Source organism: Panthera tigris, chromosome B1 (genome assembly GCF_018350195.1).
Source record: "Panthera tigris isolate Pti1 chromosome B1, P.tigris_Pti1_mat1.1, whole genome shotgun sequence".
Classification (NCBI taxonomy): domain Eukaryota; kingdom Metazoa; phylum Chordata; class Mammalia; order Carnivora; family Felidae; genus Panthera; species Panthera tigris.
The window spans coordinates 169,289,766-169,361,854 of NC_056663.1; the positions used below are offsets into that span (position 1 = coordinate 169,289,766).

Here is a 72,089-nt window from a genome sequence, read left to right on the forward strand (position 1 = left end):
TTTTGAGAGAGAAAGAGAGTGCAAGGCGGGGGGGGGGGGGGGGGGGAGCGGGGAGCAGGGGAAGGGGCAGAGAATCCAAAGCGGGCTCTGCACTGAAAGCAGAGAGCCCAGTTCAGGGCTTGAATTCACAAACTGTGAGATTATGACCTGGCCCAAAGTCAGATGCTTAACCGGCTGAGCCACCCAGGCGCCCCTCTTCATGGTTACTTAGGGCAGTAGGTGAAGACTGGGATGGAAGGTACAGAACTAGAAGCTGGATTCCTCCAGCTATCTTGTTTTATAGATTTGACTCTGGAGCCACGCATTTTACTTAATTATAAAACAAATTAAATCAAAAAACAAAGCTAAGATTCAAAAGCAAAATTAGCCAAACGATCCAAGTAGGTATCAGTTTGACGACATAACCACACGGAAGGGAACTGTTTCAAGAAGCTTTTAAACACAGTGATTTGACTGCTTTTGAGCCATTCTTGGCTATATTTTTGCACCAGCCCACTCTCAGCTCCCACTCTAAGTCATCACCCATCACCGCCAGATTACTGTTTGTTTTGAAAGCAAATTCCCAGGGGGACTGGAACAAGGGTGAGGCAGGTAGAGGGCTCACCGAGGGTGCAAATTTTCAGGGGGCCATAAAACGCTCAGTAATCAAGATAAATATTATCTTCATGCAATATTTTTGTATCAAAATTATTGCTTAACAGAATATAAAAATGTTAAGTAAAGAATAGGATCCAGCCCTGTTATTTGTCCAACTCTGACTCACTTGCCTTACCTTAATCTTGCCCCTGATTTCAATCAAACTTTACAAAAAAAAGAAAGCAGAAAAGGGACTAGAGCTGTAGTTTGCTGATTTTATTTTGTTTTTAATATCGCATTACAATATTATTGATCTGGATTACTGGGTTTTTGGTAGCCCTTAAATTGTGTGCCCAACGTGAGTCGTTCATTGGCTTTCCCCTAGTCCCGGCCTGCCCCGTGGGCCCATCAAATGAAGTGCAAATTCCTCATCCTGGCATTTCAAGATTTTTTGACATGAGAGGTAGTATGGTTTAGTGGTTAACTTTATGGGGTTTGAGCTAGCCAGTCCTAAGTACAAATCCTGGCTTTGCTGCTCGCTGGCTGTGGCAAGTTTGGGCAAATGAATTTACCTTTTGGCTTCTCAGTTTCCTCATCTGTAAATGAGGATTAAATACCATTTACAGAAGACATCATTATATTTTTCCAGTCTTCCCAGTTCCCTGCTACAAAAATGCACGACTCTATATAGTGTTTCATTTACATGTTCTCATTTAAGCCCAATAATAACCTTGTCAGGGAGATATGATGCCACTTCCCCTAGTCGGAACCTTCTTCTCCCTCAACTCCACGAGTTAAAATTATAGCCAACTTGCAAAGTCAGCCTCAAAACCACCACTTGTTTGAAGCCCCTCTTAACTTTTTCACAACCATCCAACAATAACAAACACGCACTGAGGGCCTACTAGGTAGCAGTCATTTGGGATTCCACGGTGACCATGACAGAGATGGGCCCCATCCTTATGGAGCTGGACTCTAATGGCAAAAATAGTGTGATTAGATGTTTCTGTCTCCTTTTATAAAATACTATGTGGTTAAATTTTTGCTCAATCCTGCCCCAATGCATATATACAAGGACTCCTAAGGACATCCAAGAAGGAATAAATCTTCAAAAAGCATTCCGAAGAGGATGAAATGGACTCTTTACATCATGTATAAATGGGAGTATAACTTCAGAAATTTCCCAAAAAATATTTTGGGAAATATTACAGCAATGAAATCTAGCAATAGGTAATCCACAATATCATGTTATTAGATATGCATGTACACATGCTTCTGCATACATTTAATTTAATCTACAAGATTAAATTCAACATATGGTTTTACCTACTAACATCCTGTGAGTTAGGGCTTAAAATCAAAACAACAATAACAATAACTACCATGTATTAAGCGCTTACCCTATGCCAAGACCTTTGTGACTATTATCTTGTTTATGCTCATAGTAATCTACGAGGCTAACATTTCTTTATTTTTAATATATTGTTAGCTCCATTTTGTAGGCGAATAAACTAAGGCACAGAGATGAAGTAACTTATTGAGAGTCCTTGTAGAACTGGGGTTTGAAGCCCAAGTCTGGCTTCAAAACCGATGTTCTTGGTACTACCCAGGGTATTTTTCTCCCATGGTCCCTCAGTCTAGTGTTCCGCTCTCCATTAGCCTTGCCTGAGTCATCCAATGTGTAGTCGTGCAGTCATTTCTAATATACATTCTCCCGAAGTGCACAGTGAAAACACAACACGCCCCTCATAACAACGTGAATGGCCATCATCTCAGATGTGAAGGGGTTGATGGGGTCAGAACAGTTCTTTTTTGAAGCCGGCACGATCCCTGCACACATGTCACCTATGGCTTTGCCCGTGTCTGACTGCCCAGACCACCTTTGCTGTCACTAACTTGCCAAGTGCAGAGTTCTTTCATTAAGTCTTAAAGAACTGAGAAATCAGTGAAATTACTGATAAATATAGAAGAGGGCAGGAGGACATTTTGTTGTTATTTTAAAATGCTTTATTGAGTTCACACCAACAGGAATATTTTATTTATGAATTTAATATAAATGCCATGAATTATATGCAAAAATACATGAAATCTGTGAACAGAACATTATCACTACTCAAGTTCCACATGGTTTAATTTTACCAATATCCCCCCTGGGTTCCTGGGAAGAATTTCAGTATAACATAATTATTTTCAGTTCAAAAAAAAATATTGACCGAGTTTCTACTATGTGCCAGGCGCTGAATCTCTAAGAGTGAATAAGACCTATGCCCACTCTCTCTTTTCTCTAACTTTGCCTAATATGGTCCTTTCTAACCTTCCTGATATGAATTGAAAGTCTATCTGTAATTCTACATTTTAATAATTCCCCAACCCGAAGTCAGGTAAAATGTTTCCCTAAGTAGCCTTATGTACTGGCTTTTGTTACAGAAGAGAGAACTCGGGGTCTATAGGCATTCCTAACTGAGCGTGGAACAAATTCCTAATGGGCCGAGAGTAAGCCTCAGAATCCTTCTTAACACAGCACTCCAAGCAGTCCCTAATGGACTGGGCATGGGAGGCGCCACTCCGCTTTTAAAGTTTTTCACTAAATATGTGAAATGCCATCCACTGACAGTGGTTACTATTGCAGCTACACTAACATTCAACATTCATTCCACAACGATTTATTGAGGGATATAATAGCTAATGTTATGGAGCTCTGGCGACTTGCCAGGCACCGTGCCAAGTGCCCTTCTTGCATTACTATTTAATTCTCATAAAAACCCCATGAAGTTAAGGTAGATGTTATCATCCACTGTAGTAGACAGATACAGATTAGTTTTGTTTTGTTTCCTGTCTTGCTCGGGACCCACTGTCCCTTCGTCTGCAAGTAGCAACTCAATTTTTCTTCCAAGAACTGTCCAACAACGACCTCAGTCTGTGTAGTCAGGTGACATTGATTCCGTGCTTAACGCCAGCACTAGGCACATGACTCAAGCCTTGCCGGTGAAAACATACGTCTTCTTAGCCACAGCAATTGTTCAAAGTTGGGCTGGGACCCAAGTGGGACCAATCACAGGCAAAGAGAGCCACTCTGGGGACTTTTGCTGGGACTCCCGGCAAAGAGGCACTTCCTTCCCTGTGTTTGTTAAAGCTGTTTTTATAAACTGGGAATGAACTGTTGTGGCCATCTCGCCCCTTCTTGGAGAGATCCTGGCTAAGAATGTGGGCAGTACAGAGGAACGCAGAACTCAGAAATGGAGAAACAATTCCCACGCCAGAGTTTGAGAAACTCAAGTTGGCCACATCTGAAAGGAACTCTTTAGCTTTTTTCCTCTGCTTCTGCAGTTATGCAGTTGTAGTAGCTAGTGAATCCCAGTGTGTGTGTGTGTGTGTGTGTGTGTGTGTGAGAGAGAGAGAGAGAGAGAGGGAGGGAGGGAGATTAATAAGCCAATTTGGTTTCGGTTTTCTGTGTCTTACCACCAAAAGACTAACACAACCCCATTTTACACATGAAAAAAAATTTTTTTATTGTTTAATTTACATCCAAGTTAGTATATAGTGCAACCATGATTTCAGGAGTAGATTCCTTGATGCCCCTTACCCCTTTAGCCCATCCCTCCTCCCACAACCCCTCCAGCAACCCTCTGTTCTCCATATTTAAGAGTCTCTTCTGTTTTGTCCCCCTCCTTGTTTTGATATTATTTTTGCTTCCCTTTCCTTATGTTCATCTGTTTTGTCTCTTAAATTCCTCATATGAGTGAAATCCTATGATATTTGTCTTCTCTGACTAATTTCACTTAGCATAATGCCCTCTAGTTCCATTCACATAGTTGTAAATGGCAAGATTTCATTCTTTTTGATTGCTGAGTAATACTCCATTATATATATATATATATATATATATATATATATATATATATCTCACATCCTCTTTATCCATTCATTCATCAATGGACATTTGGGATCTTTTCATACTTTGGCTATTGTTGATAGTACTGCTAGAAACACTGGGGTGCATGTGTCCCTTTGAAACATCACACCTATATCCCTTGGATAAATACCTACTAGCGCAATTGCTGGGTCGTAAGGTAGTTCTAGTTTTAATTTTCTGAGGAACCTCCATACTGTTTTCCAGAGTGGCTGCACCAGTTTGCATTCCCACCAGCAGTACAAAAGAGATCCTCTTTCTCCTCATCCTCGCCAACATCTGTTGTTACCTGAGTTGTTACTGTTAGCCATTCTGATAGGTGTGAGGTGGTATCTCATTGTGGTTTTGATCGGTATTTCCCTGATGATGAGTGATGTTGAACATTTTTTCATATACATAAAAACTTCTAAAGTTACAGAAGGTAAGTGATGTGTCCAAGGTTATATAACTGGACAGTGGTAAAGCAGGCTTAGCCCTCAAAGTTGGTATTTTAATCATTCTGCTATTCTATTCAGGCCCTGTGATAGAACTTTCTCTCAGTACTCAAGACTGAGTATTGAAACCATAGAGTTGGTATTAAACATGACAGGGTTTCTTCAAGGCTTGAGGACTAATTTCCAGACAACTGAAGTGGAAGATATCAGCTGCAACAAAGTTAGCCGTGGTGAAAGGAATGGCGGCCAGACCCTGGGTATCAGGGTCTGGACAAAGGGCTTTGTCCTGCGAAAGGAGAGGAATGTATGTTTCATCTTTGAAAGTGGTAGAACTCTGGAAATCTAAGCATTCTGTTTATGTTTGTGGCTTTTGAGTCAGAGATTTATTTATAGACTATAAAAGAAGAAATTATTTCCTAGGTCTCAGAATATGTGGAGAGCTTACCAGAAGCTTCTTTTATTATTTTAAGAGTCCTTGATAGCTCAGTAACTACCTTTTAAAAAATCCCATAGGGCCAAAAGTAAAGGATACCATCTAACGTTCTCTAAGAAATTATTTATTCCTAAAGGTAACAAAATAGAACCTCAACCTTATGTAAATCTTTGAAAAGTTTGGTAATTACCCCCAGATAAGTAATAGCTTACATACAGTCTATATATCTTTTCAAATCCAAAAACATTTTTTTCAATGTTTTTTGTTTTTTAATTTATTTTTGAGACACAGACAGACTGTGAGTGGGGAGGAGCAGAGAGAGAGAGGGAGACACAGAATCTGAAGCAGGCTCCAGGCTCTGAGCTGTCAGCACAGAGCTCGATGAGGGGCTCAAACTCCTGAACCGTGAGATCATGGCCTGAGCCGAAGTTGGACGCTTAACCTACTGAACCACCTAGGTGCCCCTCAAATCCAAAAACTTTTAAATGTATTGAGACATACTTAACTCCTGGTGGAACTAGGTCAAAAATGTTCAGTTAATCATTAATTAAAATTTGGCTGTTCCCAAAGTGACAAATAAAATTCTCTAACCCAGCCCTCAAAGAACTTAAACATATTCAACATATGTGGACTTAGCAGGTCTGCAAGCATTTGGTCAAATACTCATTGCCTCATTTCTAGGAAAAAAAAAAAAAGGTTCATTTGGTAATCTCAATCTTCCTTCAAACAGATTTCTCAGTGTCTCAATTTTTTTTAATGCTTTCTAAAATTACTTGAATTAATTGTCCTTTTTTTCTGGACTAGGATATCTGAAAAATATATGTAAGAAAGGTGGGAAGAAGTACCCAACATAGAACATATTCTCTGACATTTTTTTTTCTGCAGAGAATTGGCTGGAAGATAAAGCATGCCTGGAGGCAGAGGGATGGATTCAATGGCTTCTTAAAGTTCTTGGCAACTGGGTATGTCTAGGATCATGATTATGATTATGCTTATTTATTAACATTTATACTGGGGCATTTTAGTTGATTAGCACAATGCAATTACTAAAAACCTGCAGTTAAAAGTTCTGGGAAATGTCTGTAATGCTAGGAAGGGCTAGATATGATATCATTTCTGATTTTCAATGATTTAATTAAAATAAACAAGCATATTACCTCCATGTTACAACAGTCTCTTAGCATAGTGTCCAACACGACAAAGAACCCAGTCTAATTGCTTACAGTGGGGGCAAGGATAGTTGGTTAGCAATCTCAAGTTTTTTGCTAACTACACATAGAACGCTTCTCTGTTCATAAATCAAGAAAGAGATATTCTCTTAAAGTGAAGGGGCTCTGGAAGACCTGAACGTGGCAGCCAGTTTGCTCTCTTCCTGTCTCCAATGGGTCTAGTCTTGTGGCCACAGCCTCCCTCTGGTCTGGAGCAAACTTCAGTGGAGGCTGAAGGGGTAGCAGCCCATGAAGTGGACCAGAACAGAGGATCCTTAACCAGACAAAGACCTTCTGTGGTTTTGAAATGCTGCCGTGAGCAGGGCACCTGGGTGGCCCCATCGGTTAAGTGTCCGACTCTGGATTTCGGCTCAGGTCATCATCTCGGGGTTCATGAGATCTGACAGCGGACAGCCTGCTTGGGATTCTCTCTCTCTCTGCCCCTCTCTCTCTCTGCCCCCACTCTCTCTTTCTCTCTCAAAAATAAATAAGCATTTAAAAAATAAAAAAGAAATGCTGCCATTAGAGATTGATCTGTCTGAGGAAGACTTTATTTCTTAGTAAAATGCAATTTACTCCGAAACTTTCAACCTAGTAAGTGTTATCACCTACAAATGAATGATTATAGATTAATTTTATACATCATTTCTTTAGAGCAGTGGTTCTCAAAGTACAGTCTGGAGATCCCTGGAAATCCCCAATGTTCATTTGAGGGGTCTGTGGGGTCAAAACTATTCTTATAATCATACAGATACATTGTTGACCTTGTTCGTTCTCTCTCAAGTGTACAGTGAAGTTTTCTAGAGGTTACATGACATGTGATTGCAACAGTTTGCAAGCAGAAGCAGATACGAGTCTCCAGGTGTCTTCTATTAAGCCAGATATTAAACAAAAACTTGCAGTATTTGGTAATGTATATAACCTTTTTATATTTATACGATCTTATTTCTAAGTAATATGCTTTTAAAAGATTTTATTTGTAAGTAATCTCCACACCCAGTGTGGGGCTTGAACTCACAACCCTGAGATCAAGAACAGCCATGCTCTACCAACTGAGCCAGCCAGGAACACCTGTAATGTATATAATTGTTGAATTATATACACCCAAAGTTTGGGGCATACAACATACTGATTTTGTAATTTTGTAAGTCAACTATACCTCAATTAATACAAATTTTAAAAAGGAAAAGAAATGCAAGTTAAAAAATAATGAAGAAATTTGCAAAAATATAAAGCAATGCTACTCTTACAGTATTTTTTCTTGTTTAAGAAAGTATTTGCATCAAAAACATTTTGTTCATGTAAACAATTAGTGGATTTTTGTTATTTTTAAATAAATTAATAAGTATAAATTATACATTTTCTTCTCAGTTTTAACTTCTAATATGGCAAATATCGATAGATATAACCCACATAGGCAAAAACTCTTTGAGGTCCTGAATAATTTTTTAAGAGCATAAAGGAATCATGGGACCACAAATGTTTGCTGCAGAGAATGTCAGAGTGAGAAGCAGCCTTAAAAAGTATTAAGTCCTCTTGGGGCGCCTGGGTGGCTCAGTTGGTTAAGTGTCCGACTCTTGATTTTGGTTCAGGTCATGATCTCATGGTTTGTGGGATGGAGCCCCGAGATGGGCTCCGTACTGACAGTGCAGAGCCTGCTTGGGATTCTTTCTCTCTCTCTTTCTGCCCCTCCCCTGCTCACATGTGCACGTGCACACACACACACACACTCCCTCTCTCTCAAAACAAACATTTTTTTAAAAATGTGTCCAATCCTCTCACAGCATTTACAGGTTGGAAATCAATCTCCCATAGAGTTAGGGTGACTTACCTCATGTTCTGGTTACCTTTTGATATGCTAGGAACCACCCCAAAACTCAGTGGCTGAAAATATGGCAATCATTCGTTTTTCTCTTGAATATGAAATTTGGACTCATCTTGGGGGGGGATGATATCTTTGCCCCACATGATGTCTGAGCCTTCAGCTGGAGTGACTCAAACATCTGAGGGCTAGGACAACTGTGACTTTCTGGGCATCTCTCTCAATCTGGTCTTCCCTATTGGTCACAGGGGATCCTCACAGAATGAGCATTCCAAGAAGCTGGGGTGAAAACAGCAAGGCTTCCTATGACCCAGTCTTAGGCGACCCATAGCTTCTACCATATTCTGTTGGTGAAGCAAGTCACTGAGAGCAGCTCAGATACAAGGGGAGGGGAAGTTCAACTCCATCCCTTACTGGGAGGAACAAGAAATCTGAGACCATTACCATACCTGAAGTCCTAGAATTAGCAGGAAAAGAACTGAAGCTACAGTCCATCTATCCTGAGTCTTGCTGCAGTATGACAATGGTCCCAGTTGTATGCTTGCATTATCTCAGAGGAATATTGCAAAAGACTTCAAAATGGCAGCTCTATAGCTATTATAGCCACTGTAGTCTTGTGAATTCCTTGATTATAGGTTTCTGACTTTTTCATTATTGTTTTTGGAAATTCCTCTACCAGTTAGGCCACTCTCCTATGAACTACCCCAGTTTGTCAATTGCTCTTTCAAACTATTCTTCAAGAGGGATCTGAGCATCTCACCAGTGATAAGCACTCCCACCACATTCTGTGCACTCTGTTGTCATCCATGCACACTAATAATACCTTGTGCAGGACTGAACTCCTAAGTCTTTTCTCATGTGCATTCTACTACCCATGTTTCTCGTGTGTGTGTGTGTGTGTGTGTGTGTGTATGTGTGTGCATGTACACTTGTGTGCTCATTTGTTTGTTTTTTCACTCAGTTATGGAAATTTACATCCATCCCTAGAAATTTTATCTCAATAGGTCCAACCTGCCAATATCTTTTTGAATACAGACCCTGTCACTCAGACTACTCATTATCCCACCTAGCTCCAGATAATCTGCAGATTTGTTAAGTATTTGTTCTATACTTGTATCTAAATCATTGGAAAAAACGTTGACCTAGACACGGCCCCGTGTCACTCCACTAGAGACCATCCTCATGCTGATATCCATCTACTAATCAGCATCCTTTGGGTTCATTTATTCACCTAACTGTTGTTAATTCATCTAATAGTCCTATCGTTTAGTCCATATTTCTCCATCTTGTCCATAATGATATCATGATAGGCCTGGACAAATGCCCTGCTGAAGTCCAGATACATTATGTTGACTGCGGTTGGCTGCTCTCTGAATCCACTATCCCTGTCACAGGAAATGAAGCAAATCTGACTCTTCCTCAAACATGCTGTGCACTTTGATAATTCTGAGGCTTCGTTCATGTTATTTTTCTGCTCAGAACTTTCTCCATTCCACCTTGCCTGCATGACTCTTTCCTTTGCTCAGATGTCACCTTCTTGCTGAAGCTTTATTCCCTGACTCCAGGCATAATTATTTCATGCTTGGTTTATTTCCCCAAAGCTCTTTATACATAATATCATGTCCCAGTTGTTTGTTTATGCTTAGTCTCCTCTCCTTCATCTAGAATGAGCCATGTCTTATTTAATAGATGTATGATGACTTTAATTCAACTAGACCCTGGTGCCTAGTGACCATTGCTTCCTTTCCAAAAAACTCATAAATCACTCATTCCAAAATCCAATCTAGGGCCAACAGTGTAGTTTCTAAATACCAATTCCCACTAAAAAGGACCAGGGCTCCTTGGAGAAACGCCCGATACCAGGTCTAGGCAAAGAGCGTAAAAAAAGAGGCTGGGACATCTGGTCAGACCAGCTAGCAAAGAAGCTCTCGAAGACCACTAGGGTCCTGTCAAAAGAACTGAGAAGCCAAACTGCGGAGGCTTCCACTGGTCAAAGTTTGGATAATTTGGGCATAAATAAGAAGAAACACTGCAATGAAAGAAAATACATAAAATATATTTAGACCTATGAGTTCATAATGCTGAAAACAAAAACAACCCAAAAACAAATCAAAAAGCTCCACTTTTTGTTTGATCTTTGAAGGACACTAAGGAGAAAACTCATTATTCTGCGACTGGTGTATAAAGGGAATGGATTCAGCATATATCTTGACTTGCCACACCTTACTATACCAGCCACCTTAGGTACCTGTTGATTGATAAAAGAAGGGTTTTTTTTTTTTCTTTATAAGAGCATTCTAGCTAATAAATTAACGAAAATGATATAATTATAATATTACCATTTTCATTCCTTAAATGAATGAAATCCTATAATCTAGGCAACACACTAATCAGTGGCTCCTGAAATCATTAGGTAACAACCTCATGGGGAACTTTGTAATGGATAATTCCGGATGATAACACCCTAACCCCACTGATCAAGCCTGGTATCATAAAGAGACACACAACCAGCCTCCTGATATGTGCCATAGGAGCACCTATGAGTATGCTTGCTAAAAAATCAAACCTGAGTCTGATTAAGCCTCTAAATCCAACAACTAGTTTACAGGAGTTAATAAGGATTAAGATTAAACACCGTCATGTGGGGGCCATCAGCCAAACCCAGGATATGTATAATTCTACAGCACATCAGAACCATTTTCCTCTAAAATAAATTGCAAGAAGGCAAAAAACGGGAGGAGGGATGTATAGATCAAAAGAAATTCATGAGACAGAAACCAAATGCAGTGTGTAAACTGTGTTTGAATTCTCACTCAAACCAACTAAAAAAACCTTGTGAGACAATTAGGGAAAATTGAACACCAGATATTTGAAGATATTTAGAAATTATTATTATTATTAATTTTAAGTAAGCGTCACACCCAGTGTGGAGCCCAACGTGGCGCTTGAACTTATGACCCTGAGATCAAGACCTGAGCTGAGATCAAAACATGGATGCTTAACTGACCGAGCCACCCAGGTGCCCCAGATATTAAGAAATTATTGTTAGGGGCGCCTGGGTGGCTCAGTCAGTTAAGCGTCCGACTTCAGCTCAGGTCATGATCTCACGGTCCGTGGGTTTGAGTCCTGCGTCCGGCTCTGTGCTGACAGCTCAGAGCCTGGAGCCTGCTTCCGATTCTGTGTCTCCCTCTCTCTCTCTGACCCTCTCCCATTCATGCTCTGTCTCTCTCTGTCTCAAAAATAAATAAACATTAAAAAAAAGAAATTATTGTTACTATTTTTGGTGAGACGGTGGCACTATGGTTATGTATTTTTAGAAAAGAATCCTCATCTTTTAGAGATAATACTAAAATATTTAAGGAGGAAATGATATGATGTCTTAGACTTTCCTCAAAACAATCTAGTCAGGGCATAGAGGGGTCAGAATGGTGGAGGTGGGGTGGGGTAGGGAAAAAAGATTAGCCATGAGCCAAAAATGGCCATTTGTGGATGAGAGGTGCACCATGTTTCCTTTCCTTTTTTAATGTTTATTTATTCAGTTTGAGAGAGAGAGAGAGAGAGAGCACGTGCGTGTGCAAGTGGGGCAGGGGCAGAGAGAGAGAGAGGGAGAAAGAGAACCCAAAGCAGGCTCTGTGCTCTCCACCTCACCAACTGTGAGATCAAGACCTGAGCTGAAGTCAAGAGTCGGATGCTTACCCAATTGAGCCCCCCAGGCACTCCGCACGATGTTTTCTTTATGCTGTTCTTTTCCTTTGTATCTGAGGGACATTTTCTTTCTTTTTTTTTTTTCCCAACTCAGTAAAAATGATTTTTTTTTAATATATGAAATTTACTGTCAAATTGGTTTCCATACAACACCCAGTGCTCATCCCAAAAGGTGCCCTCCTCCATACCCATCACCCACCCTGCCCTCCCTCCCACCCCCCATCAACCCTCAGTTTGTTCTCAGTTTTTAACAGTCTCTTATGCTTTGGCTCTCTCCCACTCTAACCTCTTTTTTTTTTTTTTTTTTCTCCTTCCCCTCCCCCATGGGTTTCTGTTACGTTTCTCAGGATCCACATAAGAGTGAAACCATATGGTATCTGTCTTTCTCTGTATGGCTTATTTCACTTAGCATCACACTCTCCAGTTCCATCCACGTTGCTACAAAGGGCCATATTTCATTTTTTCTCATTGCCACGTAGTATTCCATTGTGTATATAAACCACAATTTCTTTATCCATTCATCAGTTGATGGACATTTAGGCTCTTTCCATAATTTGGCTATTGTTGAGAGTGCTGCTATAAACATTGGGGTACAAGTGCCCCTATGCATCAGTACTCCTGTATCCCTTGGATAAATTCCTAGCAGTGCTATTGCTGGGTCATAGGGTAGGTCTATTTTTAATTTTCTGAGGAACCTCCACACTGCTTTCCAGAGCGGCTGCACCAATTTGCATTCCCACCAACAGTGCAAGAGGGTTCCTGTTTCTCCACATCCTCTCCAGCATCTATAGTCTCCTGATTTCTTCATTTTGGCCACTCTGACTGGCGTGAGGTGGTATCTGAGTGTGGTTTTGATTTGTATTTCCCTGATAAGGAGCGACGCTGAACATCTTTTCATGTGCCTGTTGGCCATCCGGATGTCTTCTTTAGAGAAGTGTCTATTCATGTTTTCTGCCCATTTCTTCACTGGGTTATTTGTTTTTCGGGTGTGGAGTTTGATGAGCTCTTTATAGATTTTGGATACTAGCCTGAGGGACATTTTCTATCACGATTTTAAAATTGAATCTAGAACTTCCCTGAAACTGTTGAGTCCAGCAATCTGTTGCTTTCACAACCCCCTTTCCTTCCTTTCCTGAAAATGTGTTTGTTAGAAGAGCAGCTTTTCGTTCCTTTTCCATCCTTTCCTAAAAGGAAACCCCACTGAAAATTGTGTGGTGATCTCATTGGCAAGTTCTCTTGGGCTCCCAGGACAGAGACCTTGCAGAACTCATTAAGGTGGTGAGGACCCTTCACAAGCACTCTGACCACGCGGTACTCTGGTCTCTGCCACTAACACTCACGCCAACCCTTTCCATTTGGAAGCCCATTCTCCATGACAGAAAAGGCAGAATTACTGTCTTTTACTTACTGTCTTTACTGAATAAAACTGGAGTTTTATTCAGTGTTCTTTATCATTTCTCACCATTAAAAAGAAAAAGCAATTTCCAGTGGTAAATGTATCCCTTTTATTGCCTAGTACTTTCTAAATCTAAGAAAAAGACCTTTTGTCATCATTAGATTTGAAAAAAAATAAAGGTAGATTATGGCATTTTGACTCTATTCTTACTGTTTGTTATCCTTAAATATGACCTGTTCCTGATTCCCTTCTTTTGCATAGGATTGCTAATTTCTTTGGGCAACCCTCTCCTCTTTCACAAGAATTTTTGCTCATTTATAATAGCAGAGTAGGAAGAGGGTTGGTAAAACTCACTGGTATTACACAATTTCAGTGAGTACGGGAAGTCTTGGAAAGCAGATACTGTCATATTCTGCTCTGAAAATATAAAGGGGAACCACCTTTCTGGGAGGCAATTTTGCAACACGTGTCCAATGATTTTTTGAAAATGTTTACTCCTCGGGGTGCCTGGCGATCTCAGTTGAGCGACCAACTCTTGATTTCAGCTCAGGTCATGATCTCACAGTTTGTGAGACACAGCTCTTGCTGGGCTCCCATGCTGACACCGCAGAACCTGCTTGGGATTCTCTCTCTCTTCCTCTCTCTCTCTCTGCCCCCACCTCTCTCAAAATAAATAAACTTAAAAAAAAGAAGAAATAAAATGGGTACCCTTTGATCGAGGAATTTCAATTTTTAGGGACACACGCTAAGCATGTCAGGTGGATATGCAGAGATTTAGCTAAAAGGGATCCAGAGAAGTGCTTTTTAAATATACTTTAATAATTAGAAACAAATTAAATGTTCAACTAAACAGGGCTGACGGAATAAGCTATGGCTTGTCACGTAATATCACGGAGCCGTAAAAAATACGTTAGAAGAATATTTCATAATATGGGAAGATGTTCATGACACATAATTTAGGGGCGAAAGGAGGCAACAAAGCAGTCTATGGAGAAGGTTTCCCATTTTAAAAACATTTATATTTACATATGGAAAAAAAAAGACTGAAAAATTATATGAGAAATTCAAGTCTAACTCTTTTTAAGGAATACTTGCCGGGGCGCCTGGGTGACTCAGCCAGTTAAGTGTCCATCTCCTGATTTCGGCTCAGGTCATGATCTCAGGTGGTGAGATCAAACCCTATGTGGGGCTCTGCACTGGGAGGGGAGCCTGCTTAAGACTCTCTCCCTTTCCCCCTGCCTCTCTCTTTCTCTCTCAAAACAAAACACACGCCAAAAAAACAACAAAAAAGGAATATATGCCTATAGCATTTTCTGAAATGGGCATTTATGACTTTGAAATAAAAACAAAGTAAATAACAATAAAAAGAGGAAGAAGGCCCCCGAGGCCAGCTCTGGCCTCTTCACAGTCCTCTCTCAGTTGTGCGCAGTGTTCTCTGTCCTGATCACTTCCGGGAGCAGTCGTCTACCTCCCCTGGAGGGTTTTTGCCGTGCTCCCTCTGTGCACAGAGAGGAGGGGGCAGAATGAGGGACTCCCTCAGTAGGACGTTGGGAAGATTGCTTCCCAGTAGCTGCTAAATCAGGAACTTGCCCTGGGAGCGTGGGGCTGGCCAAGGCAAGCCCAAGAAGCCCGCTCTGGCCTCACCTCGGCCTCTGGAAGGGCACGGGCTGGCCGCACCCTGGGGTTGTTCCGTGCTTTGTGGCTCACCTCTCAGCGGTCAACACTGTTCTTTCAAGAGGTTTCCCTGGGGTTTGGGTTAAAGCTGTTGGCCTCTGCTCTGTAGTCTCTTGTGTGACTCACTGTGCGGTTTTGTCCATTATTATGTTCTACCTCCCTCCTTGCAGCCTCCCTGCCTCTTCTTAAAAATGTCTGTCCTCTTCCTCCCCACTAAACCCAATCCCAAATGGTGCAGGTTTATGAATAAGCCAGAGAGTTAGGAGTGAGTTTGTGATTAGAACCCTCAGCCTCATTATTCTCTAGGCTGCTGTGAAATTTATGATCCTAAACAAATAGGAGACAGAGAAAGGGAGAAAAAGGCGGTGGGGAGCAGAGAGAGGAGAAATGCTGTGTGTTTAAAAAGAAAATTAATATTCTCCATTATATATAACTGGGGAAATACTACAAACATGCATCACTATAACCATTTTATTGTCTTCTGGCTCCTAAGGTCTAGGACACATGGTGCCTGTCCCTGAGTACTGGATTACGTTTGCTTCTAAATTCTGAATCAGCTGAAATTCACATTAAAATGCATGATGCTGCAGTATGTTACTGGCAAACCCCACAAACTTCCCAAATAAAGCAAAATGACATAAACAAACAACAACAGCAAGACCTTTTGAAAACCCAGAAAGGAAAACATCTTTAGAAGTGTTAGAATTCTCATGCATTTTTATATGTATCTCAAGGTTGAGCAGATTAGAGAGTGAATGACTCCACTGTTCCCGACACATCTCTCTCAGTTGGCTCCCTGGGCTGGGTCAAATGCAAGACCATTTTGTTGGAATTAATTCTGTGTGTCATGGAGGCAACATAGAGCCCTTGAGTACCAGGAAGTAGGCAAGCTTTCCTTGTGGGTATGGGTTACCTACCGGGTGTGACAGGAGTGACATAGGTAGGGAAGGGCCACCTAAAAAAGCTGCTCCCCTGTCTAGAATGCCCATTCTTTCACCATCAGTGCTTCTTCCCTCTGTGACATCTGGTTTTTGGCATCTTCGTTTGAAAATACTCCCAGAGTACAAAATTCTAAGACCCTAATGTAAAGAAAGGAGGAACAGAGGACAATCACTCTCTTCTCTCCAGTTCCATGTTGCGCTCTTCTCTGACCCCTTAAATACCTCCTTCGATTTCCCACTAAACACACTGCCCCTAAGTTTCTTTCTTTCATGTGGAAATATACATAGAAGAGGTTCTAAGCCCCCCTAATAATGATAATGATAATAATAATAATAATAAATCAATTAACAAAATGTTAGGACTTAAAAGAACCTCACAAATACATATCTCAATTCCTGAGGCTACTAAAGCCTCTCCCCAGATTGAGCAGTGACAGGTCCAATGGCCAGTCCAGTGCAGAGATCCAGATTCTGCAAATTCAGTGCCCCGACAAAGCCATGCTGTATTGTGGGGGGTCCTCACCTTCAGCCCAGTGGCTCCTTCTCTACTCAGAAGCCCATAGACTTTGGGTTTGCTCCATCTTAAAAATGAGCTTTCAAGACAATATCTGAACCACTTCTAAAGTGGTTCTATAAATCTAAAGATTTCTAGGACATTGTACCATAGATATTTAATAACTATGAGTCAGATGAGTGAATGGTTGATACCATCAAGTGCTACAAACCCAGAGACGTGTGTTAATGAGGGTCACTAGACCCAAGTAACAGAAGTGAAGATCTTGCTCTCAGATATGGGATAGTTTTTGGGGTTTTTTTTATTTTATTTTTTTTAAATTTTTTTTCATATTTATATTTTCTTTAGTAATATAATATGTTCTTATGCCGCTTTTTTCCCCCAATATATGAAGTTTATTGTCAAATTGGTTTCCATACAACACCCAGTGCTCATCCCAAAAGGTGCCCTCCTCAATACCCATCACCCACCCGCCCCTCCCTCCCAAGGGATAGTTTTTGTTTTGAGGTATCCTTTTGGGTCCCCTGAAATCCCAGCAGTGGGCAGAAGAATTGTATACTCTGCCTGCCCTAAGACTCTACTTCTATAACATCTCTAGAATTCCTTTCCTTCTCTTCATCCTACATTTCGATTCTCTTGCTTATGTATCCATCATTTCTTGCCTAGAATAAGCCTCTTCATTTGTCCCTTGGTTTCCCCATTCCCTCATCCCCCCCACCCCGTCCGCCCCTGCAAATCATATTACACTGCATCCATAGTCCTGTAGGACCCGATTCCAGCCTGTTTGTCCTACCTTCGGTCTCATCACACCCCTCTCTTGTGTGGCCCCCACCTCCTGGATTTCTCCTGCTCTAATAAAAAAAAAAAACACAACTAAGTGGAACTATTTATAGACTCCCACACACTCCATGTCCTCTGGCTTCAGAGTCACGGATTATCACTGATTCCTATGCCTGCAACTTTCTCTTTTTCCACTTCATCACCACTTTATTTGTTTATTTCTACTCACTCTTTGGTACCCAACACAGAGAACGTCACCTCTGCCAGAATTCTTCCCTGAGACTCTAAGAAACTACATGTCCATTATGGGTCTACTGGGACCTCTTCCCCATGGCATCCTTATTCCAGAATCAGGCTGACAAAGCAGCCACTACCTGAGTTCTGTCAGCCGCCATGAAACAGGGCAAAAGAGAGAGGGTAGAGACTTAGACACTAACTCTTAAGGCTTTTGCCTGGAAGTCACATTTTACACTTCCGTTCAATTTTCATTGCCCGAAGCAAGTCATATAGCCACATCTAACTTTTAGATGGGGAAGCAAAATCACACTAGAAATGGGGAGAACTGGAAATATTTGTTAAGGAGCCCCAGTGTTTGTTGATTAGTAATTAGTATGAGTGTAGCTTGAGCACGTTTATAGGACAACAGGGTACGTCCAGATGAGCATAAGCGGTTGAAGATTCTTAAAAGGAGGAATTAGGTAAGTTCTCTGTGCGAGTGGAAGATACTGGACTCTAAAGCATGGTGGAGGGATTGGCTTTAGATTAGAATAGGCTTCCCTCCTGGATGCAGTAGGAACAATGGCGGAGCAAGTGGGCACAGATGTGAATCGGTTTACAGATTGTGAAGTAGGAAGTTTAGGGAATCTGGTTCAGTGGCTTCTGTTATTGGGAAATTGACCTATATAAAGCTACCATAATCCTTTCCACTTGGAGAAATTTAGGTGATCATTATAGGGGGAAAAAAAAGGGATGCCGTTTTGTAATACTTATGATTTCCTAGCATAACAGTTGGGAGGACATTAGGCATATTGCCTCTCTCTATACACAATCCCCCAAATTGAGCCCCATTTCAGGCACCATGTGGACAATTTTAACTGCCAAATACCATCTTCTAAGCACATATATAAACCCAGTGGAAAAAATGCCTCATTCTTAGGAGTTTTAACATAGCCAGGAAATGAAAGTCTGTTTTTGCCCCAACTCATCTCTAAATATACTGGGATATTTTTATTAACCCCAGAGGCTTCCCCCTTACCCTCTTTCTGTCTTCAGCGCAACCCATGCTATACTCACACAGGTCAGGACATTGCCGAGCTGAGAAGGATAATCTTACTTGACTCTTTTCTTTGGAGCATAAGAAGATGCCTTCAAAGTCTCAGGACAGCGCTGCCTTAGCACGTTGCTATTCCAGTTACAACAGCAGCTGTTGGCCTGGGAAATCGTGATCCTCTCTGGAAATGCTCTTCTGCACCCTGCAAGCTTGCTCAGGGCTCATGATTATTTTTTTCCTCCTTTTTCAAACAGTTTTTTTTTTTTTTTTTTGGTTCAGACAGAGAGGCCTCCCTGCCTAATTTAATTTTGTTTCTCCTTTCTTTGTTACAAGCAGATGTCACTTTTACATCTGTGACTCTGATCAAATGCCCCATGTCTTCCCACCACCAGCCCAGCAGATGTTACTACTATTAGCCAAACTCCAGCAAAAAAAAAAAAAAAAGGTAACAGGCAGCCTCTTCTGCTAATCATCACATTGGTGGGGGGAGAGAACAAGAGAAGTAGAACAGGGCTCTTCCATGATGATGTCTTTAAAAAGATGTATACTGGAGATTTGTATCCTGTCAGCTATATAGAACCTAACACTTACATAGGGGATATCTCTGAAGTTAATCTAAATACAGAAACACCATCTATGAGTTAGCCATAAAGCTCCAACCCGAACCCGCACAGCTAACCCAGGGCAAATGCCTTTTAAAGTGACATGACGCTGAACACATAATATTTACATACAGGAGTAAAGCACCACACTACTCATGCATAAATATTGTGCATAAAGTAAGACAAAACATATCAGCAACTTCTATACATACATGTCTTCCAGTAAATTCTTTTTTTTTAATTAAAAAAATTTTTTTTCCACCTCTCCAGTAAATTCTTTTTTTTTTTTTATTTTTTTTTTTTTATTTATTTTTGGGACAGAGAGAGACAGAGCATGAACGGGGGAGGGGCAGAGAGAGAGGGAGACACAGAATCAGAAACAGGCTCCAGGCTCCGAGCCATCAGCCCAGAGCCCGACGCGGGGCTCGAACTCACGGACCGCGAGATCGTGACCTGGCTGAAGTCGGACGCCTAACCGACTGCGCCACCCAGGCGCCCCTCCAGTAAATTCTTAAAAGAGAAAATATCTGCCTGATTGCTTTATTCCCCCCCCCCATTTGCTATCCCAGAGCCTGCTCTTTGATTTGTCTCCCCTCTTTCATATGCATTATAAACATGCAGTAGGAAAGACAGGGTCCATGGAGTGTCTAAATTCCAAAGCCAAGTGTTTAATATGCAATTCAAGGAGACTCTACCATCATCATCGTCGTCGTCGTCATCATCATCACCACCATCATCATCACCATCATCATAATACTGATGTCTAACATTCACTGAATTCTTACCAGGTGCCAAGCACTGTGCTAACTGCTTTGTACACAATAATTGTGAGTCCCACAGTGCCAGGAGGTTAGTTACCAGAAATACAAAGAGTTTCTATTATGAAACATGTGTATTATGGTTGCTAGGCAAATGGAAAATGTGGAAAAAATTCCAAAATGCTGGGAGGAGGTCTCTATCAGTGGATCTTCATACTTGGGGATGCTGTGGTCAGTTTGCTTGACGTTCTGGGGAAGTGTCTCAATAAATTCTGACGAGGTTATCTTCTTAGTGCAGGTGAGTAGGAAAGGCTGCTGCCTGCAGAAATCTTTTTGGAGAAACCTAAGGACAAATCTTGTCTTTTAATTCTGGTCAAGAGAACTGTCGGTTCTGAGTTGAGCCTTTGGCAGTCAGTGGTCTCACTGTGCCAGGATAATTTGGATGCAGTACCAAATAAAGCAATCAAAAAGAAAATTCCTCTGAAACTCTCACTGGTATTTAATATTTTATTCATTCCCATGTTATTGTGCTTCGCCTGCGGTGAAACAGCCTCAAAACAGCCTCCTAGGAGTGAGGCATTAGGAGGCTGACAAGCGTTTTCCCATGAATTGCTACTACAATACAATGGCATTTTGTTTGCTGTTTTGTTTCCTTGTCTTCTAACATTCTTTCTGACTTTCAAGGAAAAAAAGAAGAAGAAAAAGAAACCCTCCTATGAATGGCAAAGAAAAGGAAAGAAAAGTTTCTTTTAAACTTTCAACCTTTTTCATTTGGTACTGGGTAGCATGTAAACATTTTTTTTTTTTCTCATGGTATATATGCCGGTAGTTTCTTCCCTTTTTTTTGTGCTTTAAATGGCTTTTTTCTTTCTTTCTTTTACCGCATAGCATTGCCTTTCCATTATTGATTCAGAAAATCGGCAGGGAAAAAAAAAATCAACCGTGTACACATATTAAGAAAGGGAAGTCAGAAGAGGATGGACCAAACTATCCATCTATCCATGTGGTCATTTATCTATCAATCCAGCTCGCTACCCGCCCGCTTCTATTAAAATAAATAGCAGGCACTGTACCCATTGCTGGTTGGCTGAAGTTGTGATCTGGACAAAAGGTCTGTTTGGGAAAAGGATGCTGAAGCTCTAATTCTATTTGTGCCGGTTGAAAATCAGGAGGGGTTTTTCTACACTTCACTTTTATTAGATTATTTCTTATAGATGGTTTCTTTTTTCCTCCCAGACGCGTGGTGGAGGCTGCTGAAGCAGTTGGTCTATAGTTGGAATAATTAAATTAACCATTTGGTACAACTTTTAGGGGAGAGCTCGCGTGTAGAAAGCACAACTCTTAACAAAACAGGGCGCTGGGGCTGGGGCTCCGGTCTGGCCCAGCCCCGCATGCCTTTCATCTTTGGAGCAGAAGCAGGACCCCGGGCCACAAAAGACCCACAGAGGGGACGACCGGCCAGGGACGGTGGGGGTGGGGAGGCGTGGGGTGGGGTGGGGTGGGAAGGGGGACGGTGACACTGAACAAAATAAACCTACAAGGCCTACAAAGGGGAAAATGAAGTCAAGCGCATTTGCTCATCCGACCGTGCGGTCCCCGCGCTGAAAGGTCCCCTGGTACAAAGAGAAGGAGGCGCACAGCACCCCGACCCGGCGAGGCCGGGCGGCAGGGGGCGCCTGGAGAGAGGCCAGGGCAGACCCGGGCACCGGGGAGAGGGCTGGTGCGGTGGGGCGAAGGAGGCGGGGAGTCGAGAGGGTGGGAGCCGCGGAGCACAGGGCGGGGAGAAACCCAGTCCGGGGGCCCAGGGTGCCTCGGGGAGCGCGAGGCAGTGCCCAGCTCGGGCCTCGGCTGGGCCTGCCCCTCACCCCCCACCCTTCTCTGGCACCCCCCACCGGCCTCGCACGCCCCTCGCCCGGGCCCTTTGGCGGAGTCTTAGCACTGCTCCCTGGGCTTCTCCCGTCTCCCCCCTCGGAAGCCTCCAGATCCAGCTCCCCCGACCTGCACACCGCACTCCCCACGCCAACAGCTCCAGCGCTTAGGGACTGCCCTCGTGCACCGACAGAATCCCAAAGTTCTACTTTGTCACTCAAGAGCCACCGTCAATAGCTGTTGATATGAACCCTGCACCTCCGAGCTCCCCTCACACTCCGGGTCTGCGGCCCACCTCCGTCCCAAGGGCTATAGAGACCTCTAGGGACTGTCTGCAGATTAGGACGCAAGGTGTAATTGCCCTGCACTCCGGGCGGGCGCAGAGCCGTGGCTCCCGGAGGATGGAGCTTCTTGGGCAGAGCGCGCGCGCTCTACACCCGGCGGAGACACAACCCCGGGTGCACCAAGGCACAGGCGCCAAGAGAGGTGTAAGCCTGGTAATTGCCAAACACGGGCCTCGGAGCCAAAACGCATCGCCGCCCAGACGCACTGTGTCACTCTCCTGCAGAGAAACGCGCTTAAAATCCACGTGAGCCCGAGGAGGGGGCTTGCTGGGTGCCATCCAGACCTGTCTGTGCTCCCTGCATCCACACCCCCTGAATGCCAGCCTGGGCAAGCGGGGTCGTGTTCGGAAAACCAGTGGGCACCCCCCTCTCCCAAAAGTTCGAGGGATTCTAGAAACTTGGACAATCGCAGCCTTATGCTTGACAACCTATCCTCCACCTCCCTTAAAGGGGGGGTCGTGGTGGTGGTGGTGTAAATAAGGGGGGGGGGATTCCATGTGTAGCGTCCAAAGGGGCACAGCCACCTCCCGGTCCAAATGCAGATCCATATTCATGAGAACGGGATAAATAAAGACAAATCCCCACTGTAATAACACTTGGATTCCCATCCGTCTTTGCTGGCCTTTAGGTTTAGGGGACTGAAGACAGATGTTTGCATCTCTTTTCTCCTCTTGTCTGGTGACCATAAAGAAAAACCATTTAGAGCGTTGCAATTTGTTTCTCGGCGCAGTACAACCTTGTACACATTTATTTTCATTTCACCCCCGTGCACAAAAAAGTGCACACTGGTCACCAAGGGCCCTTCTTTATCAAATACGCATTGTACAACATACAACTGCAATAAAACTATCAGCCCTCCCCATAAAACTATCACCAGGCTGCTCCGCGGGTCCTGCTGCGTGCACTCCCGACATTAGCTTTTCCTCGCGTCCAGAGGATGCGCCATCACCTGAAACCAGCCTGAAACTCACCCAGCAGAGAAGCACGAGGCTGGGGGGCCCGAAGCCCCTGTTTAATCCATTACAGCGTCCGCTGCAGTTTAGTGCGCAATAAAACACGGTGGCAGTGGAGAGCCGGCGCCCATCCACTCCCCAGCACTAGCATCGAATTAAACCACTTAGTTTGGCAAACACTGAACGCCTAAATGCCCCTATAAAGACTTTATGAGTTTGTTACTTTAATTACTGACTTGTTACAGAGCACATAAAGGGGGTAATGAATGCAATAAAACTAATTATCTACACATTTAATTCATATAAAATATCCAGGGTTTGTTTACACCACACGGCGATTCAACTAAGCATTCCTCCTCTTGTCCACCGAGAGGAAGGATTTAATGAAATAGTTTTCCTTATTCTGCTAGAGCCTAACGAACCAAATGAAAATTACCCTCCGCTTAAATCATGGGGCCACCGAGGTCCACAAATCACCGCTCGCTTCTTTGTCTGCACCTTGCTGCCAGCACCCAAGAGCCTGAGGAGTTTGGACAAGGAAAGTGCCCGACCTGCAGCCTGGGCATTTAAAGAGCAAAGATTGTGCTCACTGCGGTCAACAAACCTGAAGGGCAAGCAGACAGGAATCTTCTTTTCGAAGCCCCGGGTCTGTGGGGGGCTGTGGGCACCTGAAAAAGTGTAGGTGATAAAAGAGGAGAGTGCCCGAGAGGGATGGAAGAGGAGACACATTTGGGGACACTTCTTGCCCACTTGCCAGCTATGGAGCAATTAAAATCAAAACCACACAGAACTGCCAAACCAACAAAAATGCAAACCTCACGCTAACGCAGAAAGACCCAGAGCGGACCTCAAAGAAGCCATCGGTTGACAAGCCAGATGTTTCACATTCAAGAGCTTTACTCAGATGTTGTTTTATTTTTTAAACAGCTGTGTAAGCGGAGTCTCTAGAAAAAGCACGTTAAGCAGCGACGAGAAATGCAATTTATAAGATGCTCTCTTTTTTTAAACCCCCTCTACCAGGTGTATTTTAAAGAAATCCGCTTATCCTTCACATAAACCCCCTTGGCCCACTTACTCTATGTTACAGGGCGCCTGAGTCTTGCCAATGTCCCAGTCCTTTATAACATTTCATGCACTTCGGGGGGTAGGCTTGTTGTTAAATTGAGCGTGTAACGCTCTTACAAAACAGGTTTTCTATGACATCAAGGTTTCTTCTCCCTAACCGAGGGGGAGAAAAAAAAAAAAAAAAAGAGGACGAAGAAGAGGGAAAACACACACACTATCTCAATTTATGCCTAAGGTATATGATCAGTTAAAAAGGCTTAAAAGCTCGGGGAAATTGGATCAGGGAGAATCGTCACCCAACTTTCATTATTTCCAAGTAGTGTGATTGAATTAAAGGGCAGGGAGCTGGTTAGAAGGGAGGATCAGGGGCTCAGTGCGTAATGGTGTGGTATTAAATTCTAATTAGAGATGCAGGAATCAATGATAGGGAGGTTGGACAGCTCAGTTCCCCAGTGCCAGCCCAATAGACGGATGAGTTATTGTCATGTAAAAAGCGCCAGCAATAAGACCAACCGCTTTGCTATTGTCCAAGTGGAAAGAGCCAAGTTTATTATGAGGACTATATGCTCTAGAGACCTCAGACAAGGCATCTCATAGGAGGCTTTTTCATAAAACTAGGCTCTGCTGGTAGTAAGGAGGCCAGTTTGGAGGCAGGCGTTGAGCTGTGCACATCTCCCCACTCCAGCCACCTTCTCCATACCCATCTTTTATTTCATTTTTCCACTTGGCTGAGCCATCCAGAGCCTTTTCAATGTATAAAATGGAATATTCTTACCTCAATTCCTCTGCCTACGAGTCCTGTATGGCTGGGATGGACACCTCGAGCCTGGCTTCAGCCTATGCTGACTTCAGTTCCTGCAGCCAGGCCAGTGGCTTCCAGTATAACCCGATAAGGACCACTTTTGGGGCCACGTCCGGCTGCCCGTCCCTCACGCCGGGATCCTGCAGCCTCGGCACCCTCAGGGACCACCAGAGCAGTCCGTACGCCGCAGGTAAGGACCGCCAGCTTTCTCAGCGGAGGAAGCCGCCTTTCCGCTCGTATATAGGAAGCCTTGATTGCATTTGAAAATGGAAATGTGTTTAGTATTTACCAAACGAAATTTGCTTACACAAATGAAAGAATTTATCACGTTAGAAGCGATTGCAGGGAGGGGTAATTCACTTACAGGGTTACACTATCCTAGTCACACCCGAACCGCCAACAAAATTATCTTAAGCTGCCAAAATGATAGGCATAATTTATTTACTTTGCGATGAGACGTAAAGCTTAGAAAATAATTAAATAACAAAGAGTAAAGCTCATTACTGGCAGTGTCTCTTTTTTTAAGAACCGACAGCGGCTCACACCTCTTTCGCTGGTCATTTTTATGATTATTTCTTAAATTTATTATTATCATTATTTTTTGCAGCACTTTCCCCCAACTTTTGGGCAGGGTCAACTTCTGAGAATTGAAAAGTTCCAACAGTGGGAGTATGGGGTAATTTCTTCCCTGGTTCCCTGATATTCCGACTGATGTTTTTGGACTTTTTTTCCTCTCTCGTCTTTCCTCTTCAAAGCACTATCCCGTGCCCCGGCCCTCAGTCGTCTCCGGCGCGCTGTTTTAACCCACCCAAAGGTGCTCGTGCCAAGAGGGACCCTGCCAAAGCCCGGAGTTTGCCTGTTTCGGTATATAACTAATTTGCACGGTTTTTCTCCGCAGCTCCTCTCAGCCAGTCTCCCGCGCCGGCGTCGGTGGCCGCTCCAGCGCTACCGGATCTTGGAGTCCCCACGTTCCGGCTCCGCGGCCCGTGCGCTCCAGACAGTATCGCTCACACTCTGTCCCCTCTGTTGTCCCCCAGTTCCTTACAAACTCTTCACCGACCACGGCGGCCTCAACGAAAAGCGCAAGCAGCGGCGCATCCGCACCACTTTCACTAGCGCGCAGCTCAAAGAGCTGGAGAGGGTCTTCGCAGAGACGCACTACCCTGACATCTACACCCGGGAGGAGCTGGCTCTGAAGATCGACCTCACCGAGGCGCGAGTCCAGGTATGCGCGCCCGGAAACCGACCCTGCTTCGCCACACCCGGCCCGGTAGGGTACGGAGGCGGGGAGCGGGCGGTGCTCCTGAAGGTTCGGAATACCCGGGCCTCTCCACACGAGGGCCTGGGACTCCAGGACCGAACAGAGAGGCCAAGTTCCAGAAGGGCTGTGCACGCGAGGAAGGGTTGGGGCGTGCGCTCGTGTTTGTACGTGCACAGCTGCAAAGCGTTTTCCACCTCAGGTAGCCCTGCAGAGACTTTCGGGGTCTTGGGACGTGAATGAGCAGGGCTTTGGGGGACGGGAAATGCCTTGTGGCGGGGGTGCAGACGTTGCCCCCGTATCATACGTGGGTTTCTTGTTTTTGTTTTTCTGCCTCCTAACTCAAGTTCTTTTAACTTGGAACCGTGGAGTATAGGTGTCTTTCCCGGGTAACTATGACTGGGATCACATTTGCAAAGGGGCTGCGACTCCATGAAGGTCATGAACCGCGGCTAACCCTAACCTTTTAGGGACACAGGTGCACTCACGAGCTGGCCAGGCGCCACTCCAGATGAGCCCCATTGTACGCTACCTCGGGCTCAAAGGCCAGGATGGGCGGCGAGCGTCAAACCCAGAGATACCCTCCTTCAAACAATTAGGGTTTAACCTTAGACCTGCGGCCTAGAGTGGTATGGAGAGTTTGGGGTGGCTCAAGAAATTGAGCAAAGGCCGGCCAATACAAAGGCTTCCCTTTCAGGGAATCTCGGCGACAGGGGGCCTTTTAACATCTCCTGCAAGCCGCCTTCTTCCTGGCATGCTCAGGTGACCCTAAGAAAGTTTCTCCGAAGACGCACCCGCGGGGGCGAACTTGGTGGCGGGGTGCGCGCAGGGGTCCCCGTCGCGCGAGGAGTTTAAAACAAACAGATGCGGAACGTGAGCCGTCCTACTCCGCGCTTGGCTTGCGGGTTTCCTGCTTTCTCGTGCTGCTTCACCGCATCTCCTCTCCCCTTGCGCCAGGTGTGGTTCCAGAACCGCCGCGCCAAGTTCCGCAAGCAGGAGCGGGCAGCAGCGGCCGCCGCGGCCGCGGCCAAGAACGGCTCTTCGGGAAAGAAGTCCGATTCGTCCCGGGACGACGAGAGCAAAGAGGCCAAGAGTACCGACCCGGACAGCACTGGGGGCCCCGGCCCCAACCCCAACCCCACTCCCAGCTGCGGGGCGAGTGGCGGCGGCGGCGGCGGGCCCAGCCCGGCAGGAGCCCCGGGGGCTGCGGGGCCCGGGGGCCCGGGAGGTGAACCCGGCAAGGGAGGCGCGGCGGCGGCGGCGGCGGCTGCGGCGGCGGCTGCTGCGGCGGCGGCGGCGGCAGCGGCCGGGGGTCTGGCTGCAGCCGGGGGCCCTGGACAAGGCTGGGCTCCCGGCCCCGGGCCCATCACCTCCATCCCGGATTCTCTCGGGGGCCCTTTCGCCAGTGTCCTATCTTCGCTCCAAAGACCCAACGGTGCCAAAGCCGCCTTAGTGAAGAGCAGTATGTTCTGATCTGCGATCCTGCGGCAGCGGCGGCGGCGGCGGCGGCGGCGGCGGCGGCGGGCGAGCCGGGTCCGGGCGGGCGAGCGGGCGAGCGGGTAGGCCCAAGCCTATTGTCGTTGCTGCTGCCGCGGCTTTTCACCGAGAACCCGAAGTTATCGCGATAAGAATAAAGAGAAAATGGCGCCCCCATTTCAACCCCACTCCTCCCCCTATCGTGAACCCCCAAACAAAACAAAACTCAAAACTTCCCTGGCTTGGCACCTGCCTCGGGGCCGCGCAGACCGGCCAGGGCTCAGCCTGCTGACCGGGGGGGTGTGTGCAGCGCGGCCCGGACTCGGGGGCACTCTCAGGGGGGCTGTGTCTGCGTGTCGGTATATGTCTGTCTCGGGGAATGTGTGTCTGTGGCCCGAGCAGGTGACAGGGAGAGATGGGGGGGGGGGCGCGCAACCGACTCAGCGACTTGCTTAGGAAAAGAAAAAAGTAAACAATCCCCTCAACTGAAAAAAAAAAAAATTAGTAAGGCAGAGATCACTTTAAAAACAAGCAAACAACCCGGAAAGGCTTTTAAATCCAAGGGAAAACAAGTAAGGTGGGGAAGAAGGGAGGCTGAAGCTAGCACCGTCTGAGGGCTCTATCTTGTGAACCCCCAAATTTGCGCCCTCCTGACAGCACACTCCCTTGGGGCTCCTCCTCAAGGGAAAGTAAGGGTGCCTTCCAGCCCCCCTTCCCCTCGTGTCCTTGGGTTCGGGTTGCTGAGGCGATGACTCGTGCAGACTGTCCCCGCGGCCAAGGTGACTTCCTCGCTCCCACCTGCCTGTCTCACCTCGCCAACACCATCCTGCCATTAGCGCATCGGAACCCCACACAGTTGCAACTCCCAACCCCGAATCTTTGCAGCCACTCGGCCCTGAAAGATGCCCTATACATGAGATGCCTTTTCATCCGCAAACTCTGCGAACGGTCTCCTATTTCGCAATTCTTCCCTTTTTTTTTCTTTCCTGTCACACCCCTCCCACCGGCATTTTCTTCTTCCACCGGCATTTTCTTCTTCCACCAGCTTTTACCGAACTTTTTGGCACTGCTTTGGATTAGAGTCAATTGCAGTCCACGCAACTGGCTGCAGAGAAACCTACCGAGCAAAGAAAGGCGTGCACACAAGTTTGCAGAAGTGTCTCGGTTTGCATTTCTGTTTGATAGGAAATGGACTCACATCCTGTGTGGTGGATGGACTGTATATTGATGATTCCATTCTTCAAGCAGATTAGACATCTCTGTTGGAATTTGTTTTTTGTTTTTGTTTTTGTTTTTATTTTAAAAGGCACAAACTATAGATATTAGTTGAATGTTGAGGCTTTAACTTTTTCCGTGTCTTTCTACAACTGTGTTCTGTGACTCAATTGTATCGTGTTAATATCAGTACAGACCGTCTCCTCTACGTGACCGTATAATGTTTTTCTCTTCTTGTAGTCTCTATGGCGTGTCTTTATGGAGTAATAAGGTTCTCACGGGTTCAATTCCTTTGTGTTTAGAGAGACCAAGGTTCAGACAATGGTATATATTTTTGTTATCAGGTGCATGTCTGTCTGATTTCTTTTTTCTTCTTGTTGGACTATGTTTGTGAACATAAGCGTCATAAGTTATGTTTCAGATTTTCAAATTTATTTATATGTGTTATAATGAATGCTTCTATTTAAAAGGGAAATATTTCTACATGTGCATATAGTTTTCCAAGAGTGTACCATTAACTTGATTGTTGATAATAAAAACAAAAAGCAAGTCTAGCAATTGAACTCTTCTGACTTTTCCTTGATTTTTTTTAAATTTAATTTTAGAAATTATAAGAGAGGACAGAGGAAGAGGAAATTGTACAAAATATCTAGAAGCCATTGTAGCTCTGGAAACCCAAGCAGATTAGGGAGTCTAAATGCACGCATCCAAATTCAGCCAATATAAAATTTAGTGCTTGGGATAGCAGGCAAGATTCTCTGGTCTGTGTTTATTTGTCTTGCAGTCACCAAACATAAAAGCACAACTAGGGTGTTGATAAAAATGTTCACATGGATGCCTACACTGAGGCCAGGGGACTCGGTGACAGCAAAAGTAGGTTTTGAATACCCAGCTTGGAGAAAGACTCATAAGTGAGGATTCCGTGTGCAGGTGCTTTCAGGACCAAGGGCATCTAGTAAGGTCCGAATGGTAGAGCCTCCTTAAGCCTTGCAGAATGCCAGCACCCGGGAACACGAGAGGGTCTCTGTGTGGGCAAGTGGATCCGGAAGGCCTTGGCCTGAGAACAGCTCTGCAAGGTTGGTATGTTTGGAGACATAACACTGGCAACAACCGAAATTAGTGAGCACTTGCATGTAGCTATCTGTGCTTTCCATGCGTTATCTCATCTACCCCTCAAAACAACACCACAAAGCAGGTAATATTCCTATACTCATTTTCTTATAAACAGATGAGATGCTAAAGTGACAAAGAAGTTAGCTTGCTCTAGAGTCTCTACTGTATGAGTGATGGGGCCAGCCTTTGAACCCAGGAACTCTAATTACAGAGCCTGAACATTAACTACCCCACTGGTCCCCCCAAAGTATGGTCCCTGGACCAGCAGCATCAGCATCACCTGGGAACTTGTTAGATACACAAATTCTTAGACTCCATCCTACATCTACTGAATCAGAAACTCTGGGAGTGCAGCCTGGAAATTTATGTGTTTTAATGAATTCTATAGAGGATATGAGAACCACTGAACAACATTGTAAGAAACCCAAACAGGAAGGTTCCAGAATTGGGACTACCTTGGGAATAGGTGTGTGTGTGTGTGTGTGTGTGTGTGTGTGTGTGTGTGTTGAGGGGGGAGTGCTGGCAGCTTCAGTGATCCCCTTTTGAAAGGAGGGAATCATCATCACAGCCCCAAAATGGAATCTGCTTCTTCCTTGAACTGTTTGGTTGGTCAACCTTCTTCAAGCAGAAGCCTGTGTGGTACTTCTCCAGGTCTTACCAATAGATGACTCAGTTCTCCTCATTTGAGGAGAGTCCATAGTCTGCTTCCTCTGGCCTGAGGATTAGCTGCTGATCTGGCTTGAATTTATCAGAGCTTCTCACCTTAGGCATCCAAATATGGCTTTCAGCAAATCAGGCAGGTTTCCTTTAGAATTTTCAAACATTTGGATTTTATCTAACTTCTAATAGTGTTTCTAAAGGACTTTTAAGTAGTCTAAAAAATCTGTTTTTGGGGCACCTGGGTGGCTGAGTCAGTTGAACGTCCGACTTTGGCTCAGGTCACGATCCCGCAGTCTGTGAGTTCGAGCCCGGCATCGCATCAGGCTCTGTGCTGACAGCTCAGAGCCTGGAGCCTGCTTTGGATTCTGTGTCTCCCTCTCTTTCTGCCCCTCCCCCGCTCATGCTCTGTCTCTCTCTCTCTGTCAAAAATAAATAAACAGGGGCGCCTGGGTGGCTCAGTCGGTTAAGCAGCCGACTTCGGCTCAGGTCATGATCTCGCGGTCCGTGAGTTCGAGCCCCGCGTCGGTCTCTGTGCTGATGGCTTGGAGCCTGGAGCCTGCTTCTGTTTCTGTGTCTCCCTCTCTCTCTCTGCCCCTCCCCCATTCGAGCTCTGTCTCCCTCTGCCTTTCAAAAATGAATAAATGTTTAAAAATTAAAAAAAATAAACATTCAAAAAAAATTTTTTTAATCTTTTTAAATGCTCTATGCAAACTCCCAAGACAATATTCCATAAGAAATGGCATTAATTGTGCTGATCTAAAATGCCAACAATTGCAAGATCCCTTAGACCCCATCCCTTGATTGTAAGTGTAATTTACAAGGTCTAGGAGAGGCAAAAAGTAGGACAGGAATTTATAGAGGAAAAGAACATTCAAAGTCCAGGTAACCCAGTCCTAGGCTTGGCTAGAAGAAAATTAGCCTTCCCTTAGGCATCGAGGGCCACTGTAAGTTGATGGCCAGAACAGTGAGCAGGCATTCTGGACAACTTACGACCAGGAGAAAGAAAGAAAACAAGAAGCAGAAAGAGGAACAAAAGAGAAAGAAGGAAGAGGAAAAACAAATAGCCAAAGTAGAGATTTTAGAAACCTCAGTGAAAGTCCTAGAAATCCTTTCAGATGGGTGCAAACTAGATGAAGATCCCCAAATTCCCTTCTCTTGGCCTTGACTTGCTTGAGCAACTTAGCTCCAGGATAAGGGAAACTCTGGAGATTAATGAGGAATAATACATGCTTCCCATCCCCGTACTGCCTTGGCTTCCCAACGGATTGCATTTTTAGTGTCTGGAAGCACCCAGCTTCAGTATTTTAAATATTAACTTCTTTTTTAATTTGGGTCACCTCTGCCTCTCTTACTGGTCAACGAGGCAAACTATTAGGAGGCAAGTTTATGATCAAATGCAAAATAATGCCCTTGTAATATGATGGAGCCTAGTGGCAGGACACTGTGTCTCTTGAGTTGTGTCATTTCCTTGGAGCCCTGCACAGTGTGAACAAGCTCACTTCCACTTTTCCTCTCCTAAAGAATTTGCATTTTGGCTCATCAAGGCATCCTTTTTCCTGGCAACTGCGGGACCACATGTGACTTCACAAAAGCTGCATGAGCTGATGCCAGATGGCCACCTCTAAGTCAAGTCTCCTTCAAGATGGCTGAGTACAGAGAACCAGAGAGTGGTTTCTGAGGACAGCAGGTAACCAAGCAAATAGTAGCTGTCTACAACTCACCCAGTTGCTTCTCTCTGGCCATACCACATCCTTAGAAATACAGCCTGTGACTAGATTGAGATGATCCTCAATTCAGGGAAAAGATCCACATGACTTTGGACTGCAAGTAACTTAATCCCTTTGAGCCTGATGCATCAACTATAAATGTGAATAATAATACAGACTTTGTAGGGTTGTTGGTGGAATGAAATAAAATGTACAAGCATCCAGCATAGCAGGAAGTTTTCAGCAAATGTCAGATATGATGATGATGATGATGACGAAGAAACTTCTAGATCCTTTCTTGATCTCTCTAGCCCAGGCTTCAGAAGGTTAAAAAGAGCCCTCAATTGTCACTGAAGTCAGTGGCCCAGGAACACAGAGTGTGAAGAATATGCAAAGCTTTGCTAAGGGTAACAGTCACAGCCAAGGGCTGACAAAATAACTACTAATATTTACTGAGTGCTCATTATATGCTAGACATTTTTTTTTTAAGTAGGTTTCGTGCCCTGCACAGAACCCAATGTGGAGCCCAACTCAAGCTTGAACTCACCACCCTGAGATCAAGACCTGAGCTAAGATCAAGAGTCAGATGCTTAATTGACTGAGCCACCCAGACACCCCTATGCCAGGCATTTTTAAGCTTACAAGTTTTAAAGCATTTAGTCCTCACAACTGCCCCCTGGAAAAAATACTGTTCCCACTTTTTTCTTAGGAGGAAACTGGGGTTATTCCTCTTAGGAGGCATAGAGGGGTTAGGTAACATGGACAGGATCACACAGCAGGAAGCCAACCTCATCTGGTTTGTCTCCACAACCCATGTTCTTTACAGTCTCTGCAAGAGGAAGAATTCATTTCAGCCCACAAAATCATACCTTTCCAGACCCAGGAAGAGATCTCATTTTGCAAAAAGACTCAGAAAGGGAAGTGAAAGTTAGAAAGGGCAACAGGAGGAGTGGTGTTGGGATAAGTATCCCAGCCAGGTTCGAAATGAAGTTCAAGGCCTGAAAGGGGGCAGGCTTTGGGATCCCCAGGAGGAGGGAGAATGTTCTCTGCAAGGCAGCGTATTGATAGCTCATGGTATCTTTCTGGTAAGTGAACAAGACAAGGAGTAGGCAGAGGTATGGAACACAAAAGGAAAAAAGACAGTTATGTCTATGAAGAATGGAACATCGGCCAGTGGATCAGAATGGATGTCAAGAGTAGATGTCAACCTCTAGGCTTATTTATCCCTGACATGACAGATAGGTGGCACAAATGGGAAAAGCCCACCTGAATCCTTAATTTTCCAGCCTTGATTCTAGAGTGAGTATTCATAAAATTACATGCATAAATAATGACTGAATGCCTCCACCCAGTGGTACCTCCATATTGGAAAACAACGACCTGCTACTTCCCTAGGCCAGTAGGCAGGATTATCCGCAAACAGCCTATAACCATGTCCCTAGCACCACAGTAGACATTTTGGATCGTGTTAGTCTTGGTTTTTTAGACTTTTTAGTAATCTCTACCTGAAACTGAGCAATTTTGTTCATGATCATGTGGGCCACAAAGCCACATTTTGTTAGTACCTGTGACTGTCACCAATGGAAGTCATAGATATTTTTATTTCACGTTGGAGCTTTTGAAACTATCTCAATGTATCATTTATATTCCCCATTAATTTGAAATCATGGTAATTACTAGACTAGCCACTATATCTTGTTATTTAATATATTAATAAAGAAACACATATATGACTATATTACAAATTATGGAAGTAGCCCAAGTGTCCATCGATAGATGAATGGATAAAGAAGCTGTGATATATATATATGTATATGCACACACACACAATGGAGTATTATTGAGAATGAAATCTCAGTATTGCCATTTGCAATGACATAGATAGAGCTAGAGAGTATAATGCTAAGCAAAATAAGTCAGAGAAAGACAAGTATTATATAATTTTACTCATATGTGGAATTTAAGAAACAAAACAAACAAGCAAAGGGGAAAAAGAGAGAGACAAACTAAGAAACACACTCTAAACTACAGAGAACCAACTGATGGTTATCAGAGGGGAGGTAGGTGGGGGGATGGGCAAAATAGGTGATGGGGATTAAGGAGTGCACTTGCTGTGATGAGCACTGGGTGATGTATGGAAGCGTTGAATCGCTATATTGTACCCCTGAAACTAATATAACACTGTATGTTTACTGTACTGGAATTAAAACAAAAAATTAATACATAAGAAAATTAAAACATTTTTGATGATTTTATTTTAATTGGTTTCTTTTGCAATCTTATGCATTTTAGTTTTTGCGTTTAAAAATGTTACCTTGAGAAGAGTGCATAGACATAACCAGATTGCCAAGGGGTCTATGGCACATAAAAAAGGTGACAGCTCCTGGTTATTTGATGAGAGCAGGTGTCGACCCCCCCCCCCCCCCCCCCGTCCTCCGCCCCCCATGTGGTGAAGCTCTGACTTTCAGAACCTTTATTAGGACCAGAGCTTGTGATCCATTTGCTCTACAGGTGGAAGAAGTCTTAGAAAAGTTTTAAAGCCAACAATACTTCTTCAGATAAAAAATAGAATAAAACAACCCCAAAAGCTGAACAAAGAAAGTTCTAGGATTTTAAAGATCACTGGCTGAATGGAGGAGACAGTGGAGAAGAGGCGGTGATTCCAATGTTTCAGTGGGACTTGAATGCCCGCCTACTATTTACTGAGTGTGTGCACAAGCCAAGCACTGTGCTGAGTGCACCCCAGAGCAGCCCTCTGTGATGAAGGAGATGCATTCCTTCTTTTACACTATTGAAATCAAAAGCTATTGAATCACTTGTCCAAGCCACATCGCTAATGGTGAAGTCAGGACTCAACCCAAACCCAGCCTCTAAAACAATATGCTAAAAAGTTTTAAAAAAGAGAGAGAGAGGGGGGGGGGGGGAGGAATTCTTCATTTGCCTAGCTGTCATTCACTTTATTTTTTGTCTGAACCTGAAGCTATTTGGTTTGTTAAAATACCCCAAGGCCAAGTGATTGAGCAATGATGTTACTTTAGCCATGTGTTTTATGTCAAAGACCTCCCTCTGGGGAAAGTCAGACATCAAGGGGGAAGTAAAGCCTTCTTACCTGGACATAATTTCATTAGGGAACCAAATGGATGACTGTTTGCTATTTGCTATCCAATGATTTAAGCAGTGATTTCCAGAACAGGAAGAGCCTGGGTGTAAAACTTAATTTCTTTAAGGTCCCAGTGGCATGGCCACCTGAGGCAAAAGTAGAGTGTAAACTTGGTTTGTCTGAGTCATAAGATATTGTGCTATAGTCCTTTCTATGTGTTAGATACTCTGCTAGCTGTTTTGCATTTGTGATATATTATAGGTTTTCAAAACTCCTGAGGTAGATAATTCTCATTTTATAGATTAAAAAAAAATACAAGTAACAGAAAGGCTGAGCAACTTACTTAAGATCCTAGAGCTGGTAAGTGCTCCAAACCCCTGTCCCTTTGATCCCCAAACCTTATTCTCTAAGGGTCCTTATTCTCAGAGTCCAGAGGAGTGGCTGAGGTAACAGTCTAGAGCCAGGCACTGCCCTTAGCCCACAGCTCACTCCCTAGGCCAATGTCGAAAAGGGTAGAAAGGGTGATGGAAATGTTCTGGAATTTGATCATGGTGATGGCTACCCAACTTTGTGAATATACTAAAACCTCTTGAACTGTATACTTAAAAAGGGTGAAATAATTTTATGATATGTGAATCATATCTCAAAATTTTTTAATGAATAAATTTGACATTTAACATTGTTCAAGTTTAAAGTACTTGGATACTTTTATATATTGTAATATTATTGCTGATGTAGTGATATTTATTACATTACTAAGAGTAATAATTGTAGTACAATATTATTGTCTTTGTTCATTATACTGTGCATTAGATCTCTATGGCTTATTTAGTACTCATTATTTAGACTTATTTAATACTTATTCTATCACTCTTATTCCCCCAATCCTCATCCCCTGGTAACCATCAGTTTACTCTGTTTTTTATAGGTTTAACGTTTTTAGATTCCACATATAAGTGATATCATATAGTACTTGTTTTTTTCTGTCTGATTTATCTCACTTAACATAATGTGCCTAAGGTCCATCCATGTGGCACACATGAAAGAATATCCTCCTTTCTCATGGCTGAATAATATTTCATTGTGTATATGTACCACATTAAAAAAAATCAATTTGGGTTGTTTCCATATCTTGGCTATTGGGAATAATGCTGCAATAAACAAGGGAGTGCAAATGTCTGGTCAGAGTCTTGGTTTTAGGCACTCGTTGGCCTAAAACTGCACAGACCAGGCTCTGCTCACTGGCGCATCTGGCTCTGCTTCCTCTGCAACCATGTCTGACAATCTCAGTGTGCCTGAGATTGAGAAACTCAAGAAGTCGAAATTGAAGAAGACAGAAAGACAAGAGAAAAATCCACTGTCTTCAAAAGAAACGATTGAACAGAAGAAGCAAGCAGGTGAGTTGTAATGAGGGGTGTGCCATCAGCATGCACTGTATATTTCACAAGCATTGCCTTCTTTTAGCTGTTTAACTTTGTAAAATGCAAACAGATCAGATCAAATTTACGTGACTGAGCTGCCCCTTTTCACATCAAAGAATCGGGAACTACTGACAATGAAGGCTACTCCAGCCTCTCCCATCTGCCTGTTTAGCTGGCAGGGAAGGAAAAGAACTTGCGTGTTGGGGAAGGAAGAAGCTGGGTGTGATTGACAGAGAAATCTAGAGTAAAAACTAAGCCAATTCAAGGTGGCCTGCAGGCTGTAAAATGCAGTTTAATCAGAATGCCATTTCTTTGTTCAAATGATTTTAATTATCAGAATGCACAATTTTTAAAATATGCTAATAAAAAGTTTAAAATCTGAAAAAAATCCTGTTTTTAGTTTCTTTGGGTATAGCCCCAGATATGGAATTGCTGGATTGAGTGGTAGATTTATTTTTAATTTTTGGTGAACCTCCATGTTGTTTTCCATAATGGTTGGACTAATTTACATCCCCACAAACAATGGGTTGGGAAAAGGGTTCCCTTTTCACCACATCCTCAGCAGCACTTGTCTCTTGTCTTTTTGATGATAGCCATTCTAACAGGAGTAAGGTGATATTTCCTTGTGGTTTTGATTTGCATGTCCCTGATGGTTAGTGATGTTGAGCATCATCTCATGTATCTTGGCCATCTTGCTGCCCTCCTCGGAAAGTCTATTTAGTTCCTCTGCCCATTTTTTAAAGATTTTATTTTTTTAAATGTTTATTTATTTTTGAGAGAAAATGAAAGAGAGAGAGAGAGAGAGAGAAAGTAGGGGAGGGGCAGGGAGCGAGGGAGACGGAGGACCCGAAGCAGCAACCTGCCGAGGGCAGAAAGCCTGATGTAGGGCTTGAATTCATGTGAGATCATGACCTGAGCTGAAGTGGGACACTTAACCGACTAAGCCACCCAGGTGCCCCTTAAGATTTCATTTTTAAGATTGACCTTATGACCCAGCAATAGCACTGCTAGGAATTTACCGAAGGGATACAGGAGTGCTGATGCATAGAGGCACTTGGACCCCAATGTTTATAGCAACACTTTCAACAATAGCCAAATTATGGAAAGAGCCTAAATGTCCATCAACTGATGAATGGATAAAGAAATTGTGGTTTATATACACAATGGAATACTACGTGGCAATGAGAAAGAATGAAATCTGGCCTTTTGTAGCAACGTGGATGGAACTGGAGAGTGTTATGCTAAGTGAAATAAGTCATACAGAGAAAGACAGATACCATATGTTTTCACTCTTATGTGGATCCTGAGAAACTTAACAGAAGATCATGGGGGAGGGGAAGGAAAAGAAAAAGTGAGAGAGGGAGGGAGCCAAACCACAAGAGACTCTTTTTTTTTTTTTTTTTTTTTTTTTAGATTTTTTTTTTTTTTAAACGTTTATTTATTTTTGAGACAGAGAGAGACAGAGCATGAACGGGGGAGGGTCACAGAGAGAGGGAGACACAGAATCGGAAACAGGCTCCAGGCTCCGAGCCATCAGCCCAGAGCCTGACGCGGGGCTCAAACCCACGGACCGCGAGATCGTGACCTGGCTGAAGTCGGACGCTTAACCGACTGCGCCACCCAGGCGCCCCTGAGACTCTTAAGAACAGAGAATAAAGTGAGGATTGATGGGGGCTGGGAAGGAGGGGAGGGTGGGTGATGGGCATTGAGGAGGGCACCTGTTGGGATGAGCACTGGGTGTTGTATGGAAACCAATTTGACAACAAATTTCATAGTTAAAAAAAAAGATTTCATTTTTAAGCAATCTTTACACCCATCATAGGGCTGGAAACCACAAACTGGAGATCAAGAGTTGCCCGCTCCACCAACTGAGCCAGCCAGGCGCCCCTCCTCTGCCCAATTTTAATTGGATTTTTAAAAATATGTATTTATTTTGGGGAGAGCACAAGTGGGGGAGGGGCAGAGAGAGGAGGGCAGAGGATCTGAAGAGGGCTGTGCGCTGACAGACTGACAGCAGCAAGCCTGAAGTGGGGCTCCAACTCACGAACCTGCGCGATCACGATCTGAGCTGAAGTTGGGCGCTCAACTGACTGAACCACCCAGGTGTCCCTAATTGATTTTTTTATCATTAAGTTGACTGAGTTCTTTATATATTTTACATATTAACCTCTCATCTGATATATGGCTTGCAAAAATTTTCTTCTGTAGGTCGTCTTCATTTTGCTTATTGTTTCTTTTGCTGTGCAGAAGCTTTTGAGTTTAATGTAGTCCCATTTGTTGATTTTGGCTCCTGTTGTTTGGTTGTTGTTTGTGCTTTTGGCATCATGTCCAAAATCGTGTCCGAAACCAGTATCAACGAGCTTCTTCCCTATGTTTTCTTCTAGGAGTTTTATGGTATCAGGTCTTCTGTTTCAGTCTTTGATCCATTTTGAGTTAATTTTTGTGAGCGGTATGAGACAGAGGTTCAATTTCATTGTTCTGTATGTGTTTTTCCAGTGTTTCAGCACTATTTGTTAAAGTGACTATCCTTTCCCCGTTGAGTATTCTTGGTTTCTTTGTCATATATTAGTTGACCACGTATGCTGGGATTTCATTCTGGGCTCTCTCTAACGTTCCATTGTTGATGTATCTACTTTTGTGCCAGTGCCACAGTTTTTATTACTATGGTTTTGTAGTATAGTTTGAAATCCTGAAGCATGATACTTCCAGCCTTGTTCATTTCTCAGCTTGTTTTTTAAAGCAGAGACTAATATGGGAAACCCAGCATTGATTTGTCTTCTTTTCTGATGTCCTTGATTTCTTGCAGGCAAAGTTCATACACACCTTCATCTTAGTCTTAAGTCAGAACAACCTAAATTAACAGAGAGGGAAGAGAGTGGAAATATTACTGTTTTCTTAAGCAATTATCCTTTCCCCCCCCTCTAGTGAATGTACTACAATACTGATTTCAAAACAAAGTGGGCAAAAATTTCTTAATTTTGCCTTATGTTTTGTGGTGGTTTTCTCCACCTAATCATTGAAAGTCCAGAGAACTGTGAAAATAGTCAGACATTTAAGTATCCCTCTACCTGACCATAGAGTGAAGCAATCATGCGTGGAAACTCCTCTGTAGGGCCAGTCTCATCTTCTGTTAAAGGAGAAGAAGTCGGGGCACCTGGGTGGCTCAGTCGGTTAAGCGGCCGACTTCGGCCCAGGTCATGATTTCATGGTCCGTGAGTTCGAGCCCTGCGTCGGGCTCTGTGCTGACAGCTCAGAGCCTGGAGCTTGTTTCAGATTCTGTGTCTCCTTCTCTCTGACCCTCCCCCGTTCATGCTCTGTCTCTGTCTGTCTCAAAAATAAATAAACATTAAAAAAATTTTAAAAAAAAGGAGAAGTCAAATTTAAAGGATATTTGAAAAATACCTGAGAGCATCCATCCACTTTTACTGAGATTTTCTTCAAGTCCATTGAAACATAAACAAGTAATTTCTTAAAAAGTCCTCAAAAGACTAAACTTTCAGCACAGATTTATTAGCAGAAATCAGAGGAGCCCACCCAAAAGGTTGTTTCATGTTTTGTTGTAAGGTCTTTTGAGAACTATAGATGATGTTGGTGTATGAGTTTTCAAGAAGACATAAGTTGCCTTTTGAGGAGCTGATTTTCTGGCCTTAGAACAATTGTGGCTTTTTGTTAACTTGGGATTCTCCTGGTTCACAAAGTTTCTGCCTGGAAAGAGAGAACCGCATCTAGATGATAGTCCTGTGGTTACTTTCTTTTTGGTGGGATGTTCTTTAGCACTGTTGGTGCTACGATTGGTTAGGATTGGTTTCCTACTTGTTGAAAAAATAGTTTGGAAAAGTAATAGAACTGTATCTGGAAAGAAAAAAAAAGAAATATATCTGAACGATTCAGTGACTTCGAGGTTTTAAAAAATCACTTAGATAATACAGACACACAATTCAAATGATTTAAAAGGTTCTTCAATGATGGGGCACCTGGATGGCTCAGTCGGTTAAGCATCTCACTTTGACTCAGGTCATGATTTTGCAGTCTGTGAGTTCGAGTCCCATCTCTGGCCCAGCTCTGTGATGACAGCTCAGAGCCTGGAGTCTGCTTCGATTCTGTGTCTCCCTCTCTCTCTGCCCTTCCCTCAGTCATGCTCTGTCTCTCTCTCAAAAATAAATAAACATTTATATATATATATATATATATATATATATATATATATATATGTATGTATATATGTGTGTGTGTGTGTGTGTGTGTGTGTGTGTATATATATATATAGTTTTAAAAGGTTATTCAGTGAAAGGTATATTTCCCTCCCCCTTTGTCCCCCCATGTTAGTTTCTTTTTTTAATCTTTCTTAAGATAGTCAATATATTTAAGAGCACCAAAGCCATTACATTATACTCAATTTCTATATTTTGGACTTTTATTTTACTTAACATATATCCCAAAGTTCATTTCCTGTCAAAACTTGTAGATATGCCTTATTTTTAATGGCTGCATAGTATTTGGTTTCCAAAAAGGAATGCAACATGGTTCCAACACTCCTAACGGTACCTTGAAGGGAAAGGAAGAATGTGACAAGAGGCTGCTGACTGTTCCCTGATAAACAGTCTCCTCTTCCAGTTAGTAAAAGAACCTTGTGGTTTTTTGACTGGCTGAGACATGGCCATCCAGATAGAGAATACGTTTCCCAGCCTCCTTTGGACCTAGACATTTCCATATGCCTGAGTTCTAGCCAATGAGATGTGAGCAGAAGTGACATGTGCTACTTCTAGGTCATGATCTTTAAAGAAAGCTACTTACTCTCAACTTCTTTTCTTTTTGCTGTGGGGTAGAAGGGTAGACATGGTGGTAAAATATAAGGTGCCTGGCCCATGGACAGCTCCTTGGAGTAGAATCATCCTATTACCCTTTACTGATTTTTTTAAAGTTTATTTATTTTTCGAGAAAGAGAGAGAGAGAGAGAGAGAGAGAGAGAGAGAGAGCGCACACAAGCACCAGTGATGGAGGGGCAGAGAGAGAGGGAGAGAGAATCCCATGCAGGCTCCTCGCTGTCAGTGCAGAGCTGGATGTGGGGCTCGAACTCATGAAGCGTGAGATCAGGAACTGATCTGAAACCAAGAGTCGGACCCTTAACCGACTGAGCCACCCAGGCACCCCTTATTATCCTTCACTGATTTTTGCAGAGAAATACATAAACTTACTCCTCTGGCAATTGTTTGGTCTGTGTTAGACAGCTGAACCGTTGTCTTAAATAAACGACGTATCCTGGAATATTTGACATTACTGCTGAATGTTGAGTAGGATTCACTAGATGGACTGGGGTGTGAGAATGGCATTCCAGGCTATTGCATGTACAAAGCTGGGGAAACTTAAATGATTTTTTAAAAGAGCCAGTAAGTGGCAGATAGATTAGATAATTCAGGACTATTGTCATCAGAGTCCATAATCATTTTGCAACACCATTAGTATGATGTTCACTTAAGGTTTTTATTCCCCTGGAAAATGTTGATGGACGTGGTATTACCCCTATAAACTGCCTACTTTGTGATTCACTGGGAAATCCCAGAATAGATTTTTCCACTAGAATGACATGAAAACCAGTCCTAACCAATCCTAGCGCTAACAGTCTCTCCAAAGGGAAAGTAACCACAGGGTTCTCGTCTAGATATGGTTCTCTCCTTCTAAGTAGAAACTTTCTGGACAGGAGCATCCTGGGTTAACAAAAAGACATAATTGTCTTCAAGTAAGTAAATCAATTCCTCAAAATGCAACTTGTGACCTCTTACAAAACCTTGCATGCCAGCATCGTCCATACCTCTCAAAATACCTTACCATGAAACATAAAGCAACCTTACCAAGGACTAGATTAGAGGGATTAGGTACCCAGTAAATAACTTCAGAGGAGGTCTAGAAACATACTTACCTTCATGAAAAAGGAAACCCACTACTGATTGCAAATAATAATATTAACTTTTATTCAGGGTTTATCGTGTACTAGAAACTGTGCGAAGCAGTTTACGCGTATTCTTTCATGTAATCTTGGTAACAACCTTATGGGATGGGTATTGCAATTATCCCCATTTTGCAGGTAAGAAAACCAGGACTTAAAGTGATTCGGTAGCTTGTTTAAGTTCCTTCAGCTGGTGAACAGCAGAGCTGGAACTTGATTTCTACTCGGGTCAGCCTGGCTCCAGAGACTACTCTGCCTTACTGCATCTGGTTGTATACAACAATCTTGTGCTCACTCATACATTAGAGCATAAAATCTTCCTCGTGACCCCAGAAGATCTTGATTGTGTACAAGGCAGTACTTGTGCACAGTCTTGTAAGTATTCAAGAGTCTTTTATCGTTGCGTGCAATAATCTACAGGTTCAACGGCATATCCCTTCCACTGGCTAACACTTAGTCTATGTTTAGTGGTGTTAGGTGTCCACCAAGCCCAAGAGTTGGAGCACGAAAGATTCCAAGGTACTCTGGGAGTGGGTAAGATCCTCATGGGGTCTCTACTTTGGGTGCTCCTCTCCTTGCCCATCAGTCCTTTCCCGGGCACCCTTTCTCAGAGTCCCATTCACATAGGATAGCCAGAAGCAGCCATGTGAGTTTCAGTTTAGGAGGTTGGCCCCAAACGACAAGGATTCTGTCCTTAGGTCCTCCTTCTTTGTGAACCAAGACTTTTTCCTTGGAGCAGAGTTCCTCTTCCGAGCACAGTGCCCAAGTCACTATCCCACTTTGGTAAGTACTGTAGCAGGTTAATTCGGGAATGCCAACGCTTTTCAGCCTGAGCCTGGGACATCTTTTGCAGGTGATAAATGGATGGCACATAACCAAAGACCAACAATGTCCCCAAACTATAGGTCCAGAACCTGTTGTGCTCCCCAATTGAGACAGAGTGTGATTAATTTCACTTATTCCTTACAGCAACCTTATGGGTATGTGTTCTTATTCCCATTTTCCAGATGTATGAACTCAGGCTTGGATGGGAATAAATAACTTGCGTCAGATTGCTTGCAGGATAAATGGTGGAAATTTGGATTCAAAACCCCGTGCACTTAATTCAGTGGTTCTGCTGCCTCCACTAACCCTATGTCTGGAATGGAAAAAGTATAGAAATGACTTAATTACTCAGGGCACACACGACATTCTTTGCACCTCCCTCTTTGGCTAATTTAAACAAGGAAATTACACATAAAAATACCATTGCCTACCCAAATATTGCTGGGAGCAGAGCACACTCTGAGATCACTGGTTATTATTGAATAACAAGAACGCTGCAGGAGTTAAGCATCAGCTCTGAGGCCATTCAGACCCAGAGGAGCCAGGCCAGACCCGAAAGTGTCAGAATGATCCGGCCTTTTCCCTGCAGCAAGATCATTTCCAACCACAGCCTGGGACGGCAGAGGCATTAGCAAGCCTGCAACATCAAAATGGCCAGATCGATTCGCAGAAGCGCTTCTAAGGGAAACAAATCAATAAATTCCTTCTTCTAAAGACTGACAACATCATCAGGAAGCAACAGATGCATTTTAGGGCTCAGTACACGGTGGAGGGGAGGTAAACCCCCTGCGCTATAGTTTTGTCTCAGGGAAAGCAATCGTAAATCAGTGGTTGAACATCACAGTTTGCAGCACCTGTCGTGACAATAAAAAGTGACATTCCAAATGCATGCTGCAGGCTTCAAAGTGCCATCAGATACTTTGCTTCTTTTGATTAAGATCCTAAAATGTGGATGTTACCATCCCCATTTCACAGATGAAATTCAGCAAAACTAAACCACTCAATTTGCTTAAAACCATGATTATTTATAACCCAGCTGGGGCTTGAATCTTCCGACTTGGAATTCTATATTCTGCCTACTGGTCTAGTACTCCCCAGACTTCATTCGCTCTCTTACCGCAGCTTTGACACATCAGAGAACCTCTATGTAATTTACCATTTTCCTTTTCATTAACCTTATTTTTTTTACCTAAATAAATTTATGTTAAAAGGACATTTCTTATCACTATTATAAATGAAAAGAGCATGATTTCCTGTAAACAGAGACCATAAAGGACTACATAATCTTTAATTTTTTTTTTCATGTTTCTTTATTTTATTTTGGGAGAGAAAGAGACAGAGCACAAGCAGGGGAGGGGCAGGGAGAAAGGGAGAGAAAGAATCCCAACCAGGCTCCATGCTGCCCCTGCAGAGCCTGACATGGGGCACAGGGTAGGGCTCAATCTCATGAACCTTGAGATCACGACCTGAGCCCAATTCAAGAGCCGATGCTTAACCGACTGAGCCACTCAGGTGCCCCAGGATTGCATAATCTTTAAAAAGAAAAGAACAAACAAACATATGTCTATATATTACCTTTACCAATGGTACATGGACCGTACTCTGTGAACACAATGTTATACTGTGGGCCTTTATGGGGAAATAAGAACGTAATAATTTTAAGTTTCGAGGTCCTAAAACAGGAACTCTAAGTAAGCTGTGTTATTTTTTGCCAAAATTATAGAACAAGGCTCACTTTATCAGTGATAAAAGATTGAAGGTTTTTTTTTATTTTTAAAAGTTTTTTAACATTTATTTATTTTTGAGAGACACAGAGAGACAGAGCATGATGGGGGAGGAGCAGAGAGAGAGGGAGACCCAGAATCTAAAGCAGGCTCCAGGCTCTGAGCTGTCAGCACAGAGCCCGACGTGGGGCTTGAACCCATGAACCGTGAGATCGTGACCTGAGCTGAAGTCGGATGCCTCACCGACTGAGCCACCCAGGAGTCCCAAGATTTAAGGTTTTAGGGCAAATAAAAGATGTTTTTGTCTTCTCTCACCCAGAGGCCCCTCCCCAGGTCACTGCCTCAGGTGAATGGAGATGCCAGGAAGAGTAAACCATGATAGACTTCCTGAAACCTGAAGAATAGAGATTAAAAAATTCCAAATAATACTGTCATTTAGACAAAGATCAGACCAGGCCATGCATACGAAATGCAAATTAACTAACATTTTAGTTAAAACACCATGAGAAGGGGGTGCCTGGCTGGTTCAGTTGGTGAGCATGTGACTCTTGATCCCAAGGTTGCGAGTTCAGGCCGCATGCTGGGTGTAGAGATTACTTAAAAATAAAATCTTAAAAGCAAGATAGATAGGTAGATAGATAGATAGATAGATAGATGATAGATAGACAGATAGATAGATAGATAAAACACTATGAGAAGAAGCCAGAAGAAGCATCTAACTTCACTACTTCACCCCTAAGATTAACCTATCATTTAAATTTAAGAGCCATTTAAATCATATTGTCAGTCAGTCCTGACAGCAAAGTGCTCTCCCCTCCTCAGCTATTTATGGATTCCCTCCTTCACATTCCCTGGACCCGCCTTTAATCTGCATCCTCAGTCGAGTGGCCTGAGCTCAACACCTCCCCAACTCCCCACACAACATTGATTACCTGGGCCATCCCTGGGGCCTCCTCTGTTCAGTTCCTTCGAAGCAAGTCTCCTCCAATCCATCCTCCATGAGTTTCCTGCATCATCTTTCCAAAGTACAGATCTCCCTCACCCCACACATGCCACTGAGCATGTTTAATGGCTCCCAGTTGGTATAATAAAATCTAAATTCCTTAATAGGGCCACAAGGTCCTTCATGAGGCACCAGCCACAGACTTCTCTTTTTTTCCTAGCCTTCCAAATTTTACCCAAAATAGCATCTGATTTAAAAGATGTGTTTTATTTTTAACATTAAAACTTAACTCTTGACTACATCCCTGCCCTTTCTCTAATGGTTTCTTGCCACCACCTTAAACTTCTGTAACACAGAGTCTAGAAGATATGCAACAAATACTTGTTGATGGATCTGCAGAGAACTGGGGTATTTTGCACCTCCTGGGCAGGTGTTTTATGAGAGCAATGCTAAAGAAACACAGAAAAATCATTTGCCAACCCATGAATTATGCATCGATTTCTACTTCCCTTCCCAAAGGTAATTCTTTAGAAACAAAGTTTATTCATTGATTACTTCCTTTTAGTAAGTGGAAATGTTGACTGAAATTTGGTTCTTGGTGTGAAACACAAGATTTTAGAAATTCAAATACACATTTAGAAAAGCATACATTTTCATCTATTAGCTGACAATGACTGAGGCAGAAGGCTCTTCTTCTTTTTAATGTTTATTTATTTTTGAGGGAGAGGGAGAGACAGAGCGTGAACAGGGGAGGAATAGAGAGATAGGAAGACAGAATCAGAAGCAGGTTACAAGCTGTCAGCACAGAGCTTGACACGGGGCTCAAACTCACAAACATGAGATCATGACCTAAGCCGAAGTCAGACACTCAACCGACCGGAGCCACCCAGGTGCCCCGGTGCCCCAGCAGAAGGCTCTTCTTAAAGCAATTGCCAGTTCAAGGGAAGTGTAAAACTTGAGCATAATTCATGAGCTGGTTCATTTTTCTTTTTTCAAACATTAGTCTGGGTTTGGTATGAAATAAGCCCACACATACCTTAAGTACATCCTACTTTATGCTGTTTTTGCCTTACAAGGTCATCAGATTCAACACAAATCCATTCTTTTACTCAAGGAGTACTGACTGAGTACCTACTCTGGGCCAAGCATATTCTGAAAGATAGGATTGTTTGACACGATGATTGATATTAACTACCCAGTATGACAAATCTTTGCTTTAATCCACAGGGGACCAGGGGCATGGGTAAGGGTAGAAAAAGAGTGAAGATAGAGGACAAGAAAGGAGAATAAAAGCAAGACTTAGTTTTATTGAGTGCCTATTGCATCCAGTCACCCAGAATACCCTAGTTCATTCAAGTCACATAGCAATTTGCGGTAAGTGCTATTATCCCCCATTCTACCAATGTAGAGCTTAGTTGTACATATTGTAAACAAGAAACTGGGATTCAAGCCCATTCTTTTCAGCATTCCATGCTAGTATCCAGACCTTAGTGCCCCACATCCAGTGTTCCTTCCACTCCGTCATACCTCTCTAACCCATTGACAGAAAAATTCGATGCTCTGAAGATGTCCTTGTGGGGATGAGGGCTGGGGGGTGGGGAGAATCGATTAATTAATTCTGTCTTTCCCACATTTTAATTTCTTAAAGTCTTGTTCGCATTGTTTTGGACACATAGCATGAGTCTCTCTTATTCATGAGCTGAGCTTCTTTCTCCTCTAGCAAAATAAACATTGCCCAAAAGGGTCATATTCACTGATGTTCTGGGTCATGGAAATAGGACGGATTCAACTTCAGGTTTTGTGTATCTAAAGCAAGATTTCAAGTGGAAAATAAGGATGAGGTTCAATAGCCTCTGTCTGTTGTGCTTTTGTCTTTCTTTTAGAGTGGATTCAGTGGCTGAAGAAGGCCATTGGATGTTGGGCTTATAGCCAGGGGTGATATTCAAACTATCAATAATCAGCAGTGACCAATCAAATAGACTGTCCATCAGAGAGAATTTGACCTCTGAGGTCCCTCTCTGTGCCAGACATTAATCCTTTAGCAGCTGGATCATGAAAAAAGTCTGAGGTTCCCAGGAGAAGAACTAAGAGGCCAGGATCTCAGGCAGGCATTCAGGAGACCTTAGAGGAGCAATTCTTTATCAAATGGCACAGCTTTATTTTAATATTTTAACAACCAGTGTGGCCATATTGGTGCCTACTGACTGAATATTGGCTCTGCTTCTGGCCCTTCTCCCTACCTTCGAGCTCCTGATCCCACTTCCCCCAACAGGCGACTTCCCTATCCTGAGTTGACTTTGCTTCTGAAGAGGGGATAAAAGGGACTATATGCAACCTTGAGTGGTTGTTTAGTCTTTTTCTTTTCTTCCCTCTTCTCCTTCCTCTTCTTCTTCTTCTTCCTCTTCTCCTACTTCCTCTTCTTCCTCTCCTCCTCCTCTTCTTTCTTCTTTTTCTTTTCCTCCTCCTTATTCTTCCTCCTCTCCTTTTTCTTCTTTCTGTCCTCTTCCTCCTCTTCTTCTTCTTCTTCTTCTTCTTCTTCTTCTCCTCCTCCTCCTCCTCCTCCTCCTCCTCCTCCTCCTAGCTATGCTGCAAGCCTCAGGGAATAATGCTTTATGGCAATGACTGCTGCTATTCACCAACATTCATTCTTCCCTTCTTATAATAAACCAACTCTAGAGTTTTAGCTGGACACATGGCTGCCCAGCTACACACATTTCTCACCCTTCCTTGAGCCTCAATGTGATTATTTATCTGTTCTAGCCAATGGGATTGTACTAAACTATACCTATAAACAAAATGAGTGGGCTCCCTTTGCCCTTCATTCTTTCTGAGGACTGGGATGCATGCAGAAGATAGACTAGCCGCCTTGGGCCACAAAGAAGCTGCATGCTGAAGACGGCAGATTTGCTCTGCCAGCCTGGGCTCAGCTCTGGACTGAAGCAGGGGAAAGAAATGTTGAGCCCTTCTTGTTTAAGCCAAACAATATTAGGGGATCTTTTTCACAGCAGCTTAGACTCTGCCCTAGTAAATACTTCTTATTTAAGGTGCCATTAATTGGTTCCCATAGCTTACTACCTTTGAAAAGAGAGAAGGGGGACAATGGGTCCAAATAGCACAGCATATACAGAGCCTGTAAGGTAAAAATAACAAAGCTAAAATCAAATTTCAAAAACAGAAGTGCTTCAAGGGAACTGTGTGGATGAAGCATGGATTGGGGGAATTGTTGAGAGGAGAGGTTGCAAAGATCAGCCCTAGAGGCCATGTTGTGACTTTATTTATTTATTTTTTTAGTTTACTTTTTTAATGATTATTTACTTTTGAGAGAGAGAGAGAGAGAGAGGTCAGGGGAGGGGCAGAAAGAGAGGGAAACACAGAATCCAAAGCAGGCTCCATCCAGACTCTGAGCTGTCAGCAAAGAGCCCGACGCGGAACTCAAACTCATGAACCGCAAGATCATGACCCGAACTGAAGTCGGATGCTTAACCAACTGAGCCAGTCAGGCGCCCCTGTTGTGACTTTATTTTGAGTCCAGGCAGAGTTCCTGAAGAGTTTTGAGTAAAACAGTAACACAATCCAGGGTGCCTGGGTGGCTCAGTCAGTTAAGCGTCCGACTTCAGTTCAGGTCATGATCTCACAGCTTGTGAGTTTGAGCTCTGAGTCAGCACTCTGCTGTCAGTGCAGAGACCACTGTAGATCCTCAGTCTCCCTCTCTCTCTGCCCCTTCCCCTGCTTTCTCTCTCTCTCTCTCTTTCAACAATAAATTAAAAAAATTAACACAGTCCAATGTCTATCACCCTGGTATGAAGAACAGATTGGGCGGTGGGCAGGAATTAGAGATTGAGATACCAGGTATAGGGCTGTGGTGGTAGAACAGGTGAAAAATAGTGGTGGCCTAAACTAAACGAGGCAGAAGTAGACAAAGGGAGAATTGTGAAGAGGTGAAATTCTTGAGCTGGAGATAAATGATGGAGGTTGGCTGGGGAAGGGAGAGGTGTTCCTGGTTTGCGTGGTGGCTTATGGTGTTCAGAAGAGGGCATCCTGGCAGAAATAGAGAATTGATAAAGCTAGCCTGCCATCTCCCATTGTCCCTGTAGAATGCCCCTTCTGTTCTTCTTCTTCTTTCCTTCACTCTCTTCTCCCCAAGGTCTTAGCTGTGATCCTATCTATTCCTGCTCTTCTCCAGACATGCCTTTCACTGGTGCTTTTCTGTTCTTCACGGAGGATTTCTCTGAATCAATCTCACACGTACCCCACACTTTAAGACATTTTTTCCCCGGTACAAAGAATATATCTACTACTTGTGTCAGTCACTTTAAACCCATTTCCAAGATCAATTCCAGGTACCACCACTCACTTCAGAAACTCCAACTATCAGATGAAGGTGTTTGTATTGCCTACCCACTTCAGAGATTCCTTGGAATTGCTCAAAAGCCCATCAGAGCTTTTTTTTTTTTTTTTAAATTAGTTTTCTTTATTTTTGAGAGGCAGAGAGAGACAGAGCACAAGTGGGGGAGCGGCAGAAAGAGAGGGAGACGCAGAATCCGAAGCAGGCTCCAGGCTCTGAGCTGTCAGCACAGAGCCCTATGTGGGGCCTGAACTCACGAACTCATGAGAACCGTGAGATCATGATCTGGGCTGAAGTCGGATGCTCAACCGACTGAACCACCCAGGCACCTCAGCCATCAGAGCTTTTGATTCACAATATCATGACAACAGTTGGCATCACTCAAGAAAAAAGGAGGGGGAGTGACATTTTAAGTAGTCTGTATCACCAGAAGTCAGGTACATGTGGGACTCCGCTGGGTGTTTTGAAATAAATGTTGACCCTTGGAGAGAGTGTTCATTACTTACTCTCTTATGGCTAAGGCTCTGTGTTGGGTTCCAGACATTTTTTTTTTTCTGTACAAGGAGGAATAAGTGTTAGGTCTCTTTTATGTCTGGTAATAGTTCTCCTTCACATTGAGAAAATTCTTATTCTACTTCATGGAATTCTACTGGGGCTTTCAGTCTTCTCTGGCCACAGGGACAGGCACATGTCCCAGAGTGTACCGATCATAATGTCCCTTCTTTGTGACAGTAGGGGTGGGTATGTGACCCATTGGGCCACTCATGGCTTTCCCTGGGATTGATAGATGCTAGATGAAAGAAGGGATCTCTCTTATTGATACTGCTAAGTGAGGATAACAAAAGTATAGATCTGTCTGTATTAATTTTCCTTGGCTGTATAGGGTAAGTTCATCTTTGTAACAAGATATTATATTAACACCCGGAGAGAAACAGAGCTCTCAACCCAGAAGACAGGTTGAGAGAATTCTTGTGGTGTCAAGTTTGCTCCCAGACCACATGACCTTATTCCTGAAGCTCTCCTCTCACTCCCATAAGCTACCTCCAGTTTCTCAGTTCCGTGAACCAATGCATTCCTTACTTGCTGAAGCTGGCTTAAATTGGGCTTTTGCCACTGTGGGGTTCTTATAGTACATGGCCAGTTCCTAAGGCTTATCTATAACAAAATTACCAATTAATGCCAAGCTCTCATAGATTCACATGAATTAATATGTTCCTCATCTGGTTTAACATTTGCATTTTACCAAGGACCTTCTAGAACTAATGCTTTGATGCAAAGGAGACTTTTCAGTGGAGGGAACAGGTTTTAGGCAGTTTAGCAAGCCATAGGGAGAGAGGTTTGCTGGGATACCTGGACTTTCTGCATCTCCTCAAGTTATTTGGGGCCATGAAGCAGAATCTTTCACTTCCAGCCTCTACTCTGTCTATAGATCCCCTCGGCGGTAGCTGGGAGCAGGGGCTGCTAGTGGATGTCAGGACCTCATTTTCTGAGCCCTCTTCCAGGGTCTGGACTTCCCACTTCTTCCTCTCTTCCTCCTCTGCAGCAAGACATAGGTAGGTTGTTTAGCAGGAAATTCACCACTAAATAACAATTGCCACCAATACTGCCACACTTCAGGGAAGGACAGTTTGCAACTAATTACTTCCTATGAAAATACCCAAACATAATTTTGTTCATTATTAAAATTTTCCAATAATAGATTTATCTTCCCCATTAAGTAATACATTACTCTCCTACAAAACACACAGCGAACTAGAATTACTAGGCACTGTTTATATTAAATTGTTGCTTAATAAATTAAAACTCCTATGGTTATGAATAAACTAGGTCATCTGCACATTTTGTAAATTAGTAGTTTCTTGTAGTTATTCTCTCCTGGTCAAAGCCTAAAAAAGGGGGAGAGAAAAAATGATTATCATTATTATTTTATTGTTTTCAAGCAAAGTACTGCTCTCTGCACTGTAGTTTAAAACAAACCACTCAATCTAATACAGTAGAATCAATATTGTTGAGTATCAATCAATAAAGATGAATTTTAAAGGCAATGGTCTGTAAACTTTTAAAGTCACATTAAAAGCTACATCTACTTGGGTATGGAAGATCTGATAAATAACCAAGCTCAGATAGTATTTGAAGATGCTTGATGCAGCAAGCACTGTCCACAGTGATTTTAATTATTGATCAAAATGTTTTCTCCGATTACCACTTTTGGGTGGGTGGGGAAAATTTTCCTTTCTGGTTTTAGGAGAAGTCAACTTCTCCTTTGTCATCTCTTTAATTTGAGATCATTAATAGAGATTTCCTGAGGTCACATCAAAAAAGGTTGACACTATTAAAGAAGCCAATTACAGGGACACTTATAACTCAGTTGGTTAAGCATCCGACTCTTGGTTTCAGCTCAGGACGTAATCTCACGGCTCATGAGTTCAAAGCCCCACATGGGGCTCTGTGCTGACAGCATGGAGCCTGCTTGGGATTCTCTCTCCAACTCCCTCTGCTCCTCCCCCACTTGTGTAAGTGTGTGCACGCTCTCTCAAAATAAATAAAGAAAACTTAAAAAGGAAGAGGAAAAAAATAAAAATCAATTACAAGGACTCCCCAAGTTGCGAAATCCTGACACACAGAATCATAGAATGTGAATAGATTGCCGCACACTGGGGACAGCAACCAGGCCACACTAAGACAATGGCCCCACCTCCTGGTAACACTGTGGAATTGTTTGAACCCATGTATTTATCACTCAAGTACCTCCTTTTTTCTCCTGAAGGGAGAACATACAGAGTCTATCCTGTCCTCTCCCATCCTGTTTTTCAACAGCTAGAGTTTAGTTATCTCTATTCTGCTGATTTTCTGCCTCATATCTGCATGTAGGTATTCTTGAAACACATTCCTCTTTGTTCCCTCTTAAACTATTGTGAATTAGCTCAGGAGTCTCTTTTTCTTTCCTGAGAAACTGCTCCTCTTCTGCACAACTCTCTCCATCTCTTCTCCTTTTTTCTCACCATGGGACAAAAATAAAAAAAAATAATAATAATAAAAAGAAACAAAACAAAAAAACTTTATCCTGTCTAATATATATAGATATAAAATAGTGCTGATCAAGGCACCTGGGTGGTTCAGTTGGTTAAGCGTCCATCTCTTGATCTCGGCTCAGGTCATAATCTCAAGGTTGTGGGTTCAAGCCCCATGTTGGGTTCTACGCTGACAGTGTGGATCCTGCTTGGGATTCTTTCTCTCCCTCTCTCTCTGCCCCTCCCCTGCTGGTGTGCGCTCTCTCATTCTCTCAAAAATAAATAAATAAACATTAAAAAAAGGATAGTGCTGAAAATAATAAGGTAAAACAAACAAACAAAAACATTAAAACTGTAGATAACATAAAAAGGAATCAGTGTGGTCAAACCGTCTGGTGTTCTCAGAGATTTCCTCAGATTCCCTACAAAATTCTACCCACTTACCTGTTACTAATTAGGCCACTTAATTAATATTAACATTAATATTTTTTCTGTTGAATCAGTAATTTAAAAATGAACGATTTCTTCTCTCCTTAGTTCCCAATATATAGTAGTCCAGTTACATTAAATAAGTCAACATTATTTCTATGCATAATAACTTTCAGTGATATCTCTTCACAATCTTCTCCCCCCACTACCCTTAGTTAAGTATCTTTATTTTTTAAAAATTAAATATTTAAATGGTTATCAAAGTAGAAATTATTCACTGGGAAAAGATAAAATGATAAGGTGGATAACATCTAAAAGGTCCCCTTCCTTACAACTGTCTTCATCTCTCATCACAAATGGTCAAAAGTTTGAAGTGTTCCCTTAGAGAATATTTTTTCTATGCAGTCACAAGTATATTTCTCTCTTTTTGGAGGGGGAGAAATTCTCTGTCTCTCTCTCTCAAGTAACTTTTTTTTCCTGCTCGTCTTGGCATCTTTTGGTGTATAGACACAATGAAAAAAATCATTTAAATCTCTTGCCTATTAAATACTTAAACAATTATTTCTGGTAAAAAAAAACAAAAAACAATAGGGGATCCATATGTATCTCAGCCGGTCTGAGATCGGAAAGTGGGAGGGTGGATGGAGGGGAAGTTCCCTCCCCTCTGCAGGCAGAAACTCACTTGTTCAGAGCATAAGAAAGAGAAGAAACTACCGGTTCATGAAGTTTTGCTGAACTTCCAAGGAATAATATCTTCTTTTTTAAAGTTTATTTATTTATTTTGAGAGAGACAGAGACAGCACAAGTGAGGGGGACAGAGAGGGAGAAAGAGAATCCTAAGCAGTCTCCGTGCTGCCAGTGCAGACCCCAATGCAGAGCTTGGACTCATGAAACTGTGAGATCATACCCGGAGCCGAAATCAAGAGTTGGATGCTTAACCAACTGAACCACCCAGGCACCCCAAAGGAACAATATCTTCTTTTAAAGGATACTTGTTTTGAAGAACATAGTCACCTATGATTATAAAATAAGTAATAAGCACGCATTTTCACATGTGCTGTGCCTTCTCCTTCTGAATCCTCTGAATATATTTTCATATTTTGCCAATCCACACGCTTTTTTTTTCTGTTAAAGAGAAACCAAAATGGAGGCCACAGTCTGAGTATCCCTCTAAGGCAACCACCCATAGCCACGTAACCCAAATTACAATTGCTCTGATTTTCCCAAAATGCTCTGACTTTAAGCAAAGCTTAAGCCTTCTTCACGTAACCCTCATCTTGCAGCGTCCTAGCCAACCAGCTACAAACAAGTAAGCTTACGCAGAATTACTACTACCCTGCGAGAAATGAGAGTTTCTAGTAACTGATCACAATTAAAACCAAACCAAACCAAAACAAAACACGTACCTGGTCATTCATGCTTTAGAAACTGAATTGTAACTGCTGAGAGCCAAGCTTCTTACCACTGTCAGATGTGAAGTCTCCCTGTTCATGGTTTGTTTCTCGCTCGATAAAGTCTTCATATCAAGGAAGGCTCTCTGGATTTTATTTTGACACCTCTTCGCATTAAATGTTATGTCATTCATGGAGTCCAAAAACAATTGAAACTATGGAAGATTCAAGGCAGCCATGCTCTTTTTTTAAGCACGAATGACAAAAGGCAAATGCCTTTTTATTTTATTTTCGTTTGACTCCATTGAAAGCCAAGCAACTGCAGTGATGGAGGAAAACTACACGCCACGACCGAGTTAATCCTCCCGGGGCTGACAGGTGGAGCTGGGCTGCGCCTATCCTTTCTGTCCTATTCCTAGTCATTTACCTTCTCGCAGTAATTGGCAACGTGACACGATTGTGTTCATCAGAAGCGATTCAGAACCCCAGTGTACTTCTTCCTCCGTCACCTCTCCTTTGTGGATCTGTGATGCCGGCTCAGAGGCTGGCTTATTTTGTACCCGAGAGAAAAACCATTTCTTTCATTGGTTGCTTTTTTCAGTCCTACTTTTTCATTGCCCTGGTAATCACAGATTATTATATGTTTATCTGGATGGCCTTTGACCACTACACAGGCATCTGTAAGCCCTCCTCACCTTGTTATATCGGTAACAAAATGCCGAGACGTGTCTACCTCTCTCTGGTTACTGCTCCTTATATACCTGGCTTTGCAGGTGGTCCGCATGGACCATCCCAGTTCCACCGTCCTGTGGACCCAATGAGATCAACCACTTTTACTGTGTGGACCCTACCTCTCTCAGCCCTCACTTGCTCAGATACCCGTGTCAGAGAAACTGCCACACGTGTGGGGCCACACTGTCTTTTGAAACTCGAATATAATTTACAAGGATTAAACAAAAATGTTAAAACTGTAAGCTTTTAACTCAATTTTCTTCCTTTGAGATGTGTAATAAAGCAGAGGCATTATATTATTTGTGGCAGTAATTCCACTGTGAAGAAACCGTCCTATGAAAAGTTTCTCTGCATTGTGTGCTCCTATTACTTGCTCATTATAATTTTTCCAGCTTGGATGGATTTTTGCCAGAGGGAGAGCAGAACTGTAATTTCAATGCATCCTTTACTTTCCACATTAATGTTTTTAAAATAATTGATTCTTTCCCGTCATTAGGGGAAATGATGCCTATAAAACAACATGATGTTTACATAGCACTCTAAAATAATTCCTTGGGCTGATTTTCTCTAGGCCTCCCCCCCCCCCCCCCCCCGCATTATGAAGACTGAAATTATTCTCCCCCTGGTGAAGGGAGTGAGTGGTTTCACCCTTTATTTGGTACTGATTAATCATTTCTTCTTTTTTTTCCCTTCCTCCTCCTCCTTTCCCTTCTTCTTCTTCTTCTTCTTCTTCTTCTTCTTCCTCTTCTTCTTCAAAAAGTTCTTTTCTTTCTTTCTTTCTTTCTTTCTTTCTTTCTTTCTTTCTTTCAAGTTTATTTTATTTTGAGACAGAGAGACAGAGAGAGAGACAGAGAGAGAGTGGGGGAGGGTCAGAGAGAGCATCCCAAGCAGGTTCTATGCTGTCAGCACAGATCCTGACTTGGGGCTAGATCTCATGAACCGAGATCATGACCTGAGTTGAAGTCCAGAGTCGGACACTAGTCGGTCCCTTAACCTACTGAACCACCCAAGAGCCTGTAATCATTTCTTCTTATTAGAGGCAAAACATCTTTTCCCATTCACCACTACCTTACCTTTATTAGTTTTATTTGTTTGTTTTTAAGATGTTTATTCATTAAAAAAAATTTTTTTAATGTTTATTCACTTTTTGAGAGACAGAGAGAGACAGAGCATGAGTGGGGGAGGGGCAGAGAGAGAGGGAGACACAGAATGCGAAGCAGGCTCCAGGCTCCGACGACATGGGGCTGGAACTCACAAACCATGAGATTGTGACCTGAGCTGAAATCGGATGTGTAACCAACTGAGCCACCCAAGCGCCCCAAATGTTTATTCATTTTCGAGAGAGAAACAGAGCACAAGCGGGGGGGGGGGGTGCTGCGCAGAGAGAGAGGGAGACACAGAATCTGAAGCAGGATCCAGGCTCTGAGCTGTCACCACAGAGTCTGATGTGGGGCTCGAACTCATGAGCTGTGAGATCATGACCTGAACTGAAGTCAGATGCTTAACCACCTGAGCCACGCAGTCACCCCAAATTTATATTCTTGGTTAATTAATTCATAAGGAGGAAGGCTGATTTGAAAGGCGGCTTTTCTGGGCAGTGACATGTCAATATTGCTGAGACTACCCTCTGAAAAGCCCTTAAGTGGAGTTTTCATGGAATCTCTAGTTGCTCCCACTTTGCTTGTCTCTGTGACTACCATTGACCCTGAAAGCCGGAAAACTCCTCCTCATTGGCCACTTTCTCCAATAATTAGTGTATTTTTAATAACACCACAGTATTGCAATGCCAAGAAGCCAGCGAATGTTAAAGGGAAATAATCATCTTGTAATTCAGACTGGTAGGAAACAGTCATTTCTAATTATTTGTTATTTAATGGAATTAAAGATTCTGGCTTAGACTACAGCCTCCACACAGCCACTGTTTTCTTATTTTTGACTGTCTGAAAAGACAAAGACAGTCAGATTGGCCATACGTTCATTCAAATTGCTATATACCATGATGGAAGACACCTTACAGATGTTTCATGGTCTTGGTGGGTGTTATTATATAGACTTGGAGAGCTGGTTGTTCAAAGCCAAGGTCCTTAGGTCTGCAGTAGTCATTAGGGGTTATTTCAGAACGAGATTTAAGCACATTTATGCATGCAGTCGGTGCTTAAGCATCACAATAAACATCTTTTTTTGCGGGCCCATTGTGGTGAGCTGCTTAGGATACAAAGATAATTTTGTTGCCCCATCCAAAAGACACTTTTTATCCTCACCCTCCTTGACCTTTGTCACAAAGACAATATTATACAGTCACTAAATTCTATTTTATGTTCCTATTCCTCGAGGTACAGGAGTACTGCATTTTTTGGGGTCCCCTGTAGTTAGTTTGAAACCTATCTGTGGCCAAAACCTCCACAGGAAAGTGACATGTGTGACTTCTGTGCTGAAGCCCCGAAGAGCATGTGTGACCCTCCATGCCCTCTCTTTCTCTGTTAGGGTTTTTGGACCCTTATCTTTCAACTGGCAGAGACACAGAATGAAATTGGCTTGGCGTCTTAGATCGCTGTTCAGAGTGAGCTTCCTCAGAGCCCTGCAGCGGACTGAGTGTGAGAAGGAAATAAACTTTTAGTATAATGCTGATTCGGGGGGGTTGTTTTGTTACTGCATTGTCACCTAGCTTATTCTGGCTTACACCCTGTTTGAAGTCATCTAACTCTGCCCACCTTCCTTGGATCATGCGAATCAAAGCTCTCCTGATTTTCCTTGTGACTCCTTTGACTTCACCTTGTCAGTCTCCCATTAAGGTTCTTCTTCCCAATCCCAGTCTTTAAATACTGGAGTTTCTCAGTTTTCCACCCTGGGCTCTCTTGTCCTCTTGTTCTACTCACTCTTCTCATATCAATTACCATATGATGAGGACTCTCCAATCCATACCTCTAGTCCAGTCTTTCCTCTTAAATTACAGATCCCTATACTGGTCTCCTTCCTACTGGATGTCTCATATGCATCTGAAGCTCAGCGTATTCAAAATTCAACTTAAAAGCTCTCCTTCTCTGAAAGCTGCTCCTCCTCCAGTTTTGTTTTGTTTTTGTTTTTGTTTTTTTGATTCTCAGTGAATGGTATCACCATGTATTGTAGCTATTTTCCAAAGATGGCCCCGATGAACCATACCTCTTGTGTTCACACTCTTATTCATATCATCCCACATTGAATCTATTTGGCTCTGTGACCTACTTTAATCAATAGAGTGTGGCGGAATTGAGACGTGGCACCAACAGCTTCCACTTTTGCACTTTTGGGAGGCTTGGACTGCCACCAAAGGTGTCCAGGTACCCTCTGGGGAGTCCCCATAGAACCAGTGAAGCCCTGGGTCTATATAGAAAGAAGGGAGAGGCTCAACTCTCCCAACATTCCAGATGAGCCAGTTTCCCAGCCATCTGCAACAAGGCCCTAGACATGTATTGACGGCAACTTGGATGTCAACCCAAGCTGCTGGATGATTGTAAACACATGAGAGAGAACAGGTCAGCAGAGAAACCATCCAGCTGAGCATCATCAACCGACAAAATAATGAAAAATAATAAAGCACTTGTTTGTTTAGCTAAAATAAAACATTGTTTTCTCAATGGCGAGTGGTTTGTTTTACAGCAATATGGGTAACTGAAACACTCTATACCCAGAAATCTGGAAATCATCTTTTCATTTTTCCCCTTCACCCTTCACATCAAGTTCCCAGCCCCTTTGATTATACCTCCTAAATATGTCCTGAATAGTACCCTTTTTTCCTATATGCCACTGCCCACTCCAGATTACCATCATCCCCTTCTCTAGTATTGGATCCTTCCTGTAGCAAGAGGAATCATCTAAAATGCAAATATCATTATGGTTTTTGGTGACCCTCTATAACTTTCCCATTGATCTGTATTGTTTTTAGGATAACATTCAATCCTTTTAACCTTGCTAATAAAATCTGTGCAGGGTCTCATCCCTGCCTATCTTCCAGCTTTTTCTTATGTGACTCTACATTTCAATCATCCTCGATTGGTTCCAATCTCTTCAGGGTGCCATGTGTGTCTTGACTCCTGGCTCCTTTAATGGTTGTCCTTCCTACCTAAAATACTTTCTCTTGTGGTCATCCCTTCCCTTTCTCCTTTTTCAAATTCCTACTCATCCTTCAGGTCTTAGTTTAAATATAATTTCCTCCTGGAAGCCTTCTCCAATCCTCCAAGCCTGGATTAGTTGTCCCTGCCAAATGCTTTCATATCATTCATCAATTCTTTCATTCATCAAATTTTTATTGAGCTTATACTATGAGTCATACACTATGTCACCCTTTCCCTATAATAGCACTCATCATCCTGTTCTGGAATTGTTTGTCTAGCTCTGCCACTAGCCTGCAGGCTCTTTGAGGAAAAAGACTGTTTATCTCATTCTACTTTGTACCCCCAGTGTTTAACACATAATAGATGTTCAATTGCATATGTAATGAATGAATGAAACTGAACGTAGTCTCCATAGATGGTACAACTAGCGGGAGGAAATAATTATTCAATAAGTACTCATTTCTGATAAACACGCCACTTAATACTTTAGTAAATATTTGGCAAGAAAAAAAGTTCATGGCTTATTGGAGCCAAAGTACAGTTTTCCGTGACAAATTAGGATAAAAACTTAAGTCCAGTTTGGCTTTCTGAAAGCATAGTTATCCACAAATTAAAGGGTTATAGTAGAGACCATTCAGTATTATGCCAGCGGCTTTGATTCTGGACCATTGTAAACATCAGGCTAGATAGGAAAGCTAATGCCAGAGAGTCACTGCGTCATTTCACAGACAGCACTGGTAGTTTCTGGTACTCCGAAAAGAGCTTGAATATATTTACTACAAAAAGATCGGGTGTTAGAAATATCTTCATCTACTCTGGAAGACCAATATGCCTCAAAGATAAGTGGTTTCCAGGGTGCTTAAGACCTGGTAATTGTGGCCACTCTCAGTAATGACTCTGCCCCTGGTTGGCCGTTAGGTGCTTGGAAAATGCTAAGTAGACCAGTTTGCTTAAATAGCCTACCATCTTTAAAAGTCTTCAGATAACTACTTCTCATTCTTGGCCCCATTTCAAGGTAATTTCTGCAATAAGCTTGGAGCAGCCACCAAACCCTATACGGGCAGACAAACAGGCAAAATCCCTGGCATCATGGGATACATGTTGGGGATCATCCGTTTCTATTCTTCTTAGCATCTCTGTTTCTGGTCAATGAGGTTCTTGTCTTTGTTGCAAAGCCTTCTACTTTTAGCCTAATTTCAGTAGTCCTTTGGACTATTAGGCATATATAGGAAGCCACCACAAGTCCTTTTTGAAGTGTGTTGGATGCAAATCAACATTTCACGTAATAGTTGTTTGTTAAATTAAAATACAGGCTCTATTCCAGAGTGGTTTCTCTAAGTACTGGGAATAGGTGTGAACTTTATTTTTCTATGGTTTCTGAAATTTTTTTTCATTGAGAATATTGTTTTACTGCAATAAGTAACAGCATAATAATTAATAGAAAACAGAGGTAGACGGGACCTTAACGGTTATTTTGCTATGCCTGCCATCACACGTGAGGGGAAGATAAGACCCAGAGAAGACACGATTTACTGGATCTCTGATAACATGCAAACGTTAGTCAAAACTGACCTTTTGTTTAGCGTTTTCAATTAAATGTTGATACAGCTTATATCCTCAAGAACAGGGGGAAGCTTTGGCTTTCTAGTCATACTCTTTTAGACTACCTTCACCCCAAACATGACAAATTGGCTCATCATTGAGGATGAATGTTTCTGACATCTGTATTTGAACTTGGATTACACATGATCCTCCTGGGGTGTGTGAATAACAGAGCTTGAGTTAGTGTATTAGTTTGTGAGGCTGCCATGACAAAATACCACAAACTGTGTCTTAAAAAAGAGAAATTTATTGTCTCACAGTTTGGGGAGCTAGAAGTCTAATCAAGATCAAGATGTTGGTAGAACTGATTCTTTCTGTTGGCTATGAGAGCATCTGTTCCCTAGCTTTTGGCATTTTGCTGGCAATCTTTGGGTTCCTTGGTTTGTTGCATCAGCCCAATCTCTGCTTTCATGTGCTCTCCCCATGTACGTATGTCTGTGTCCAAAGTTTTTCTTTTTATGAGGATACCACACATATTTCATCAGAAGCCCAGCCTACTCTAACATGACCTCAACCAACTCCATCTGTGATGACCCTATTTCCAAATAAGATCACATTCCTTGTCCATTCCTGGGTACTTGGCAATAGGACTTCAACATACAAATTTTGAGGGTGACACAATTCAGTCTGTAGCAGTATCATAGAAAAGGGGATATTATGGCATAAATGGATTGCAGAGATTCTTGGTAGCTGGTTTACTTCGAGCGATGAGTTCTAGCCCAAGATGCATATGAGGAATTTGAAGTTTAGACCTGGGTTTCAGGATGTGCAGGGATCAGTTTTTTCCAGCACAAACCCAAGCCCTGGGTCTATGTCTTTCCCTGGCCACCTGAGAATTTTGTGGCTGCCATACCTCAAGTCCAGACTACATTGTTTGGGCTTCTCTGGTGAAGGGTCTTTTCTGACCCATCCAGCCTGTAGGAGGTGGATAGCTGTCATTTGGTATGTTATTTTCTGGCACCAGAATGGTGAATGAACTTGTATTTTATATTCAATAATCGGGCAGGTCTACTGCATTGAGAAATTTAAAAAGTAAAACGACCACTATGCCAGTATTAAAAAGGACTCAAAATTCTAAATAACAAAATTCAATAATCTCTTCTACTCCTGAGCCCTCATATTCTAGGGAATGGGTCAATCTTTAAGACTGTGGATTTGGGCGCCTGGATGGCTCAGTCGGTTGGGCGTCCGACTTCGGCTCAGGTCATGATCTCGTGGTCTGTGAGTTCAAGCCCCGCGTCGGGCTCTGTGCTGACAGCTCAGAGCCTGGAGCCTGTTTCAGATTTTATGTCTCCCTCTTCCTCTGACCCTCCCCTGTTCATGCTCTCTCTCTCTGTCTCAAAAATAAATAAATGTTAAAAAAAAAAAAAAGACTGTGGATTTGAGATCTATGCACCCCTATATTTGTTGCAGGATTATGCATTATACACAATAACCAAGGTATGGAAGCAACCTAAGTGTCCATCAATAGACAATAGCTTATACACACACACACACACACACACACACACAGAGGAATATTATGCAGCCACAGAAAGATGAGATTGTGCCATTTGAGACAACACGGATGGACCTAGAGGGTACTATGCTAAGTGAAATATGTAAGACTGAGAAAGTGAGAAAGACAACTACCATATAATTCCACTCATAAATGGAATCTAAAAAAACAAAACGAAATAAATGAATAAACGAACAAAAAGTGGAATCAAACCTATAAATACAGAGAAGAAATTGATGGTTGCCAGAGGGGAGAGAGATGGTGGTTTGGCAAAATGGGTGGTTTGGGTCCAGGCAAGAGAGAAATGCGGGCTTCCAGTTATGGAATGAGTAAGTTATGGGAATAAAAGGCACAGCATAAGGAATATAGGCAGTGATATTGTAATAGTGATATAATGGGACAGATGGTAGCTATACTTGTGGTGAACACAGCATAATGTATAAACTTGTCAAAACGCTAAATTGTACACCTGAAGCTAATGTAATACTATGTGTCAACTACACTGTAAAGAAAAAAGACCGTGGATTTGAAACTACTCAGAATAAAGAGAAAAATGAGTTATAGAGTTTACCCCCAACTTTTCTTAAAGCACAAAGCTTGGGAAACGAGTGAATAATTGTGTGCCAGAATTTGCTGAAATTACCTATTTTCTCAATTGCTCCATTCATCACTCTTATTTTATAGACAAATATGAACTGCCTGCATTCAACACCGGAGACATGTTCCTTCTGTAAAGAGATGCACAAGTAAGTCTTTAAAAATACTGTTAGAAAGTTTTAAGGACTTCGGTGTGTGCCTTTGAAATATCGAGATAGATTCTTCCTGGCTGATTGAACATAATTCAGCTAGGAGTTCTTCCCCAAACCAGATACCTTGTGCTTCAGCATGGCAACAGCTTGGAGAAAATGGCAATTCCAGGCACCAAGCAAGAATTTGAGACATACCACATCATACTTTATGTAAGAGAATTAGCAGAAACTCATCTCAGTGTGCCTTCAAAAGAGGAAACTAAGCAGACAGCCTTGTTAATTTAGCATATAGACTTGGAATACAGGACAACATCCATCATCTCATCAAAATTCAATTAAAACATGGGTTACTGGCCAAAGAGAAGGAGCCAATTTTCTCTCTCCTTCCCTCCCTCTCTCCCCCCCTCCCCCTTTTGGGAAGAGTTCTTGGAACATCACTAAGCCCTTAATGGTTCTTTCATTATGGGAGCCAATTTAAAAGGATAGATTGAGCATCTGAATGGCCCCTAATATTAAAAATTAGAACTCATGCAGTTATGTAATTGCTATTAATTTAAAGCATGCTGGCACTAGAATGCTGGGCAGGGAAGAAGTATATTTTAAGGCTTTCTTTTTAAGGACTTTTGATATAATTATAAAACTCTTTGGATTCTATAGACTCTTCTTTTATATGGCAGAGAATGTGTAGCAGTGATTATCCACTTAGCTCAGATCCATTCCATGATTTAAAAAAAAATGTTATTTGCTAACATACACCAGACTTCACACAGGGAAAAGGTAAGCCCACAGGTCCTGTAACAAGATTTGCAGTGTTAAATGTAATTGGGTCTCAAATTTTAAGCAGTTAAATGTCTTAATTTGTTCTTTTCTTCCTACCATAATATAATGAGGATAAACTTTGACACACAGCAGCTCTGCAAAGAGAAGATTTCTCCTTGTTCATTGTTTCTCAAACCAATCTTCTTTCCTGAAATTTGATTTCCGAAGTGCCTTACAGTCCTTAAGCCAGGTGGCTGCAATGAGTCCACTTGGAACATTCATAATCATCTGAAATAAAAGCACACTCTAGGAGCCAGACACACTTAAGACAATCAAATGGGGTTAGTCACCAAGTAGAAATAACTCTTTTAACCTCTTGCTAATTCTGCCCGTTAGCCTACCAACTATAGCACAGGTTGCTGAAGGGAATCACCTTGGCTCTGAAATAAATAGTATGAATCTCTGTGGGTTAAGTACGTAGGTGTTGTCTTATACACATAATTCATTTTTCTGGTGCTTTGGCCCAAATATTGTCAATCAGAGATTTGCCTTGTGGCTTGACGAAGGAAAGCCATAGTATGTTTTCCAAAGGACCCACGAAAAACCGGTCTATAGAGGCCTTTCAACCCCAGATGTCAATATTTGAATATTATAAATATTATAAATTGTATAATATTATAAATATAAAATTATCAATATTATAATGTTTTTCCATATCAGTTAGCTTTCCATCTCCAGAATAGGTCATTTGAGAAAGTGAAATGATTCTTAGAAAATTAAAAGATACAACATTAAATTTGGGGTGGGGGGAAACCATGGATTTGGATTTGACCACACTTGGCCATGTTTTTGTTTGTGTGTTTTTCAACAAAATTGGGCTGGCACACATGTTTTCCATTACTTGGTTAGCCTGAGGAGTAATTGCACTTCATCGTTTGCATAGGCCCCTTGCAAATAGGCGAGCTGCCACTCCTGATCCTTAAAGCCAACTTTCTAGAATTTTTTATGAAGTAGAAGCAACTGCTGATTTTAAAAGAGATATCAAGAGGGTTCCTGTTTCTCCACATCCTCGCCAGCATCTATAGTCTCCTGATTTGTTCATTTTAGCCACTCTGGCGTGAAGTGATATCGGAGTATGGTTTTGATTTGTATTTCCCTGATGAGAAGTGACGTTGAGCGTCTTTTCATGTGCTTGTTGGCCATCTGGATGTTGTTTTTAGAGAAGTGTCTATTCATGTTTTCTGCCCGTTTCTTCACTGGATTATTTGTTTTTCGGGAGTGGAGTTTGGTGAGTTCTTTATAGATTTTGGATACTAGCCCTTTGTCTGATATGTCATTTGCAAATATCTTTTCCTATTCCGTTGGTTGCCTTTTAGTTTTGTTGATTGTTTCCTTTGCAGTGCAGAAGCTTTTTATCTTCATGAGGTCCCAGTAGTTCATTTTTGCTTTTAGTTCCCTTGCCTTTGGGGATGTGTCAAGTAAGAAATTGCTGCAGCTGAGGTCAGAGAGGTTTTTTTTCTTGCTCTCTCCTCTAGGGTTTTGATGGTTTACTGTCTCACATTCAGGTCCTTTATCCATTTTCTTTTTTTTTTTTTTTTAATTTTTAACGTTTATTTATTTTTGAGACAGAGAGAGACAGAGCATGAACGGGGGAGGGCCAGAGAGAGAGAGGGAGACACAGAATCTGAAACAGGCTCCAGGCTCTGAGCTGTCAGCACAGAGCCGGACGCGGGGCTTGAACCCACGAACCGTGAGATCATGACCTGAGCCGAAGTCGGACACTTAACCGACTGAGCCACCCAGGCGCCCCCATTTTCTTGCAGTGTTGGTGGGAATGCAAACTGGGTGCAGCCACTCTGGAAAACAGTGTGGAGGTTCCTCAAAAAATTAAAAATAGATCTACCCTATGACCCAGCAATAGCATTGCTAGGAATTTACCCAAGGGATACAGGAGTGCTGATGCATAGGGGCACTTGTACCCCAATGTTTATAGCAGCACTTTCAGCAATAGCCAAATTATGGAAAGAGCCTAAATGTCCATCAACTGATGAATGGATAAAGAAATTGTGGCTTATATACACAATGGAATACTACATGGTAATGAAATGAAAGAATGAAATCTGGCCTTTTGTAGCAATGTGGATGGAACTGGAGAGTATTATGCTAAGTGAAATAAGTCATACAGAGAAAGACAGATACCATATGTTTTCACTCCTATGTGGGTCCTGAGAAACTTAACAGAAGACCATGGGGGAGGGGAAGGAAAAAAGAGGTTAGAGAAGGAGGGAGCCAAAACATAAGAGGCTCTTAAAAACTGAGAACAAACTGAGGGTTGATGGGGGGGTGGGAGGGAGGGGGGGTGGGTGACATTCATTGAGGAGGGCACCTGTTGGGATGAGCATTGGGTGTTGTATGGAAACCAGTTTGACAATAAATTTCATATTAAAAAAAATAAAAATAAAAGAGATATCAAACCTCTTCCCCCTGTTTTAGTTTCCCCTTAAATAGGAAAGTCAGGAGGGTGGTGTTGAAGAATAAATACGAAGAAAGATAAGCCTTTCTTCAAAGATATTAAAGGCAAGAAGGGTGTTATTAAGGAAAAAATATAGAGCCTATTCAATTTTGGCCTTAAAATAAGCATAATAATAATTTTTAAAAATCCTAAGTACTACCAGGAATGAAATTGTAATTACCTGTGCTCATTTGAATGTGATTTTATGGCTGTGCCCTAGCCTAATATGTCTTCCTCAATTAGGAAGCTTTCCATTCCAAGTAATGGAAAAACCAACTCACATCGGATTAAAAAATAAGGGAATTAATAGGTTTCATGAAACTGCAGTGGTGTGAGTTCCAGAACTGGTTAGTCTGGAGCTCGATGATATCATTGTTGACTCTGTTTCTTGAATTTTTTCAGAGCTATATCTGCCATCAATAGTGTGGGCTTCACCCTAAGGCTGGGCCCCTTGAGGTTATAGGATATCTATCAGTACAATTAGGTTCACATGCTTCCTTTTTCTCATCCAGAGAAAGAGTGCTTTCTTCAACAAACAAAAGTTCTGAGATTCCTGCTGACTGAGCCATTAATTGACTTTAAGGCCACTTAAACCAATATCCATGGCAAGAGGGTGGGATTATCCTGATGGATCATAACAATCAGACCAGAGCCCTGGAGCTCTGACGCTGTTGATTTCATCTAAACAACACAACTGGTAGAATGGATGTTGGGCAGGCAATAGACTTCCCACTGTAGGTACCTTGGGAGACAGTGAATTCAAGAGTCCCCATCTTTGGGATATCTGTTATGATAGGCAGTGAAGAACACAATGGTTACTTTAAAGTTATTAGAAATCTCAGTGTTTTTATTGAGGCCCCTTTCTGAGAGATATTAGAGAAGGAGAGATTGTGAGGTTGTTCAACAGTCTCCTTGTTTACGTTCTCAGACTTTTCTTTTATGAATCACGTAAAAGTATACTGATTTGCATACTTGTTCAATGCAGAGTCAAAAATAATTCTCAAATTCTACTCAAGAGGATCAAGGTAGACGAGACTGAAGCTGGGAACTACCACAAATGCTTTCCCAAAACAACCAAAATGATTTATTAAAGAAAAAGATATTTCTTTACCTTACATTTTTTTCCTTTTTACAAAAACAAAGAAGTTAGACAAAGGCAAGTGATAAACTCTGCCGTTCAAAAGATTCTCCAAATAGAAAAAAAACCAACAGCATACATTGAATACTCTTCTGAAACACTAAAGAGTAGAACCTGGTTGAGTTGGTCATGTAGGCAACCAGCATCAGAACTTAACAGTGCTCTTTCACTGGCTCTCTGACTTTCAGACACTCCTCACTTCGTCTATCACAATAGATTGTCTCATAACACCTTTTTAATACCACCTCATGTGGGTAGTCTGTTCTCCTTAAATCTAGCTGAAGGCAGCTATACATGTTCTAGGATGTATACATGGATTCATGTTCTGGGATGTTTTAGGATGGGTTCTAGGATGTTCTAGGATGGGATGTTCTAGGGCCCACCGGCCCTCAAGACAAGGGGTAATGCTTGAGATCCTTGGATACTAGTTTTCGAGCTTTTTCTCCTGAGTGCTGGGGGAAGCAAGGAGAGAGAAGGACATGTTTGATAGGGCAAGTACTCTTTTCTTCAATATTCAACTCTTGACATATTACAAACGTTGTACTTGCGAAATTATTATTCCTGCACTGAGAAAGGAATACTTCAACCATTTTCTTGACAGAGTTCCTGATGAAAGCACTACTTTCCACTGGAACTCTCTTAGAATTAGTCCCCTGAATAAAAAGTGCTAATGATTCCAACAATTCCCACAGCTGCCCTGGCCCCTCCCTCTCATGAACGTCACTTCCTACTTCCATAGTTCCAGGCAGGAAGTATCCCAGTTGTATTCATTGTTGCCATTCTTGAGATTGGACATTAAGAATTAAAAAGTGGCCCAAGAATTAAAAAAACATATTGGACCATTATCAAGGTACTTGTCTGATTTCCCAAATGCATCAGTTGTTCAATTAATATCTCCCAAAGTGTATTCTGTGGAACCCAAGTGCTAGAAGATTTGTGAGAAGAGTCAGGAATAGAGTTTCTTGGTGAAATATATTTAGGAAAATGTGGATTTAGCACATTCAAATGGGACTACTTCAGAATTGCTCAGGCCTTTAATATGCATTCTATATCTCTAAGAAAAAGGATATGCAGTACTTTCCACACATCTTTGACCATGGAATTCTTTGCTTAAAGAGCATTTCGTATAATACATCTGAGGAACACACTTTGGGAAATGCTCATTCATGTCAAATTACCACGTTTCTGGGACTCTATTTAATCTGACCATCTTTTGTCAGCCTTTGTTATTAGATGTTTCTAGGATTCTATTCCATGACAGAACCCAGTAAGAAAAGCTTTGCCATTTTTTCCCCAAGGAGTAGTAGGATGGAAAAAGGCCCTGAAGCTATTTTCTCAAGGAGAGCAGATTCAGAATCAGAAGCCTCCGATTCATTTTAATTGTCATATTTCTGAGGGCAGAAGGACATTTGCCATTAACCTCTATCTGGATCCTTTTCCCCATCTTAAAGCACATTTTGCTATGTAAATACGCGGTCATAATAAACTTGGCAAGTGGTAACATGGTGGCTTTAGACAACTGACACACGTTTATGGAAGCATTTTTTCCAACCCACTTTGAAGGCAAGGGTGAACGCTGCACACGTAAGCTGTAAAAGGAGATGAGGGTCTGGAATCAGCTACAAGTGCATGCTAAGATCTGAGTCAGCCCCAAGGGAACAGAATTCTAATTACTGCACGAAGGGACTGCAGCTGAAAAGCTCACAGGCCACTCCCAGAACAGCTCCATGGTCACACGATGGCAAGGCTCTGCCAGGATGAAATACCCAGATGAATTCTCTCTTTGTTTAAGCTGAGACTACATTTCATTGTAGAATTTTGTAATTGAATAAATTCTAATAAACTGTCTTATCTGGTGTGGATGTAGAAGAAGGCTTGCTTTCTATATTTCGTAATGTTCTTATTTTTTCATATTATAAAAGCAGTTGATGGTCAGCGTGGGCAAAACACACGAGAGCATGCAGAGAGAATAAAAATCATGATCTCATTAATCAGAAGTAACTGCTGTCAGTATTTTGGTTTATCTCTTTCAGTGTTTTATTTCCTTTTGAGTTGGTAGGTATTTATTTTGCACAAAAGGCTGAGAGTATTTCTGTACTCTTTGTGGACTTAGTGAGGTAGGCTAGAGTTTATTTTGGGGGTAGACTCTCTTCTCTCAGAAGAGCTACACTGGTAAGCCTGTCTAGCCATAAAGACACAAGTTCAGCAGGAGTTTTTCATACTGTAGCCCTGAATATTGGTAGAATAATTCTGCTACAACTTGTACTGTATTATACCAACAACATGGCGATCCTGATGCTAACGGAAACTGTGAACACTTTTTATATGCTAGAATATGTCCTATTTTAAATACATTATCCTATTCATTTCTCACAATAACACTATGTGGTATGTTTTATTATGCCTCATCTCCAAGGCACAGAGAGGATAAATAACTTGCCCAAGATCATGAGTAGGAAGTGGTGGAGCTGGACTCTGAACCTGGACGTTTCCAACTCCAGAGCCTGTGTTCCTTCTTTAGACTGAGATGTTAACTGAGACATGTAGTAAGGTAAGGCTGTCTTCATTGTGGACTGAGATAGCCCTAGGAAATCATCATGACAACAGCTGGCCTCATCTGATTCCTCTGGCATGTTCATAGATAAGGGTGCATGCCGAGTGGCAGGAATGGGGAATGAGGGGAAGAGAGAGAGAAAGGAAGAGCAAACTCTGGGTGTGTCTTTCATGCAGCAGCTGGCCAGAGGCCACAGGTAAAGAGGAAGGAAAGACATCGCTCCCTGTGAACAGGTGCAGCCAATGGATTTTAAGAGCAATGACACACGAAGTATAATTTGGTATTTTTCTTTCTTGCCTTTTAACTTGGCTATGCTATGCTTAAGCCATATTTAAGTTTATTAAACCACAAGAGTCCTCTGTTAGCTGGCGTCTGAAGAATAAACAAATGATGGATTGTGTCCATGTTTGGGGCTTAAGTATCAAAAGAATGACACGTTTACTGAAGAAGAAGCCTGCGGAACAGCCAAGCATGGAAGGTGGAAAACAACCGGGCCATGCCAAAGATCATCATAAATAACCACAGAGGGGCCTAGACTTCCCAAAGCCCTGTAGGATTGGGTGTGGATTTATAGTTGGATATTATGGGGGAAACTCAGTCCTGTAAATCTTGAACACTGGGGACACTTGGGTTTCATATAGAATATAAAACACACAATATATAATACATTTTACATATAAAATTTGAATCATAATATGTATCATTAGATATCATGGGTTTTTTGTTTTATTTTTTTTTAATTTAAAAAATGTTTATTTTTGAGAGAGAGCGTGGGGGAGGGGCAGGGAGTCAGGGACAGAAGCTGGGAAGCTGGCTCCGTGCTGACAGCAGCAAGCC

At 42.5% G+C, this 72,089-nt stretch overlaps 1 protein-coding gene across 1 annotated transcript; it reads left to right on the top strand.

The window, feature by feature from the left end:
• The first annotated feature begins 25,005 nt into the window (after positions 1–25,005).
• PHOX2B (paired like homeobox 2B) lies at positions 25,006–27,787 on the top strand. The gene is made up of 3 exons (XM_007098925.2): positions 25,006–25,246; positions 26,094–26,281; positions 27,272–27,787. Exons 1-3 carry the CDS (start codon positions 25,006–25,008, stop codon positions 27,785–27,787), a joined length of 945 nt encoding a protein of 314 aa, XP_007098987.2.
• Positions 27,788–72,089: the final 44,302 nt, after the last annotated feature.

What these genes read in the sequence shown, in the direction of transcription:
- PHOX2B (XM_007098925.2), top strand. Translation starts at nt 25,006, where the DNA reads ATGTATAAAATGGAATATTCTTACCTCAATTCCTCTGCCTACGAGTCC. An exon ending in GAGCAGTCCGTACGCCGCAG is followed by an intron (nt 25,247 to 26,093) that starts GTAAGGACCGCC and finishes GTTGTCCCCCAG; the next exon opens with TTCCTTACAAACTCTTCACC. An exon ending in TCACCGAGGCGCGAGTCCAG is followed by an intron (nt 26,282 to 27,271) that starts GTATGCGCGCCC and finishes CCCTTGCGCCAG; the next exon opens with GTGTGGTTCCAGAACCGCCG.